Raw genomic sequence first — 72,089 nt, 5'->3', positions numbered from 1 at the left:
TTTTAACAAATCAGGAGATTTTTATTCTAGTATGGGCTGGGTCACTGGGCAGAGAAAAGGTCTAATTAATAGTAACTGACTCTCTGAACCAGAAGACAAGCTATGTGCTCACTAGATAATTCACATATTCATAGAAAAAAAACAAAACCCTCAGTTGTCCAGATGAAAAAAATTCAAGGTACATCAGTTTGAAGAGTTTTAAATATCATCTCAAATTACATGGCTTGAAATAATAGATTTAAAATAATAAAATAATAAAATAAAATAATAGATTTAAAATCAATTCCTTTTAGTATTTATAGTTCAAATTATGACAATCGTTAGAGTCATGTAAGGTTTACATTGTGACCATTGCAGGGTCGGTGAGCTGCAAGATCTGGGCCTTTTGAGCCTTTCCAGAGCATTTACTGTGTTCCACGTTAGCAGCAAATGTGATGTCATTAATGGTGGTTTTAGGTCCATTACTAAAATAAAATTATATCCACTAAAAACTTGAACACATTACCATGAAAACAAAGCAAAACTACAAACAAAAATGAATGTGTTTAATTTATAATTAATATAATAAGAAACTAGCTTTAAATTTTGAAAAAAATCAACATTTCTGGTAATACTGATTCCTTCAGAAGCAATAAATATTTGTTCTTTTGGCTCTCATAACTCTTATTTTATATCCGTTTAACAGATCTGATCATTGTGCATTGTCATAGTTTTCTTTCTCCATTCATGTTCCTACCCTTCCTCCACCTCTGTAAACTATCAACTTACTCGTCTTAGTTTTTCCACTTTGTATGGAACCTGGTACATAGTTGGTTTACTACTTGTGGATGCCTGTGTCCTAGATAAGATGCTGTCAATAGCTTTGGATACTGTTCTCTATTCAGCCAGGAAAGCTAACCGTGGCCACCTTTCAATTTGAGTATTGCCTTCCCTTAAAAGAAAAAAAAATTATATTTTTCTCTTTTTGCCAAGCGTGAGTTGTTTTATAGTTTGTTTGTTTGTTTTGGGAGAGAGTGTCAGCAGGGAGGGACAGAGGGAGAAAGAGAGAATCCCAAGTGGACTCCATGCTCAGCATAGAGCCCAACGCAGGGCTCAGTCTCATTACTCTGAGATCATGATCTGAACCGAAACCAAGAGTCCGACGCTTAACCAACTAAGCCACCCAGGTGCCTTGGTTTTTTTGTTTCTTAACCAAGCATTGGACAATGTAGCATGTAGACTGACTCATGCTTTTTCTGGACTGGGAGGAAAGAAAAGGGCATCAGTGGTCTTAGTCCTTGGAAACATTGTCCACATCAGGACTGGATTGGCAAAAGGGCAAAGAAAACATCCTGCCTTTGACCTCTGTGGAGTCCCTCATTAATTTTAGGGTTTTTTGTTAGATCACCTTGGTTGCCACAGGCATTCCCAGAACTCTCTTGAGGGCAGTCTTCACCTCCTGATTCCTCAGACTGTAGACAACGGGATTAAGCAGGGGAGTCACCACAGTGTAGGTCACGGCCACAAACTGATCCTTGTCTGAGGCAGACTTGGATCTGGGCCTCAGGTAGATGATGGAGGCACAACCGTAGTGCACGAAGACCACCGTGAGGTGGGAGGCGCACGTTGCAAAGGCCTTTCTTTTTCCCTCAGCTGAGGGGATCTTCAGGATGGTGTTAAAGATGAAGCCGTAAGAGATGAGAATCAGCAGGAAAGGCACCATGATCACCAGGATGCTGAGGCTGAATAGAGCCAGTTCCTTCACATGGGTGTCTGTGCAGGCCAACCTAATAACAGGTGCCATGTCACAGAAATAGTGGTTGACCCTGTTGGGGCCACAAAAAGGCATGTCACAGATGAGGTTGGTGGCCACCAAAGCAATGAAGAAACCCGTGAGTCCGGACAGGGAAACCAACCCCCACCCTAACCTTTTGTTCATGATGAGTGTGTACCTCAGAGGGTGGCAAATTGCCACATAGCGATCATACCCCATCACAGCGATGAGAAAGCAGTTGGTGCAGGCAAAACCAAGGAAGAAGACGAGCTGGGTGGCACAGGCCACAAAGGAGATGCTCTTGGTGGCTGAGAGCAGGTGGACCAGCAGCTGAGGGATGATGACAAACGTGTAGCAGGATTCAGAAAAGGAAAGAATGAACAGGAAACCATACATGGGAGTGTGCAGAGTCCGGCTGCAGCAGATAACAGCCATGATGGTGGCATTGGCCAGCAGGATTGTCAAGTACAGGAAAAGGAAGATGACAAACAGCAGCAGCTGGAGCTCCCCCAGGCTAGAGAAGCCCACCAGGACAAACTGTGTAACCATAGTGGTTCTATTGAAACTGTGCATCTGGATGACTTCTTTCTGTGAATGAGTTTGGGAGAGACAAAATGACAACCATCATTGTAATAAGAACATTTTTCCAATGCCTTCTCTTTCAGTATCACATTTCAGGCCCAGAATATTGATAGGTCTCTCCCTCTCTCTCTCCCCCTCTGCCTCTCTCTCTCTCTCTCTATCTTGACAAAGATACCCTCTTTGATGATTTTTACAAGAAATTATTAATCTCCAATAATGGGATAATGATTAACTGTATTATAGAAATAAACAAAGATTAAAAGAAGCAAGAAAAGAAGCAACTTCCATATTCCCAAAGACTATGTGAGGACATGAGAAAGTCTCCTACCATAATAAGAGAAAAAGCAAACTACTAAGCCATATTTATAATAAGATACCAAGCCATATTTATGATAAGATTAGAGATGATTTGGGTTTGCTTTCTAATATATTTTTATATTTTAAATATTTAACAATAAACATATTTTAATTTGATGATTCTAAATATACTTCACTTTTAGCCCAGAATATTTCCACCTCATTTTGTTGGGAAAGATACTGTCCAAACATAAATAAGAATGATTTACTACTTCCAAATATATTATTATTTTTCCAAAATAAGAAAAAAAGACTTTTGGAATATCCAGATATCTAAATTACACATGCCATTTATAACATCTGTTGGCGCAGATGATTACTAGGAGCATGATACACCTGTCCTCTGACCACTACCCGTCACAGTGGATGGCCTGCTAGGATAGGGGCAAGCAAGAAAAGCACATGTCATGGCCAAATACAATCAGCAGATGGGTGCAATGATAAAAGCAAACATTATTTTTAAAGTTCAAGAACAATTCCTGGTGAAGAACAGTCTAAGAATCCAACTCATCATTTGATCTTCATCAGAAGGCATCTTGGAGGTTCGGAACTGGAGTGGTGAGGTAAAGGAAAGGTAGATTTCTCATGTTGCATTGGGAAATACATTTCCACTATTCCTTTTAAACGGGGCTGTGTATGGCACTTCTGTTGTCAGAGGCAGAACAGTGACCTCACCAGCCCTGCTTTGCTTCAGGAAATAGACCATCTCACCAACGCTCTCTCCACATCACACCGTTGGAAATTTTTCTACCAGTGCATAGTTCAGTCAAGACACAGGAGGAAGGAGTAGTAATAGCCTCTTGAAAGCAGAATTTCTCAGGGTCTAACTTCAAACATTTCCTTCCCTTAATTTTATAGGGTGCCATTTTATAACACATGCTTTCACTCAGAGGGAGATGTCTATCATGTCTAAGCTATTTTATTGCTAGAAATGTTAGCAAAATACAAATAGCACCTATTTCATAATAAAATAACATCCAGAGCCCTAATCATCTTACTTTCAGAATCAGGTTCAGGAACTTAGGAGAAACCCAGTATACTTGCACCTCACAACATCTCTCAACTTGTTGGCTCCTCCAATGACTATAAAGTATAAGGAATAGCTTCATGTGATGCACTGTGCACATTCACTCTTCATCATCTCTGCTGTAGCTCCTTTGCTTAGGCAGTTCCACACACCTGCCATTGTCACCCTTTCCCTTTGTATGGCACTTTGCAGAAAACAAGATGTTATCATGTAAGCTACCTCATTTTGGCCCTCACCACCCAGTAAACCGCACAAGTGTCTTTGTATCCTTGTTATAGGTAAGGCAAGTGCACCAAGTGCCCTCTCCTGAGCAGAGTAATATGGAAGCCTCCTTGTCTTTGCACTTAAGGGGTTAAATTGAACTCATCTCCCATGTTTGTTTCCCTCTCTAGACTATTAGCTTCTTATAAGCAGGGATGAACTTTTTTTTTATTAATAGCTGAATCCCTAGCATAAAGCATAATTTCTAGTTTATCATAGGCTCATTTTTTAAATCTGAAGAGAATATTAAAAAACTAAATAATATGCTCAAGTAGTAGAGTCAGTACCAAAATTTAAGTCTTCTAACTTCTAATCCACTTTCTACCCAACATATTTCTTTTAGATTTTTAAAAAAATTTATTTATTTGAGAGAGAGAGAAAGAGAGAGTGAGTGCATTGGCAGGAGAGAGGGGTAGAGAGAGAAGCAGACTCTACACTGAGCAGGGACCGATGCAGGACTCAATCCCAGGACCCTGGGATCATGACCTGAGCTGAAGGCAGACACTTAACCGGCTGAGCCACCCAGGTGCTTCCCACCATATTTTATGCTACTGCCATTTTATGACAGACTCTGTCCCGCACACTTTTTCCAAGGGACTAAGGCAGGCATGGTCCCATGCTGCTTATTCAAGTAAAAACTCATTTTGCCCTTGCAGATTTTTCTGGAATATTCCAATTTTAATTTTTGAATTTTCCTGAATTATCAAATTTTATAATATGTGATTTATTATCTCTAAACCTTAGGTTAGGAGATGAGGAAAAAAAAAAAGAATAGGAGCAAGAAAAGTCAAAGATGCGGTGAACACACTCAAAGTTAGGGAAGATCAAGGATGTTGCTTAATTTTAATAACAGTTTTGTGACTCAAACTGTTTTCACCATCTCCCTAAAGCATCAGCATCTTTTTCTGTGATTCAAGCAAGAATTTGATTATGTCTAAGATAGTCCCTGTTCTTGGCCACAACTATAGTGTTTATACGTTTTCTCATGCTGTTTCATATACTTGTATGGCCTGTTGTTTTCTGTATCTGAATACTCATCATGACCCACATCCTCCAATAAACCTTCCCTGACTATTAGAGTCCACACAGATGCTTTTCCTCTTCCTAACATTTAGAGATCTTGAAATCATACTTCTATGGTGAATAGGTTGGATATTATCTTGTAGTACTATATATATGTTATATATAATATATAGATTATTATATATACCATATATTCTATACTAAATACTACATATTTATAGTACATTATACGCAATATAGTACATTATACTATATATTATATAAGTATAGAACATAGTACATAATACCATGTAGGGTATAGAATATATATAGTATATAGTAACACACACGCACGTATACACACCTTCTATAGACTGTTTCTTTGGGACAGGGAACATAGAAATGTATTCTGGATAATCTACAGCCCCCACCAGAGTACAGGGTACATAATAGACCCTTCAAACAAAAACTTAATAAGTGATGGCATGCTTTAATTCTCCTTTTGTTTCTGAGTTTTCTCATAGACTATTAATTTTTCCCTAGAATGTATTCTCTGCTCTTCTACTATAATCCATATCATTCCTATTTTTTTTTATTATTCTCAAAGTCATCTTAAAAAGAATAGAAATCTACACTGATAAACTTTCCTGCCCCACCCCTGTTACTTCTTTACTTCTGAGATTTCTCAGCATTTCAATTTGATGTAAAGTGTGGTATGTGTGCATATATATTTTGTTTGTGTGTGTATGCAGACTCAATCAGAGTGGATGCTTCTTTCATTTCAAGAAAAAGGCAAATCAAGTTTTACTTTGGTGCAGAATCTTTTTTTCATAATAACAAAAACTATTATGCAAATACATTCAAATTTGAAATCCTTGGTGGAAAATGTTTCTTCAGATAGTAACTGACAAAAGAAATACCCTTACCCACTTACGTTCAAGCAATCAAGAACGTTGACATATGACTTTGGGTTTAATGGCTCACAGTCTTGTAGATCTTTTGAATGTTGAAAGAAGCAGCAGTACAAGGTCACTTGTAAAAGCAATGACATCTGTCCTGAAAGATTAAGTGATTGAGAAAAAAATGGACTGAAACATTTCATGAAGAGTTTATCTGGACACTTAGATGTCCAAACCTTTTTGAATCTTAAATAAGTGGTTGAAAATAGCCCATTCTATATTCCTATGTCAATTCAGATTCTATAATTAAGTTGGGAGAGTATTTACAGCCTTCTGGGATTCTAAGGCCTAAGGCCCTCTGAGACCTCGGGGAGCTGGTGGGAAACAAAATAAATGGCTGAATGTGGACAAAGGCATCTTATCTGATAAATAAGTATTCTTTAGCATTGGGTGGGGGGAGTTTAGTTACTTCAAGACAAAAAGTTTACAAAACACTGAGATGTCAAGAGAAACCAAGTTTTCCAACCCCAAAATTTACATGAAGACTGATTTGATAAAGTATAAGAGGAAAAGGCCATGTTGGTGATTATGTAGGAAATCTCTGTCTTCTCTACCCAAAGCCTGAATAAGTCAGACAATTGGGTTTTAAATGTCCTTCAGGGAATTATTGTTAAAGGAAAGACTTTTATTCAGCAACCATTCATAGAGTGCAGTGATTTGCAAAACATGACATTAGGAATCACAGTGACTCAAAGATAAATAGATCATACTGATCATTCTAATTAAGCAGGGAAGACAAATACAAGCATAACTATGTACAACAAGAGGCATGCTGAAGCATGTGCCAGTGAACATCAGGACAGCTAGAAAGATGACCACCTCCCAGTGAAGATTCTCGAACACAACCAGGGCTGAGATTTGTCCCATGACTTTATGAACAAAAACATTAGGAATAAGAAAGTTAAGTGGAAACTACTAGATGTTTTGTGACAGGACATTCAAGGGGGAAGGAGTGAGGAGGAAAGCTGAGCACCCTTATTTCTGGCAGTAACCAACCTGGATATTCCAGCAAATCATTCTTCTGAAAACAACTAAAATTACTGGGGAAATATTTTTTAAATATTCATAAATAACAAACTGAAAAAAGATTCCTATACTAGGAATTTTCAGGTCAAAATCTGAAAGAAAGCAAGAATCTAGAGAGATGGGTGGAGTGCTGGAAGTTCCTTCCACACTGAGGACATTTACTTATCTGGAAGGAATGACAAACCCAAGTTGTTCATTTGAGGGAATCACAGGATGACACCAACAGAAATTAAAGTCCAACACTCTCTAAATGAGGGTCAAAAAGTAGATCTTCTACTTTAAGCTGTAACTGAAGGATGCTGCCTTAACATAAGCATGAAGCAGAACTAAGCTCACACCTTAGCTCCCTGTTAGGAGGTACTAGTGGTAAAATTACCCCGAAGCTGACCAAAGGCATGGGTCAAGGTGGGGAAAATACATCCATTCAAGAGAGGTGTGAACAGTCGGCATTTATTCTAATTTACAGCTCAAATTTGTATCTCAACTTGGCCTAAGAAACCTTGAGCTCTGCTTTTAATTTGTAGTTGATCTAAACTGGTAAATTTATTGAGAATCTAAACTGGTAGTCCCTCTAAACATCTACCAGACACAAAAACAGATTATCTCTGGAGAAAGGAAACTCTGCTTAGCTTCTAGAAAAGAACAAAACAGAAATTACAAAAATAAAAATATCTCTTCACAGATGGCATGATTGTCTACATAGAAAATCCCATAGAATAGATCAAAAAACTCCTGGAACTAATAGGTGATTAAAGCAAGATCTCAGAATATAAAATTAATATACAAAAGTCCATTTTGTGAAATTATAAAATACTGAGGAAAGAAATAGGAGATTTCAATAAATGGAAAAATATTCTATGTTCCTGGATGGGAAGACCATAGTGTTAAGATGCTAGCTCTTCCCAACTTGATCTATAAATTCAAGGTATTCCCAATCAAAATCACAAGTTATTTTATGCATATCAAGAAACTGACCATCAAGTTTGTATGGAAAGGCTAAAGACCCAGAATAGTCAACACAATATTGTATGTTAACCACATTTTCTGATTTCTGTATCTGTTGTTTTAACATTTGGGACCTTCACCAGGGAGGGACTGCCCTCCCTGGGGTTAGAGGATTCCAATTCCTGGAGACAACAGATGGCTTTCCTTAGAGCATGTGCAAACAATCTAGGGCCCATACTCCCAAAATATCTGTTTTTTCAGGCTCTTTACATGATTTCCCTATGCTGATTATCTCAGGGCCAAGCACCAGAAACTAGGGATGACCCTACACCCAGGAGCTCCCCGAAATTATTAAACTGGCCAGTCCTAAACCTGCTTAGCCTGCTTACCCTGCCTTGCCCATTCCTTCCCATGAAAACCAAAACCAAAAACAAGAACAAAAACAACAACAACAAAAGGAGGGGATCTTTCTCGGGTCCCCTAACCCTCTCTGCCTATGACTCAAGTCAGTGTTTCTTGGTATAGCCCTGAGTGACATGGTGTGCCCCCTCCCCACGGGAACTGTGTGTAATAAACTATCTTTTCAATGGCAATTATCTCCTGATTTGTTGGTCTGTCTGGATAAAAATAAAATCTACATTTTAAAATGCATTAAAAGAGAGGAATAACGTTGGAAGACTCATACTACCAGACTTTAAGACTTACTATAAAGTAACAGTAATCAAGACGGCATGGTATTAGTGAAGGAAGAGACAAAGAAAAAGAAAGAAGCTATCCTGCCATGAAAAGACATTGAAGAACCTTAAATGCATATTGCTAACTGAAAAAAGTCAATCTACAAAGGCTACACAATTCTGGAAGAAAACACTGAAAAGTCAAGAGGTTGAGACCCATGGAGTCCGAGGACAAAAATACAGTTCATGGACCACCAAGGAGTGGCAGGCTGAAGAACTCCCCAAGCTTTTGGGTTGAGATCCACAAAGGGAACACAATAGGAATGAGACAAACAAGAAATAGATCAGCCAGCCTTCTCAGAGCCTGAGCCCAGTTTCAAATAGCCTCAAATCCTGGCAGACCTGAACCAAGACTTCTTCTAATATCTGACCTCCATTGGTCCTTATTCTGACCAGTAGATCATGTGGCATTCTGGGTCCCTTGGGATGTGCCTAAGTGTACAAACAGTTTCTAAGAACCCCACAAGGTCTGGATATTTTACTTTATCCAGTGCACAGGAACTTTGGTAAATGGTGGAGGTCCCTCTGGGAAATACTGGGTCAAGATTTTCAGGATACAATTGTGGTTGTGTTGCAGGGTCTTTCATCAAAATTACCCATCTTCTCTCATAATAAGGAGGTTCAGGTTTGGGAATTGGTGTAGTACTGAAATTTAGGTAAATGGCCATGAATTACCACACTGTAACTTGCACAGCCATCCATCCATCAGATATAGAATACTATCAAGCAGTTTATTGATTGGCTGCTGATCTATTTTATTGCTAGAAATCCCTTAGTCAGACATTTCCACAGATCTTTGCAGGTCATAACACTAATCATCATCCTAAACTTCAATTTATATTGTTTATTGTCCACATCTTATTTCTGACAGTTCTGTGTGGCCCCTGGAGTTCCATTCTCCAGAATAATATTACTCTCTTTGACATCAGTGAACTCAATTGCTGTGCAGTATTTCCACCATCATCTCTAGTCTACAATAACAATTACCATAGAACTCTTTAAGGATGTTTATATTCTTATCACCACTACATTTTATAAACACAACCGGGTCCCTTAGGTGATAGTGATTAGTGGTTGGATGAGGAGCTTTTCTATAGTTTTTCTATCCCAACACATTCATTTCCCAAAGCTTTTGGATTCCTTTATGGTGTATTACAAAAACAGTGGCATATCCAATTTGTTAACCATATGTCAATATTTAGTTCAGACTTCAGTTAGTTATTCTAGGATTGATGCCATTTCTGGATGCATGAGTCAACAAATTAAATTCTGAATCCTGGTGGGGCGCCTGGGTGGCTCAATGGTTGGGCGACTGCCTTCAGCTTGGGTCATGATCTTGGGGTCCTGGGATCGAGCCCCACATCGGGCTCCCTGCTTGGCCGGAAGCCTGCTTCTCCCTCTCCCACTCCCCCTGCTTGTGTTCCCTCTCTCGCTGTCTCTCTCTCTGTCAAATAAATAAATAAAATCTTAAAAAAAATTCTGAATCCCTGTTGAGTGCTCCTATATCAATGAATTAAATGGGATTGAAATTGATGTTTCTTCTCCTCTGGCCTAAGATCATAATTCTTCATAATTCTCTTCTGCATAGGGACATGGCCTCCGAACTCCCACTGACACAAATTGGCAGAATTTGTAGGTATTTGTTTTCGTTTTTTGTGTTCAAGCTACCCCAGAACAAGCCTTGTACCTCTCTATCCAGATTGCATTGTGATCTGGTTCCTGTTGTAGGCCTACAAACAAAGTTAGGTAATGGGGCAACTAGCCCAGGTGCAACCACAGAGTCTTTTATGCAGAGGACCGTTGATTCCCTTAGATGTGTATGTATGGGGGTAGGGGTGGTATCTTCCTCAACAGACAAGGGTGGTTCAGGGGAATTGGAGGCTCAAGATCTCAGCCTCACTTAGATCAGCTGAAACGTATTCATCCCGTGTCTCATGCCTCATGTCTTATTTAGCTTAAGAGCTCTGGTCAGGTTGATCTTTAAAAGCTAAATATACCTTCAGATTATGGATTTCACCCTTAGTGATAAGCTGTCCTAAGACTCCAGATGATGTGGACTCCTTCACATCTGTTAAAAGGGCATTCTGATTTTCCACGCATCTTTCAAATTGTGTATTCATTACTTGTAACTTTGTTTTTGTGTGTGTTCATTCTACGATTGTAAAAATGCCAGGATCTTAAAGATTCTTTATAAGTCACTGTCATTACCGTGCCATCTAAGTGAAAGCACATGAGTGCCCGATGCCGTGGCCTCCCTCCATAATTCAAACTATGCCACACTGGTGCTTACCTGAGTAAGTGAAATGGTGTTAGATGTCAGGATGAACTCATCCCTTTTCACACTACTAAGGGGGTTGTCTGTGTACTCTTAAATAGACAAGTAACCCAGTCCTAGAACCCCATGTTTTTTTCTCAGGTCATTTCTGTTCCAAGTCATTGTATCAGCCAAAGTCCCAGTGGAAAATAAATAGCACGTTAAAATTGAGGAAATTCAAGGCATAGGAGAATTGCATAGACTATGGAGTTACCTGGAGTTAGCAGCATCCTAGATGTTATATCCTTCATAATTGCATTGAATTACTATAATTCATACAGGTCAGCTTTTTGAGGAAGAAGGCGGGTGAGAGATCTGGAGTGGATCTGTATATTCTAAACATCAGCATGATATTAATTCTTGTTCTTGGCAAGGATAGTATAATAAAAGAAAATTTCAGGCCATTATCTGGACCGTAGATTTTGCTTTTCGTGTAATAGTACTGTATATGTTGGCGCATAGCCCTTTGATCTGCCATGCTTCCCTGTGGGAAACGTATATTTACCTGTCTGTCTCATTGACATCAAACTTGACCACAAGATTTGCTTTGGCTAAGAAATGTAAACATTGGTGTGGGCCATGTCTTAGCAGAAGCCTTAAAAACTATGGACTGGATCTACCTGTCCTTTTCCCTGCTACAGTGAGAGCAGTGGGAGACAGATAAGGGCTGTTTCTTCAGCCTGGATCCCAGAAAAGAGGAAGCAGAGCTTAATGCAGAGGCGTAGCCACCTGATACCCAAAGACAACATGCTCAAGAAATAAACCTTTGAAGTTGTAAACCATTTAGAATTTAGAAATGTTTGTTACTATAGCGTAGTCTCTATAATGCAAAAAAAAAAAATAGTCAAGGCTTACAAAAAACAAACAAAGAAATATAGCGCTAGCTGTATTAAAATGTGATATTTAGGCTTTATAGCAAAAAACATTACCAATGATAAGGGGTTTGGTTTATAATATATATAGGTTAATTCATTAGGAAGCTACCATAATTTGAACATATATATGTATAATATTTATGTAACATTGTATATAAATATTAAGATAACTAAGGGAAGAAATAGAAAATCCATAGTCATTGTAGGAAGTTTAACACACATTCTTTTTTTTTTTTTTTTTTTTTTTAAAGATTTTATTTATTTATTTGGGAGAGAGAGAATGAGAGAGAGCACATGAGAGGGGGGAGGGTCAGAGGGAGAAGCAGACTCCCCGCCGAGCAGGGAGCCTGATGCGGGACTCGATCCAGGGACTCCAGGATCATGACCTGAGCTGAAGGCAGTCGCTTAACCAACTGAGCCACCCAGGCGCCCCTAACACACATTCTTGGTCACTGATATAAAAAGTAGAGCACAGATTAGTAAGGATACAGAAGCCCTGAACAATGCTAAACTTTTTATTTAGGAAAAAAATAGCAAAATGCTTCATCTAACAATTGCAGAATGTATATCCCCTTCAAAGGCACAGGGACATTTACTACAAGCTGGACAATAAAGTAATTTCAACTCACATCAAAGGATTAAAATCACACAAAACATGCTTTTAGCCTATAGTGTGTGCATATGAATAACAACAATGAAATAAAACCCCACAAGGCCAGACAAGTTTATTCATTTTGCTCACTGATCCACGTCCGGTGCTAGAAAGATGCATGGTAGGTAACAATCAATAAATATTTGCTGAATAAATAAATACATAGAAAGTATAACTGGAAAATCCCCCATATGTTTGGAAGTTAGGAAGTATACTTCTGAGTAACTACTAGTTTAAGAATTCTTTAGTGAGAAAATATTTTTAAAATATTGCATAGGAAACTTGTGAGATCCAGCTACAATAGTACTTAGAAGGGAATCCACAGCCATAAATACCTACGGCAGAAAGGAAGAGGGACTGAAAGCTACTTGCATAGCCTTAAAATCGTACATTAGAAAAAAGACCTAAAAACAAAGAGTATAAAAAGGGAAAAGAATGGTTATGGTACAGGTAGGGATTAAAATAGTTTAAATAGAAAAGAAACTTAAAGTAGAGATGATTAGCAAAGTCAAAAATTGTTCTGAGAAAAACTGATATGATAACTCTCCAGTAAGGCTGATCAGAGACAGAGAAATTCAATAAATGTTATTAGAAATGATAAAGGGGATATGACCACAGATGCTATGAGGAATAACATGTTAATAAGAGCATACTGGGAAGAATGTTATATCTCCATTTATGAAAGTTAGGTGAAAATTAATCAAGTCTCAGTAAAATAAACCTTAACGTGATCTATTCTGGAAGATATGAGCATTTATTTAAACATTAAACAATTTAATCATTTATAAGCCATTCGATAAAGAAATAACCAGGCCCAAATGGCCTCCACAATTTCAATGATTCACAAATTCTTCAGAGAACATGAAGAGAGAATACTTCCCAAGTCATTTTATGAGACCAGTGTGATCCTGATATTAAAACTCAATGATGGGTTATATAACGTCAGATGGGACCTGTAAGAGAAGTGGAAAGTTCATACCTCTGTGTATAGACACACACACGCTCATGCATGCACATACATGGGCACACACACACACACCCACATGCATGGATACACACTCACATGCATGGACACACACACACACACACCCATGCACGCACATGCACGGGCACACGCACGCACATGCATGGACACACACACACACACCCATGCACGCACATGCACGGGCACACGCACGCACATGCATGGACACACACTCACATGCATGGACACACACACACACACCCATGCACGCACATGCACGGGCACACGCACGCACATGCATGGACACACACTCACATGCATGGACACACACACACACCCATGCACGCATATGCACAGGCACACGCACCCACATGCATGGACACACACACACATACCCATGCACGCACATGCATGGACACACACTCACATGCATGGACACACATACACACACATACCCATGCACACATGTGCACGGGCACATGCACGCACATGCACATTAGCACATAACGGATATTCGCACTATTTTAAAAGATAACATGGCCTACATTGAGTTTAACCCCCAAAACGCAAGGGTTGTTTTTTTTTTTTTGACATTAGAACAATTGTAATATAATTTCCCACCTTTAATTAAAGAATGATGATAAAAAATAATCATTCATAAAAAGAAATTGTATCAAACCAGAAATTGTAAGCTATCTCTTAATCTGGTGCATATACAAAGAATCTAGAACAGAAATCTAATAGTAAAATGTCAGAAACTTTCCCTTTGAGATAAATACCAATAGCCCATTAATACCACTTCTATTCAATATTTCACATGATGCTCCAGAGAATATAATAAAAGGATAAAAAGAAATAAAAGGAATAAAGATTGGAAAAGAAGAATCAAATTGTCATTACTTGTAAATGATGCTATTATGTGTGTAGGAGTCCAAAAGAATTTACAAAGAATTTATTTGAATTTGTCAGAATATTTAACAATTTTATTAGATTAAAAAAATTGTTTTACAGATCTATTGCATTTCCAAACATTCCAACAAGGAATTTGAGGGGAAAAAAGACACCATTTTTAAATCCTCAAAATAAAAATAAATCTAAAAAATTATATGCCAGACTTCTGCAGGGAAAATTACAAAATCTTATTACGAGCAGTTAGAGAAGAGCTATATTAAGGAAGACATGGCAGACTTATGCATGTGAGGACACAACACCTGATCCAAGCTGTATTTCACATCCCTGGGCTAGAGAAGTGTTCATGCTGTGATGCTTAGGACAAACGGTTAATACAGAGGGAGGAATTCCAACAGCATTTATGCAGAATTCACTGTTTTTAGGCACTGTTATAACCTTACATTTATTAATTCAACATAATCCTCACATCAACTTATCATATGAATAAAACTGTATCACAATTTAATACATGAGGAAAGTGATAGACAGAGAGGTTAAGTAACTTGCCTAAGGTCACACAGCTGCTAAGTAAAGGAGCTGGACCCAGACAGGAAGGCTACAGAATTCACGCTCTTACTCTGTACACTGTGTCCCCCTCATATGAGTTAAAGAAAAGAAAGGAAAAAGTATGACCTAGTGAAATAGTGAAAAATTGTGAAAGAAATACAAGGACAGTCAATCTATAGGTGAAGAAAGGCAAACGAGCAAGATATGAGTAATGATAAAAAATATTAACTAAAGTAAAATATTTTGTCCATTTTACTGGCAAAAGTAAAACAGCTGATACTTTCATTTTTGGCAAGGATGCTGAGCCTTGGTTGTCGTGGATTGCTGTCGGGGGGTGGACAGCTGCACTTTTCTGAAGTCACTTTGGCATTAGCAAACTAAAACAAGCATGATCCTGCTCCTCTGCTCAGCAACCCCGCTTCAGTCCCTGCTAGCAAGAATCCCCAGTCACTTATGAATAATACTGGCTATCATTTGTCGTCCTGATATTGGTCAGGAAATTACTGACAGCTTTGCACACGTTGTCTTATGTAATCCTTATGACCATTTCTGTGTTAATTCAGTTGCTTACACAACGGAACATTTTTCTAAAATATTTTTATATAGTGGCTATACTTTCTTTTTTTGAATTTCTTTTTCACTCGTGTTTTTTATTTTTTAATTGGCTTTACTTTTATAGTATTTTTTCTATATTTATATTTCTATAAAGAAGTAATTATTTTTATGTGTTTAAATATTTTTGCTCATTTTGTCCCTTATTTTAATTAATAGCTAATTGATATTGTAGAAATCATTTATACACTAAAATCATTTCCTTTGTTTACTACTTCTGCTTTCATGTTTTAGAGAGCTCCTCAAGATCGGACGTATTTACTTAAATTGTCTTTTAAATTTACTATATTTAAAAATATTGTAACAGCTGATCAATTTTTAGAATAAACTGTGTGAGATAAAAATCTAACTGGCATCCTTTTAATATCAAATGATGTGCACTTCTTTTAAAATAACCCTTCCTCAATTATGTTGCTGCATAATAATATTATTTTGGGATTTTCCATTCTGTGCTTTGATCTGTGGATCTAATTTTCTTTAATATTACATTAATTTAATGATTATCATTCATTTTGCATTTTACTTTTTGGCAGAGTAACACTTACCACTGCTTTTTTCAGAATACCCTTGGATATTCATCTGCAATTAGTCTTCCCTTAGAAATGCAGGGGCATTTATCACACTATCAAAAAATAGATATTTGATTGGAACTGATTTGAAGTTAAAGATGAAATAGGACTAATTGGTAACTCTACAGAATTGGGACATCTGATCCTTGTACATAGTGTGTTTCTGTATTTACTCAGGTTTTATTCTGTATCCCTCAGAAAAGAGTTTTCTTTATATTTCAATAAAGTAAAAATTTTATTTTAATAGGTCTTGACTAGAAATTGTTAAATGTATCTCTAGATGTTTTGTGAGGTAAATAATTTATTTTTCCCATATTTGCAAACCCCTTCCGTTGACCTTCTCCTCAGCTGTGTTGAGCCCCAGGAGGAGCACATATATCCCAGATCTGCCCCTTTCCTCCTCAGGTCCTCATTTGCAGGCTGTTTAAGGATTTGCTCTTAAACTTTCAGAGCCCTGTGGACGCAGACCGGGCAGCCAGCACATCTCTCTGCTCCCCTGCATGCACTCTACGGAGCTCACATCTCCTACAAATTCATTCTGAGCTGTTGCTCCGCTGATTGCTGACAGTGATGTCTCTTGGTCTCTTGCCAAGCAGAGACACAACATCTGCTCTGTAGATGTGTTATCAGATCCCCTGGGAAAGATTACTGCATTGCACTTGACACAAGTTCTTTCCACCTTGCTCATAAAGATTCATCAGGGGAAATGAGCAGCTTTCTTGACTGAGACATACGAAGGAAAAAGCCAAAGCAAAAAGCAAAATCATGTTCCAAAAGGTTTTCCATAAAGGAAAGTTCGAGATAAAGTGGAATCGCGGGGAAAATCACCTCAGGAAGGACAGAAGTTTTTCGGGGAAAAGATATAGGGAGTTGTCTCAAGGAGCATGGAATGAGTTTGAATTAACACATGAAGGCTGAGGCAGTGCAGAAGGGATAGGAATAATCTGCTACAAGATGGGCATGTCTGGAGCCCTGTTTTTGCCATGGGCTGATCTCTCTCGTCCTCTTAGACATACATGGTCTGTATTTCTGGTCCCTGGGCTCAGAGCCTCATTGAGAAGGTGAAGTTGTGCCACAGTCACATTTTAATTGCCAGGAGAGAAGGAGAGGAGGGTGGTACGCATACAAACGTGTGCAGAGTGCTTCTCTGAGCAACTGTCTTTTCAAATGAAGATGTCCTGGCAAGATGTGCAGAGCTAAGCTGGCCCACACAAAATTCCATCTCTTATTGCACAGTGACTGGTTTTCTGAAAATGTGTGAAATTACTGATAATATCTCATTAAAATCATCAAGAGAGATGAGAAAAGCATCAGGAGTTTAGGAAAAAAATGATGTGTTGAATTTTTTCTCTGAGTATAAATACCCAGTCAATCTGATCAACTCAACCTGTGAATGTTAATATTGTTATAAATTAATGAATAGGAAAACAAAAATTTTCATTTTAAAATAATCTTTCACTGACTTCTATGGAACAGAACTCTGTGAGGTGGGAGGCTCTTCGTTGCCTGGGCTCAAACTGACTCTTCCCTCCTCAGCACGAATGCCTCTGTGGGGTGCGGGGGAGCAGTAACTGCTGTCTAGCCATAGTTCACTCTCCTCTAGTCTGGAGATATCTTAGGTTGATATGCTCAAAATTACATTCTCTTGAATAACGGTTGGCCTGCTCCGTGTTAGAGGGTGTCCTAGAACATCAGTCTTGATGCACAAGGCCAGCCCGAGAGGCCACAAATCCACTTGCAGTGTTATTACATTGTGTTACAGCCAAGGTCACAGATATTCCCTGAGCCCTAATTCTGCCTTGGTTTGGCCTTTCCCATGATGTATTCATGGACCACGATAATGAATGGAAACAAAGAAACAAACATGAATTTTTGTTATTGGCTGAATTTATGACTGTAAACTCAGCTGAAATAATACCTTAGTCTGAAGGCCTAAAGGGCTTTGCTTTCTCACTAAAGCCAACCCCAGATCTGAAGATCTTACCACTTTCCTGCAAGATACAAAGGACTACAGAGTGTGTGTGTGTGAATGTGTGTGAAAGAGGAAGGAGAGGATGTTCAGTTCTAACTCATGAGGTCAGGCCCAAGGTCAAATGAATTCTTTGGTCACATAAAAAAAGAGTAAGGATGAAGTGTCAGGAGAATCATCTAACACATGTGACCTTTTAACACACAGTGACCCTACCCACTTATCAGTGTTCTGGTATCTGCCTCCAAGTAGCAGTGTCCATGAGTCATGGACAAGACCAGAGGAAAAGGGGGAGGTTTTCTTATGCCTCCACCCCACAGTACCTATCATATTAGGATGGGGATGAGTGACACACTATGAGGTGAAGGCCATTTGTCTCATCCATGGGAGTTTATCTTTTCCACCTGGCATAGTTTTCTGCTGCTGGAGATGAATACATATGCATTCTACCCTCTATTAATTAAAAAGGTCATATCTTCATGAGAGGTCATGTGAGAGCACTGCAGGGACCTTAATAAAGGAAGCAGATGATGTGGGGTCAGTATTAATTCTACTCACTAGGGGGCTAGAGGTTTTAATTCTCTGACAGTCAGTTTCTCACCTCTAAAATATGGATCCTACTGTGTACTTCCCAGGCTGCCCAAAGTGCACATCAAGTAACAATTTTGAAAGAGCAACACATACTGCAGGTTTGAAGAATTAACACATGGAATGGACTCACATGGGGTTTATCAGTTTATTTCCTTTTCATGAGACACTTGATAGGCTGGGGGCCTGAGCTGAGCAACAGGCCCAAGGAAAGGAGAGCTTGATGACCAAAGAAATTAATTTTGCTTTAGTCTCTGCTCTTTGGGCCCCTCTCTCAGCAAGTCTCAAGCTTCAAAGAAATGGCAGTTGACTTACAGCCTTGCAGACAAGCTCAGCATCCCACAACAAGCAGGGGCTGTGAATGAGACATCCTGTCCCCTCCTCTTGCTTTAAGCCTTGGCAAGGATATGTCATTGATGAGCATCTAGTGGAAGAAAAGGGAGAAATGTGGAAACAAAATGATTCAGTCAGAAGACCTTTATTGACCAGTGGATCTTGATGGGCGCATACAGCCAGGAGGCAGCTCTCTGCACAGAGCGGGGGCCCTGTTTGTTCTCACTCCTGCAGGAAGGAAAGAAAATGAAAATGGCTAACAGAAATTCTGGTCTCAAATGCACATGAGACCCCGGAGCTCATGGAGAACAGAAACTGTTTGCTTTTTACACAGGGATTTCTATTTGCTGAATAGTTAATGAAAAGGGTTAAGCTTAGCCTGCCTTTCTTGGCCATGCTGTGAGATTTTAGGTGTTCTCTTTAATCCATGCTTCTGTGAGTATCCTCAAGGGATGCTAACCAAATTTAGATTTATGTCAGTGCATAGAAAATTAGAAAAAAGTTTGCTCCCATAATACATTAGAAACACATAAATGGGTAACTTCTTGTATAATTTTCTTGCTTGAACTTTACTTCGATATATCTTAAGCACCAAACATCGTCTCCCCCATTTAAAAATGTTATGTCATGTAAGCATTGTGGTCTGCCGTTATTGAAAGACTGAGACTCAGGAAATATCCAGAAAGGGAGAAATAGGGAGACAGGAGCTTCCTGGGTCCTTGAAACAGAGATTCAGGGCCCTGAAGTATTTTTCAGGGTTGGATTCCCATCTGGCTAAGACTGAATAATAGTATTTGCCAGAGCCTAGAATTCTGAACACACACAAGTTTTCCTGTAATAGCCATCCATTATTTTTCCCTCAACTGAAAAAAACCTCAATGAGCAATAATGGATGTGATTACAGCAAGATGTGTTTTTCTGAATTTTATATATGGAAATGAAGGAAATGATCTCTGTTCTTGAAAACTCTGCTCTCTTGCTTGGTCACTTCTACTCTGGGAATTTTTCCTTGTACACCTTGCACTTTTCTGTTTGGAAAGAGCAGGATATTGATTAACGTTGTGGCAGGGAAATGGTTCTTCCCACAGCTCTACGAAGCGCTGTCCTGAATTCTTTATTTCTGAGGCTATAAATCAGTGGGTTGAACAGTGGAGTGAGGATGGTGTAGGAGACAGATATGAGAGCATCTTGGCTTGAGGAGGAGGTGGACTTGAGCCGTAAGTAGATGAAGGAGGCACAACCATAATGGATGGTGACAACAATGAGGTGGGATGCACAGGTGGAGAAAGCTTTGTACCTGCCTAATGTGGAAGGAAACTGGACTATGGCAGAAATGATGTGAATATAGGATACCAAAATCAGTAACAGGGGGACAATGAGGACCAATGCACAGAGCATGATGATGACAATCTGACTCAAGTGGGTATGGTGAGATGCCACTTTGAGGACAGGGGAGATGTCACAGAAGAAGTGATGGAGCTGATTGGAAGAGTGGAAAGGCAGGTGAAATACCATGGAGGTGATAATCTGTGCAATAGTAAAGCCACAGACACAGGCAGCAGCCACTAGTCCCACACACACCCGATGTCCCATGAGCTCCGTGTAGCGCAGAGGGTTACAGATGGCCACGTAGCGGTCATAACCCATGGCTGCCAGCAGGAAGGAGTGAGAGCAGCCAAGGAAGAGGAAGGTGAGCATCTGGATGGCACAGCCCAGGAAAGAGATGGTCTTCTTCTGGGCCAGCAGGTCCACCAGCATCTTGGGTACAATAACAAAGGTGTAGCAGGTCTCAGAGCAAGAAAGGACAGCAAGGAAGAAGTACATGGGGGTGTGAAGGGCTCTGTCCAGCACGATGGTGGCAATGATGATGGCATTGGTGCCCAGAGTGAACAGGTAGAGGGGCAGGAAGGCTATGAAGAGCAGTTGCTGCAGCTCGGCCAGAGAAGAGAAGCCAAGGAAGATGAACTCCCTCACCAGGGTCTCATTGCCTCGCTCCATGGAAGATTCATAATTTGGAGACAATCCAAGAGAGGAGGAGATAGTGTCAAGATAAACCTCTGAAAACTAGTAAAATCACAAGAAATTGTTCATCATTGAGTAGGTGTTAAGATCTGAGTTCTAAATTCATTATTCCCCCTCCATCCAGTTTATTTTTAAGACAGGAAGAGGCGTCTAAAATCAGCCAAGTGCATGTCCAACTTTGCATCTCCACAATCATTCTAACACCACAGGCAAACGGTTCTGGACTTTCTCAGACCCAACTATCGCTTCATCTGCTTTTGCAGGATGCAACTGTCATTCACATTCCTCGCCCCTCACTCGGTTTATCATGCAAACCTGGCTTTTTGGTTTACTTGTCCTCACACATGCCCATACCCTCAGTTGCAGAGTAAATCGTTTTAACATGCTACATTGAGAGGCAACTTTGTCTATGATCCTCAGCAGCTTCTCATTAGCATTCCCCTTATACTTACAGTCCGACTCTTAGTTCCCATCTCTCTGTAACCTGGACCTGCATTTTCCTTGCCCCTGTTGGCCACACTTCCTGGCATGGTCTTTGGCTCCACCTTCGCATACTCTCATTATGCTGACTCTTGCTTCTGAACCTTCCTTCTGTTCCCCAATCTCAAAAAAGTTTTCCAGGATAGAAAATACCTCTGCATCCTCCAATGCCCACCTCGGAGTCCTTCCTCCTACAGAGAGTACCCCCATCTTCCTCAGGACCCTTGTCCATTTCCATCACTTCTGTTAACTCCTACTGACACCCCATTGTGCCTGTCCTTCCCATCCCACCCACATCTCTTCAATGCATCTTGCCCCTGATGCCAGGTAAACTTCTATAATATAAATTATATCATATTACTCCCCTCCTCAAAATTTTACTCATGACTTCATATCCCAACACTTTTTGGTTTTTAAGGTCTTGTTTTGGAAACCAAACTATGTGTCTGTGATCATATCAACCTTCATGGAATGCATCACTCTCATGCAGTTATGTTGCATCTTCCTTGCTTCTACTCCTTGCTTATGCTAGCTTGTTACCCATTTTTTATTTATAAATGTTTTACCATTATTCTGAAGCCTCAGCCAAATCTGCTTATTGGGGAACTTCCTTGATATCTCCCCATAAAGAGTTGTTTCTTCTTCAGAATTTGTGTAAGACATTAATTGCCAATTTAATGTGTTTACTTGATTTTGAAATATTGTGTTGCATTTTTCTCATCTCTCTTTTCCGTTGGATTTTGTACCCTTAAGGGGAAGATGTAAATTTTATGTATCTTCACCTGAATGCTCTTCAGTATACCTAATAGCTTCTCAATAAATAATAATCATACAAATAAAAAAGCTAACTTGGCATGTTGTTACTTATCTCGTGGTGTCAAGAAGCCTTCCTAGAATGTGCAGAGTAAGAGAATCCTCAGTGTTCTTTCCTCCTGGGCATGAGGATTGTACAAGACCAAGAATGCCTAAGGGTTTCTGTACTACAAGGAACTAAGTAGTATCTTTCAAACCGAAAAGAGAAATCTCCATTTACAATAGGAATATAGCACTGAAGAGAGCATCACTGGAATTCCATGTATTCCCAAATCCTTGGACATATGTTACTCTCTAGGATATATGGGAATGTAAGTAAATGGGAGAGAAATTATAAGGTAGACTTGCATTTATCCCATTTTAAAAAAAGCATATCATTTGAAGTTATTATCTTAACTAATACCAATAACAAAAATTAATGGCAGTGTACCCTACCTTAGCAGAGAACCCCTAAATCAAGAATATCAGATGCTATACAAGAAGTGTTAAGCAATGTGATTAGGACCAGGCACTGTGTGTTAAGGACACACATATAAATAAGACCCAGTCCAAGACTTCACAGTTCAGGGTGAGATGTTTGCAGAAGTGATTATCATAAAATAGTGTGATGATTGAAATGACAGATTTGCACTTGCAACTGAAAGCACCAAGGAGAAAAATCTTTTGTATATCCTTGGAAAAAAATATGTCTGTGCTTATTTCTGGGTTTCTTTATATCTGTTATAGAAATGTTGAACTAAAGCATTCTTGGAAAATATAATGAGACTGGGCATAATTTAGTATCTACCACTTTCATCCAGATGTATAAATAGTTCAGGGAAGCACAGTGGCTGTCCTGTCCCTGATGTTTTGTGTCTCCATAGTATCATGCCTCACCCCGTCAGACCTTCTCGTCCTCCACCTTATTCCCCTAGTTCTTTGTTCAATGCCTGACACAAGGGCTTTTATTTCCTAGAAGGCATATTTATTACTGGTAAACTGTTATCTTTCTAATTCCAGGATCCCCAATTCTCAGGACTACTAATGAATTTCCATGCATATGATCTCAAATTTTACCTTTATAAACACAAGTAAAGTTGAGTAATGTAGGAATAAAGTAGGTTTTGAACTTAAACAGATTTAGGCCTTAATCCTGACTCTGGCATATTCTTAGTGGTAAGATCATAAATTCTCCAAGTCCCGTTTTCTCATTTGTATAGTGAGAAAAGTAACTCCTACATCCCAGGGCTACAGTGAAAATTAATTGAAAGCATGTATATGAAAGAGTCTAATTTAGTAAATAGTGAATGCTCAGTAAACACTTCTTTTTCATTACTTTACTGTTGTTCTGTGGAAGTTGGACCAGAAATATTTTCATCAGTGAGATAATGAGCATTTAACTCATGGCAAGTTGTTGAATCTGCCTTTTCTGTGATTTCTAGGGGAGGGAAAATTTAAGAGGGATTATCATTCCCCTGAGGCTTTCCAAGCTTGACTGAAGGTAATCTGGTTTTCCAGAGAGTCCTGCTCTGCGCTGGAGGGAGCAAGGGCTAGACCTCGAAGGATGATGCCAGCCCTTTGGTGTCTGGTTGCTCTTTAGCCAGAGTCATCCATATCAGTTATTGACGCCTCGTAGAAAGTTTTCCTACATTTTCTATTTTGTTGGGGGATGGTATGAAACAAATTTAGAAAATAAATTGTAGTTAATCTTAGTCACATATGAATATAAACCTAGGACTTTTTCCTTATGGATGTTTTATAATTATCAATGATGCATATTTTGTACAACATGTTTTTAGGTATCTATGTATTTAGGTATCAAACTCAACTATTCATTGAGCTTCTAAAGACTGGAATACATTGTTCCATGATTCTCATACTTTATGATTTCATGATTTCTATTATGTTCTAAGCACTGAAAATGTAAACATGAATAAAATCAGAGTTCCTTTCTCCAAGAAGAGAGAATCAAACAACAAGCATATTACAAGGCAGACTATCATAAACATTATGAAAGAAGTACAAGCAAAATGTCCTGAAAATCTTGAGGAAAACACAAATAATTTCTGGAAAGCTTTGAAGAACAAACAGTATTTGAATATCACCAGTAAGCATTTTGATAAAAATATGGATATTACTGGTGTTATTCACGTAAACATTGTGATTGGGTTGATGACCACTTTCCTTAGTGTTGACTGCCCTTCAGAACGGAACCAGGGCTTGCTATTTAGCTGTGTCAACACACGGAGTCTTCATATTTCCAAAGGAAAAGCAGATGTTTATACAGGTCTGTGAAACAAGAGACACACATTTTTCCCTTTCTTCTGTTTCTGTACCATAAACTTCACATCAGGGTCACAAATTAACCTCACCCCCAGCCTACTTCAGTTAGTTCTTTAGGGGGAATTTCATCCCCACCATTAGTCTGTCAGTATTCCTTTTGACATTTCCAGGAAGAAAAAAATTAAAATACAATTTTGCTAATAGTTTATCAACCAAAATTTAGAACCATCTTTTAGAAATATAATGTGAACTAACATTTATTACAAGTTCACCATATTCAGGATAGAGTGAAAAAAATGTATATGTATTGTCTCATTCGGTGTTCATAATGAGTCCTTGAGGTATATATTATTTTTAATATCTCCATTATAAAGATGAGAAATTTGATAACCAAAGAGTTTGAGGATACTCATCAAGTTCACACAGCCATTAGAACTATTACTAGATTATAGATCATCTGACTGGTGTAGGAGTATTGCTCACATGCACACACACACACACACATATGTTGGCGAGAAGAGGAAAGCAGAATTCTGTCCCTCTCCTTCCATATGAAAGTACTTTAAGACAAGATTTCTGTTACACTTTTGCTGTGGACTCAAGTCCTGACCCCACTATGTTTTGGCTATGGGACTTTGATGTGTCTGAATCAATTTTCTCATCTTTATAATGGAGTTCACTCATAATCAGCTAACTTAACTTTCAAGCTTTCTCCAAAATCAGTGAGAAAATACTCCTGCAATGGTTAAGTGTTATACAAATATTAATTCTGTCATTATCATTTAGAATCAAAATGGGGCAGATGCTTTTCAGAATAGGACTTTGATAGTGCTGGGTGCACTCCACTGGTTTCAGAAAGGGTTTAATAGGATAAAGACAGTTTCCTTTCACAGGACAGGGAAGGGTATGCTGCATCAGCCCTGTCCCTTACCCAGGAGAATCTCCAAAAGTCTGAGTCATAAATGTCATGGTCATAAGAGATCTTAAAGCTCCAGCCTAGCAGTCTCATCTGAGAGATGAAAAAATTGAGCTTCAGAGAGTGCTGTGAAGACCCCAAGACTAGAACGCAACCAAGTGGATGTGCCTGCAACAGAAGAATGGTATTTGTCTTTCAGAATGTTATTGCAATTGTGTTATTATGCCTCCTTGAGGTGTTTATTATGTAGATACTAACTCCCTCTTTGTGCATCTTTGTACAGTTGCTCCCATGTTCTGTTCCTGAGCCCAACTGGTCTCTTTGAGCTTGTGCTAGTGATTCTGACTGACGCTAATTTTGTGTTCTTTTGGATTTCTGTGTCTTCATATCTGTCAACTATCATTGTTTGCAGGGAACTCACTAAGTACTAGGACCTGTATTAGGTATTGTAATTGTCTAGATGCCACATACTACAACCATTTCTGAAAAAGGTCATTATTCAAGATTTTGTAGGTATATATACACAATGGGATGTTATTCAGACTTAAAAAAAAAAAGGAAATCCTGCTATTTTCAACAACATGAACCTGGAGGACATTATGCTGAGTGAAGTAAGCCAGTCCCAGAAGAGCAAATTCCACATATAGGAGAAAGCTAAAGAGTCAAACTCATAGACACAGAGCAGAATGGTGATTGCCAGGGTCAGGGAAGTGCGGAGTGGTTGTTCAATGGCTATGAGAGTCAGCCATGCAAGATGAACGCATTCTAGAGATCTGCTTTTCAGTATTGTGCCTGTAGTTAACACTACGGTATTATGTACTTCATATTTATGAAGAGGGTAAATTTTATGTTAAGTATCCTTGCTCTAATGAACTAAAGATTTTCTCATTAAAATATTGTTGAGTGCCCTACTGAGTTAAATCAGAACCAAGACAGTGTCTATGTAAATTGAGGAAGCACACTGAGTCAGTTAATTTAGGATATGTATAAAATTTATATGCATAGCTTTACAGAAAGTCACTTTAAGGCTTAAACAGTCCTGGATAACATTATTTGGAGACGACATCCTCACTTGTGGTGACATCCGTTTTTAGAGGCACTGTACCAGCATGGCGCATCACCCTTCTCTGTCTCTTACCTGTGATGTAAAACCACAGATCCCACTGGGAGCTAGATGTTTACTCTCAGCTTCTGTCCATTGTCCAGTTTCTCAGTTGGATAGGGATTCAGTCCTAGACGGATGTCTGTTATTCAGTGATGGACTCCCATCTGCCCTCCCTCTTCCTGAGAGGAGCAGAGGCACAGAGGCTGCTGGGGACCGAAACGAAGCTGAAGTGGAGGAAGGGGACCGGTCAGAATGGGACAGAGGCTACTGATCTCTATTCAGGGACAGAGATGTGATGATAGCCTGGGGCCTGAGACCCCGACCAAATGCAACCAGTTTCCTCCTGCCCTTTTGTGCCAATTGACCAAAATCCACAACCCACATCAAACACTGACCACAGAAGAGTTGGCACTTTTGTTGTATTTATTGGTAGTGGGCGGTTCTTCGCTGGGTCTCCTGATGCCAGAGTCATTGTCATGGAGATGTTGCTCTGGGTTTAATTAACAGCTGAGTTGATTGTGAAAAATAGAGGGAAATCACCAAATGCCAAATTGCTCAAAATTGGGGCCAGGCAAGAAGGTTTGGGGAACAGAGGGCCCTCCACAACTCTCAGATGCAGCATGCAGCAATTCCAGAAAATTTGAATAATTTTAAGTTGATTTCTCAATTTTACACATTACCAAAAGGACAAAAGGGAAATTTATACAGAGATTCATGATGATAGGTACATTGTAAAACATGTTTGTTTAGCTTAAAATGTGCTTTTGTATTTACAATTAGGGAAGTCTTTCCTGTCAGGTTGAGAGGTCGATTGAGCAATGTTGTTTTTTTATAGAGAAGGCCCTGGTGGGAGTGAGCTGAAAGGAGACGCAGCTCACCACCCATACCGAGTGCATTTTTCCTACCTCTCTCCTCCATTATCCAGAAGCAAATATAGCATACTGTTGTGCGTAGGGGACATGATATCAATGTGTGCAGAGTGTTGGGTAGATCAGTGGTCACAGCAGCATTATCCAATGATACAAATGACCTCTCAGTTTACACAAAAATACCATCACGTATTTTGTAATCTCCAAAGTTTCTGGTTTTCTCTTGTTCTGTGGCCACATGAGGAATAAATGCAATTTCAGCATCACTTTCCAAACATACCTAGATGGATGTTGAAAACCCCTAACAATGACATGGGAAGAAAGTAGGAACCCGTCAAGTATCTGGTAGCTGAAGAAATAATGATACAAAAGGGAGCAAAAGGGAGAATGAAAACTGGTTGAGACAAAAAGTAATGCCCATGAAGAAGTGGGAAGAAGAGTGGAATTTAATATATTTGAATTGGAATGCTGAACTTTGTTTTGTTATTGATGCCTATCACTCACTTCTACTACTTTATCAAGGTACCTGTGACAAGCTGTGTATATTTAATGTAGGCACTTCGATGAGTTTGGAGATAAGTACAAACCCATAAAACCATCATCACCACCAAGGCCATAGACCTATCCATCAGCTCCCAACGTTTCCTCCCATCACTATTATTATTATTATTACTATTATTATTATCATTCTTCTTATTATTTTGTGGTGAAAATACCAAACATAAGAGCTATCCTCTTAGCCAATTTTAAGTAAACATACAATATTGTATTGTTAGCTGTAGTACTATGTGGTATAGTAGATCTCCAGAACTCATCTTCCATAACTGAAATTTTGTACCCTTGACAAACATCTCCACATTTTCCCCTCCCTCTAGCCCTTGGCTACCACCGTTTATTCTCCATTCTCTTCTATGACTTTGGCTATTTTAGATTCCACTTATAAGGACCTCGTGTAGTATTTGTGCTTCTGTGACTGGTTTATTTCACTTACCATAATGTCCTCAAGGCTCATCTGGGTAGTTGCAAATGACAGGACTTCCTTCCGTTTTAAGGCTGAATAAGATTCCATTGTATGTATGTACCACATTTTCTTTATCCATTCTTCTTTCCATGTGGACCTTTAGTTTGTTTTCGTATCTTGATTATTGTGAATAGTGCTGCAATGAACATGGGAGTGCAGGTATCTCTTTGATCTCCTGATTTTGATTCCCTTGGATAAATACTCAGAAGTGGAATTGCTGGATCATATGATAGTTCTATTTTTAATGTTTTGAGGAAATTCCATTTTGTTTTTCATAATGGCTATACCAAGTCCCATTCCACCAACAGGGTATCAGAGTTCCCTTTTCTCCACTTCCTTGCCAATACTTACCTTTTGTCCCTTTGATAAAATTCATTCTTATGAACATTTAATCTAGGTGTAAGCTGATACCTCATCATGCTTTTAATTTACATTTCCCTGATGATAAGTGATGTTGAGCAATTTTTCGTATACCTGTTGGCTTTTTGTGTGCTTTCAATATGGGAAAAGGACAGTTTCTTCAATAAAGCTGTTGGAAAAAACTGGATATCTCCATGCAAAAGAATGACATTGGGCCCATATATTACACCATACATATCCATCAACTCAAAATAGATTAAATCCTTAAGCATAAGACCCGACACTCTAAACTTCTCAAAGAAAACAGAGGGAATATTATCTTGTTATTGGTCTTGGCAATAATTTTTTGGATATGACACCAAAAGTACAAGCAACAAAAGCAAACATCAAGTATATCAAACTAAAAAGCTTCTGCACAGCAAAGAAACAATCCACAAATGAAAAGATAATTTACAGAGTAGGAGAAAATTTTTGCAAAGTATGTATTTGATAAGTGGTTAATGTCCAAAATACATAAAGAACTCATACATTTCAAAAGCAAAGCAACAATGACAACAAAGAACCAAAAACCAAATAACTTGATTAAACAAAGGGTAAAGGACCCGAATAGACATTTCTCCAAAGAAGATATACAAATGATCACTCCTACTGTTACGGAACCTGGACTGGAACCCCGAAGGAAGAACCAAGCGGCACTTGGAAATCTTGGAGGATAGGAGGTTTATTTAATGCCAGTGGGCTCAGAGGAGAATGATCTCCAAAGCTCAGAGCCCCGAGCACAAGCAAAGGGGGGTAATTTATACACTTCTACTTCCACATACTTGGCACTTTTGGCATGCAGGAAACGGAGCAGGGAGAAGAACCTGGAAGAGCCCTGGGGCAGGGACTGGGACTTTCCTGCTGGCTCAGTCAGCCACCCTAGGACACAGATTTTTCCTCTTCATTCCCCCCTTTCGATGCCTTTTTCTTACTTGAATGGGCATTGATTATTATTATTATTAGGGCTCTTGCCAGTCTAGTGGTCTGTATTGGGTTACCAGTAGTTGTAATTTAATTAATTCTATCCAAGAGCTGATGAATCGGGTGATGAGATTAGTAATACATGGACCGAACAGGAATACCAACAGGATCATGAGGAGAGGACCGGCTAGGGGAAGGAGCCATGTAGCCTAGCTCCAGATATTATACTAAATGCCCCAAGAATTTGCTAATTCTTCTCTCCTGTGTGCAACCCGATCTTGTAGTTGCTGGATCATGTCTCTGACTAACCCTGATTGGTTTATATAGAAACAACATTCCTCATTTAGGAAGAGACAAAGTCCCCCCTTTTCAGCGGTGAGCAGGTTCAAGCCCCTCTGATTCTGTAGTACCACTGCTGCAAGGGAGTCCATCTGACCTTGTATGGTCATTATAGACATGGCCACCTGTTCTTTATCTTCTGCAAGATTTTCTGACAGTTGCTGGTAGTAATAGAAGGATGAGGCAATTCCTCCTATTCCAGTGCCCACAGCTGTTGTTATGCCTAATCCAGCCAATAGTGGGATGAATTGGACGGCCCTTTTGGGCTGTGTATGTGCCAACAAGGGAATGGGAAGGGATTAATTATTGGGGCTTATATCTACCTGGAGAGTAAGAAGCACCAATGCACATGTCCCCGCCCAGTTCGCTGGTAAGCATCGATAAATATACCGTCCGCACATGAAAAGGGTGCCAGGTTCTGGAGGGCACCATGGTGTGACAGACATGCACCCATCAAGCGAAAGGCAGCTGTGGGTTTGGAGACACTGGGTGGCAGATAGACTTCCTACTGAATGTGTTTCCCCAGGATTATGGACACAGTTGGGGGCCGGGTAAGACAACAATACTTTGGCCGGTTTTGGGTCTATTTCTGCGGGTTCAGGAGGGTCACTCATGGGTCTGGTCAGGTTGAGGAAACTCAGTGGGCTTGCTATAAGCTGAGGGGGCCCGGTTCGCAGGCAGAGCCAGCTATCTGCAGCCAACCGAGGGTTGGTTGTGTTGAGTAAATGGTGGATCCCTTCTAATATACCATTCACTTGAGGGTCTAGAGCGAGAGGTCCCCGATGGGGAGGAAGCCTCAGCAGGGGTTGATAAAGGTCAGGTTCCCAGCAGGTTAGGCCCTTTTCCTCAGGACATCTTGGATTCCTATATCTCCAGTATAGTCTGGGCCTAATTTTTCCTGTCATGAGTGTCTCCCCACTATGGTGACAAACAGTAACTTCCTTTGAGTCATAACATTGTCTTGGTATGCTAGGGTATACCGAGGTACAAGAACAGGGAGACCATGGGGTTGGTGTTGTCTGTTCTCGGTTGGGTATGGCTGCAGTTAGAGTGAGAGTGGGAGCTCGGGCAGGGGCCTTTGGGACAGGAGTGGGGAGAGGCCGTGGAGGGGCTGGGGGGTCCTCAGGGGGTAGGGACACATAGCAGTTGGGACATCGGTCTGTTGGGTGACTGGACACGTAGAATAGACCCTCATGTTGGCAGAGGGTTGGGTGGCATTTAGCACACTCATCGAGGTTATTTGCCCAAGAGGGCTGTGATAATGCTGGCATGTACATGGCGGGTAGTTGGTGCTCCCTAGTATCCTTATGGCTTGGAGAGTAAGGGAGGGGAAACCTGTGAGCAAGTGAGTGTAGTAATACATCCTAAGGTGACCCAATAAACAACAACAATGGCAAGTCTCTGGGGGAAAGTCCAGTCAGAAGGGGCAACAGTATAAAGTCCGACTGCTAGGATGAGGGATATCACACCGATGAGAGCTAGGGACCACGGCAAGCAGGTGTCCATTAGTCGGTGGGGTCTCGTCAAAGGCAAAGCCAGAGCGGGTCTGTGGGGTTTGGCTGGACTTTCCACTGGCATGACTCTTCGTCTGAATGATGAGCTTTCTTCACTCTGGAGTGGTGGACCCACGGGTGACACCTGAGACCTTGAGGGCAGTAGGGGTGGTTAGTACAACAGTGTGGGGCCCTGTCCACTGTGGTTTGAGGAGATCTTTCTTCCAATCCTTGACCCCAACTGAGTCCTCTGTCTGGAAGGAGTGTACCTGAGACCCTAAGGAGATTGGGGCCCTCTCAGTGGTGTATTTTTGTAATTTATTTAGGGTGGCCTCCAGGGCCTGAAGCTGCTCCTTTATTTTTTTGGCATGGGGGGGTGTCCATATATTATTTCGAAAGGGGAGAAATCTAGTGTCCCAGGTGTGCAGCCAGCATGCAGGAGAGCTAGGAGTAGCAGATCTGGCCATGAGAGGTTAGTCTCCTGACAAAACTCTGCTAAGGTTCCCTTAAGGGTGCAATTCATTCACTCTACTTTTCCTGAGCTTTGGGGCTGGTAAGCGGTATGGAGTCTCCAGGTGATGTTGAGAGATTTGGTCAAGGCCAGTACAATACAGTGTCTGCTACAAATGCGGGTCCATTGTCACTGTGGATTGTAAATGGCAGGCCGAACCGGGCACGATCTCCCACAAAAGGACTTTAGCTACTTCCTGGCTCTGCTCTGTCCTGGTCGGGAAGCTTTGACCCACCCAGAGTATGTGCATACTATTACTAGGAGATATCTGAACCCCCTGCTCGGCTGCACATCTGTGAAGTCTACCTCTAGATCTTAGATCTAGGGGGTTGCTCCCATCCTCTGGACACCTGGCGGGGGCCGTGGTGCAGACCGAGCATTATTTTTAGCACATGTCATGCACCGTTCACTCATTGCTCAGCATAGTGCTGGCAGCTGACTGATGTAGTAGTGCTTCTTGAGAAGGGCTCTAATGCAGTTTTTCCCAGATGAGTGAGTCAGTGGTGTTCCTTGACTAGATGCCCTCCAGTTGCTGTTGGAATGAAGATGCACCCATCTGGCATCATCCACCATCCCTTTTCAGTCAGGGTGGCCCCCTCAGCCATGGCCCATTCTTTTTCCTTTTTAGTGTAACTGGGTGGAGGGACTTCTTCCTGGGGTGTCAGGGCCATGGTGAGGGAAGGGGCTCTGTCCATGTCCTCCCTGGCTGCAGTCTTGGCTGCCTCATCTGCCAAATGATTTCCCCGCATGATGGGGTCATCTCCTTTCTGGTGTCCCTTACAGTGCAGGATTGCTACTTCCTTTGGAAACCAGATGGCTTCGGGGAGTCTCAGCATTTCCTCTTTGTTCTTGATAGCTTTCCCTGCTGCGGTTAGGAGGCCCCTTTCCTTGTAGATGGCTCCATGTATATGTACAGTAGCGAAGGTGTACCGAGAGTCAGTATAGATGTTGACTCGCTTGCTCTCACCGAGGGTGAGGGCTCGGACTAAGGCATATAGTTCAGCCCATTGAGCTGCCATCCAGCTTCTAATGCCTTAGCTTCTAGGACTTAAGTTGTTGTGGTTACTGCATAACCCACTTTCCGGGCACCCTTTTTTAGGTAACTGCTGCCATCACTGAACAGCATGAGCTCTGGATTCTTTATGGCTTGATCCCGCAGATCTGGACAGCTCGTGTAGACTTCAACAGTCACCTCAGAGCAGTCACGGTCTGGTTCCTCCTCTTCCATGGGGAGGAAGGTTGCTGGGTTTAATGTCCTTACTGTTTCGAGGGTGATCCATGGGTTTTCGCAGAAGAGCCCTTGGTATTGTGCTAGCTGAGAGTTGGAAAGGAAGTGGTGTCCCTGTATGTTCATGAGGGACACAACTGCATGAGGGACCTTGACATTAAGTTCTTGCCACAGGGTGAGTTTTTCTGCCTCCTTGATGAGTAGGACTGTGGCTGTCAGCTCCCTGAGGCACAGTGGCCATCCTGCTGCCACGGGGTCCTGCTTCTTTGACAGGTATGCAACTGGCCATTGCCAGAGCCCAATAGTCTGGGTGAGTACCATAAGTGCTATTTTTTCCTTTTTATGTACAAAGAGATTGAACGGTTTTTCTACATCTGGCCCAGGGCTGGAGCCCACCACAGGGCGGTCTTTATCTCTGTGAAGGCTGCTTCTGCTTCCTCAGTCCAGGCAAGGGGTTCTTGATCTGGTCCCCCAAGAGATCATAGAGGGGTCTTGCTATTGCCAAGAACCCAGGGATCCAGATGCGGCAGAATCCTGCAGCCCCTAGGAATTCTCACAGGCCCGTTTTTATCTGGGGCTGTGGCAGGGAGATGATGACTTTTTTCTCTCTGGCCCTAGTTCTCTCTTCCCTTGGGTGAGGAGGAAACTGAGGTATCAGACCTGTTGTTGGCAGATTTGGGCCTTCTTCCATGAGACTCAGTATCCCGACTCTGACAGGAGCTGTAGGAGGGCCTTTGTGTTTTTGTGTGGTCTTCTTGGGTGTCACTGGTGAGGAAGAGGTCATCCACATACTGTAGGAGGGTGCATCGTGCAGCTTCTCTTGGGAAGCTGGCGAGGTCCGCAGCCAGCGCTTCCCAAAAGAGTGTTGGTGAGTTTTTAAACCCCTGTGGGAGGCCCATCCAAGTTAATTGCATCTGGCGCCCTGTATCAGGTTCAGTCCATTCAAAGGCAAACAGTGGCTGACTGGGGAGCTAAGCAGAGGCAGAAGGCATCCTTTAAATCTAGCCAAGTGAACCATCTGGCTGACCCTGGGATTTGGCCGAAGAGAGTGTATGGATTCGGGACCACTGGGTGCAGAGAGATGGTTACCTTTTTGATGGCCCGCAGGTCTTGAACTGGTTGGTTTCCCCCTCCCAGCTTCTTGACTGGCAGGAGTGGGGTATTCCAGGCTGACTGGCACTCGATTAGAATACCTGCTTCTTTGAGTATGGCCAGATGTTCTTGGATGCCAATCTTACCTTCTTGTGGGAGGGGTATTGCCTTTGCCTCTGAGGTTGGGCTCATGGGATCAGTTCAACAATGATAGGGGCCTGATTCCGGGCTAGTCCAGGTGGGTTGTCTTCAGCCCATACTGAAGGGAAAGAGAGTCTGAACTCTGGCAGCCTGCTCGGTTGGGCCTGGGCACAGAATAGCCTCCATTTTTCTTCCCTCAGCGTGGCAATTGCTAGTACCAGAGACCCTGTCTCCCCTTGCCTTGGGTTCAATCGGAGGCTGGTGTGTCCGGTGGGCTCAAAGGTTATCTAAGCCCCAAGCTTGGAGAGTATGTCTCAGTCCAGGAGGGCAATGGGGCAATCAGGCAGATAAAGGAATTCATGTTGGACCTTGTGGCCCCCGAGTTTGCGCTGGCGAGCCTGGCAAAAGTGCTGTTGTATCGCCCGCATCCCAGTGGCCCCGAGGATGGTTGCAGTCCTTTTGCTGAAAGGTGCCACTGGGAAGGTGACAACAGAGTGCTCGGCCCCAATATCAACCATAAAAGTCTCTGATTGGCCCCCTACTTTCATTCTGACTGGGGCTCATGGGGGCCAAAGAGGAGAAGGCCCGGTCCCCCTCAGTCTGAGTCTATTCCCGCAAGGCCTATGAGGTCTTCCTCTCAGGGTTCTTCCTTGTAGCAGCTGGGTTTCTGAGCCTTTCCCTGGTTGGGACATTCGTTTTTCCAATGCCCTTTCTCATTAACAGTAGGCACATTGATCCTTTGCCAAGGGGGTTCTGGGTCTCCCCCCTTTCAGTGGTCGGGGTCTCCCTGCCTTTGTGTCGTCCTTTTCTTTTAGGTCGGTGGCGAGGAGGCTGACTTTCTTTTTCATCTTTTTGTCAGCTTCCCTTTCGGCTGTGACCTCCCTGTTCATGTAGACCTTATTGGCAATCTCTGTTAGCTGGGTGATGTTCATCCCAGCAAAACCCTCTAGTTTCTGAAGTTTTTTTCTGATGTCTGGGGTGGCCTGGGCCACAAAGGAGGTGTTTACCATCTGTTGGCTTTCCTGTGGTCAGAGTCAAATGGAGTGTATATCCTGTAGGCTTCACATAGTCTTTTGTAGTAGTCTCCGGGGGACTCCCCTGGTTGTTGAGTGACTGAGTATATCTTAGTCATGTTCATGGGTTTCTAAGCTCCTGCCCGGATTTCCCAGAAGAAGACCTCCTGAAATTGGCAGATGTGGGCCTGTCCCTCAGTTGTGGTGAAGTCCCATGCTGGGCGCTCCTCAGGTGCAGCTGTGTTAGCCCAGGCAGTAGGGTCGATGAGTCCTGCTTGTGCATGCTCTTCTAGGTACTGCCGTGCTCCCCTCAGTATTCTCCTCTCTTCTGTGTTAAAAAGGGTGTGGAATAACTGTTGGCAATCTTCCCAGGTCGGCCAATGAGTCTGGAAGAGGAATTCCATGAGGGCTACCATAACTTGTGTTTTCTCAGAGTAGGAAGGAGTGCTGGGTTTCCAGTTGAGGAGGTCCGTGGTGGAGAAAGGTTGATAATACATCATGGAATGACCTGGTTGCACTGTCCCGTCTTCATTGCATCTCTTGGGTTCCCGTGTCTCTCATACCAGCATTTGGAGGACACTTGCATCTGGCCTGGGGCACAGCCTGGCTGCTGGTCCTGGAAAGAGTGGATCCACTGATGGCGGTGGAGTGTTTGGAACTGGGGGTGCAGAACTTTAGGGTGTGTATGGTGGAGGCAGGATCAGTTCATCTTTGGGATCTCCAGTTAGAATCTGTGGAGGCTGGGGCTTCTGTCGGTCTTCTTTGGGCCACTTGGATGAGGTGACTAAGACCCTGGCCTGTCTCTGCCTATTGCAAGCGAATCACACCCAAGGGGGAAGGGTCTGGGCAATTCCTAGCCAGGAGTCAATGTACGGGAACTGGTTGGGGTGTCCTGGTTCTCCTATTATGACTCGCTACACTCGACAGATAGTTGGGACATCCAACAACCCTTCAGAAGGCCACCTGACATTAAAGGTGGGCCATTCCAATTCACATAGGGTTCTCAGTTTGCCAGGATTCATCCTGACTCCATAGTCTCCCGAGAACCCCTTCTTGAAATTTTTGATCATGATCTCGAGGACCGTGGGTTTACTCTGTCCTGACCCCATGATAATATTTCCATGTGTGATGGCATAGAGACAGACAAAAAGGGGTGGAGACCAATTAGATGCCCGTCTGGCTGTGTCCTGAGGGAGCTTAGGTGAGGCTTAGCGGTAGCAGTGTCAGCGTTGTGACTTACGATCAAAAACTATTCTGATGTCACCCTAGACTGTATGCCGTTCACCACAGAATCACAGACAGGCCCACTCAGACTCCATAGGCTTCTGAGGACTTTAAGGGTGCCCACCCATGGAGTCACAGAATCAGTCCGCTTGAGCAAGCCAGGTCGGACTGCACATTCACTCACACATTCACACTCCAGAAGTTACATTCCCTCCCTGGGAATCCCTACCTGTGAGACTTCTTTTTTTTTTTTTTTTTAAGATTTTATTTATTTGCGAGAGAGAGAATAAGAGACAGAGAGCATGAGAGGGAGGAGGGTCAGAGGGAGAAGCAGACTCCCTGCTGAGCAGGGAGCCCGATGTGGGACTCGATCCCGGGACTCCAGGATCATGACCTGAGCCGAAGGCAGTCGCTTAACCAACTGAGCCACCCAGGCGCCCTACCTGTGAGACTTCTAAGAGGTCTCTGGGAGGTGATCAGGCTCCCCTTCCACTCCAGCGGGTGGGTCTGTCTGGGTCTGGTGCCCCCAGGCCTTACCATGATCCAACATCGAGACCAGGTCCTCACCTGCCAAGTCTCCTCGAGTCAGCAGGAACAGTGGAGCGGGACCAGTCTGAGGCGACCAGGGGGAGGGGGGGACTGCTGAATATTAGGCAGGGCGCACCTTCTCCGTTCTGATCTCTCGTTCCAATCTCTCGTTCCGTCCCTGCCCCACTGTTGCCCCCAAACCAGTGTCAACAATGGGTTTCCCGGTTAGGGAACCAAATGTTACGGAACCTGGACTGGATTGCTGGTTGGAAGAACCAAGCGACACTTGGAGATCCTGGAGGATAGGAGGTTTATTTAACACCGATGGGCTCAGGGGAGGATGAACTCCAAAGGTCTGAGCCCCAGCACAAGGAAAAAGGGGTAATTTATATACTTCTACTTCCACATACTTGGCACTTTTGGCGCCCATGGGAAATGGAGCAGGGAGAAGGACCATGCACGGGAAGCAGAGCAAGGAGAAGAACCCGGAAGAGCCCCGGGGCAGGGACTGGGACTTCCCTGCTGGCTCAGTCAGCCATCTTAGGACACAGATTTTTCCTCTTCACTACTACCTTAATTTTTTTCAAATTTTGGCTTCAGTCTCATCCAATTGCCTCGCTTTAATGTTCCAGGGGAGAGCAGGTGACACTATGGCAGTCAGCCACTGGATTCCCTCTGGCTTAAGGGTTTGGTTCAGGATAGGCACGTGATCCAAGTCTGGACAATCAGGAACAGCAAAATTCAATGTCTTGACTTTTCACATTTGAAGAAGTGAATTCTCTCTTCCTTTGGATTGGATTGTGTGAGCTGGGGTTGTCAGAGACTGTTGAGTTTAGGCTAAAAACGAAGCCAAGATTGAAGAAGCAGAGCTTTCAGACACATCTCAAAGACTGTGTGAAGATGACTGTTGGAATTCTATATCACCCTGTGCCCAAAACTGTTGCAACACTGAACTTTTCAGCTTACATAAGCCAATAGGTTTAGTTTTCATTAATACCAGTTTGAGTTGGATTACTTTATATTTGTAACCCAAAGAATTTTAAATTATAAGAGTAACCTTCCAGGATGGATTAGAGATGATTTAAGTATGTGCTGTGCAGGCAAGTATAAATATATTAACATATAAGAAATTAGAGCAAAATTAAAGTAATAATACAGTAAGGTGAATTTGGGAGGAGTCATTTGGAAGGAGGATATAGAAATGTATACCCTGAGTCCAAATATATGTATTAAATTTAGTTTCAAAATTATGCAGCAAAGTTTACACTGGGTAATTCAAGAGACAATGAAAACAGTTAAGAGTCATGTTGTTCACAGACATAAAATATGTGGGGGATGTGGTTTCCAATATAGAAGGACTGATCATATTAATGAAGCCAGAAATAATTATTGTATATCTAAGCAGAATGAAGAAGGTCTGCAAAACAATGTGACCGTATCCCACCTAAAACTTCAGACTTACAGCCTAAATGGAAAATGCAGATTTATTTACTTAGTCTCAGCCCAACCAGGTCAGGAGTCTGGACTAAGACTGTCCAGACCCTTCCCCAGTGCAGTTCCCAGTCAACAACTTCTTCAAGGCCTCGTGAGTGAGGGATGACAAAAGGAAGCATCCCCGCCCACTCATTGTCTCTCTTTGCCTTTTCATACAACAGATGCCAGTGTGATACCTCCCACTCCTCTTCACCTGTGCTGCCCACCCCCACCCCTCCCACCCACAAGCGCATAAATTTTTCAATATTCTAGAAAATGTATTGCTTGACCTTAAATATTTAGTTTTAATATCCATCTGGAATTGATTACCTGTGTGATATGAGATAAGGGTAGATTTTCTGTTTTCTCCTGTGGATATCCATTGATCCTGCACTATTTTTGTAAAGCTTTTCTTTCATTCCAGATATGAGAGAATGCACTTGAACTCAGTGTCACCTTTGCCTTAACCAGATGAATATATGCATATTGGATTATTTCTGAGTGATCTTTTCTCTTCCATTGTTCAAGGTTTATATTTTTGCACCAGCATTTTACTACCTTTTTTTTTTTTTACTGTAACTTAATTATAGGTTTGGTATTGGAAATGTAAGTACTCTAGACTAGTGCTTTTTAAAGATCACTTTGACTTTTCTTGTTTTGCATCTTTGTATTCCATATTCCTATACATAAGGATTTTATTTTCTGCTGATTCAGAGAAATATATTTTATTTTTTTATTATTGACTTTGTATCAAGGAATCTTGTAAATATGTTAATTTATTAATTCTTATCTTTATCTGTATATTCCTATGTCATTTCTATGTTCCTAAGAATATTTTCAATGACCACAGTTTAAGTTCTTCCTTTTAAACTACCATTATTTTATTTGTTTCCCCTACAATAGGAAAGACCTCTAGGACAGTACTGAATAGAGAGTGGGCATTATTGTTTTATTCCTGGTATCAAAGGGACATTCCCCCTATTTTATCATTAAGCACGATATTTGCTGTCAATTTTTTAAAGATAGGCTATCAGATTAGAAAAGTCTACTATTTTTAGTTTTATATGTTTTTATTTATAATTGCATGTTAAATGTTTGAATTTTTCTGCACCTATCAGGAAAATCACATCTTAAATATATAAATCAAATTTTAAAGTAAATTATGTATATAATTGTCTTAATAGATGCATAAAATTACATATATATAACTTATATCCTGTATCTACTCTCATCTGTTCTATCTACTGATCTAATTTAATCAATAAATCTATCACTTCATCTATCCTTTTTTGCCATACATATAGTAATTTTGAACTATAAAATATGTTAAGTCAAGCCACCCTTGGATAGACCCTGTTTGTTAATATAGTTGGGTTCAATCTGGCTGTCTTAATTTAAACCAGAAAGTTCTTCCTAAGGGGATTCCATTTCTGCCTTATATTATCACCTCTGTCTGTCACCTTGGATTTCTATTTTCAGGGCCTGTGGAACACATAAGTATACTCATCTAAGCTATGCAATCCTTCTCTGAATCTGTGCACCTCCCCAAACACTCTTCACCACTCTCTACTTCCTCAGTTTTTACTTATTTTTCAGATCTCAATTTCAATATTACTTACTCCACGAAGTCTTTTTTGATTTCTCTAAGATTGAGGTAGATCCTTAAACATATACAGCCATTGTATCCCAAGTAATTACTTATCACACTGTGTTATAATTCTCTTTTTTTAGTTTGCAATATTTCTCATCTCTTCGTTACCCTCATTGTGCCTATTGGTGACAGATGCTAAATAATTATTTGTTAGATAAAAAAATAACAGTAGAAACACATTCTGAGTTGATCATATAAAATAAATCTTTATTCAATATCTTATTAAATCAATATTAAAGTTACACTGAAAGGTTCTTGGGTGGCTAAGTCAGTTAAGCATCCAACTCTTGATTTTGGCTCAGGTCATGACCTCAGGGTCATGAAATCAAGCCCCACTGTGGGCTCTGCACTTAGCATGGATCCTGCTTAAGATTCTCCCTCTTTCTCTCCCTCTGGCCCTCCCACCCCACTCATACATTCGCTCTCTCTTAAAAAAAAAAAAAAAAGTACCACAAAGATCCAGGAAAAAAATCCATTCAGTTTGGTGATAATTTATATTTACAGGTAAATTAGGAGATCTCAACGAACTGCCTTTTATCATCATTTATTAATTGAACAAAGATTTTTTTGAAAGCCTAGTGTGTGCTCAAGTGAAATGCTGAGGAATGAATAATTATGAAATTATTACATAAAATGCAGTGGTTTTATTGAAACACACCTTTAACAAAACCCAGAGTACTCAGTGGAATATGTATGAGATACTGAAATAGGTAACTGAAATTTGGTCACTTCTTATAATGGGACACGAAAGAGAGGGGTGGGTGCAGTCACTCTTTACCTACAACACTTAATTTACTACTTTGCACACAGTAGTAGGTGTATCAACAGAGCTCTTGAGTAGTCAACTTACTTTCCCACCATATCTGACATTTAGTACAATCCTGGTTCATAGTAGAAAGAAAGAGGAGGAAGGTGGGATGAAAGGGAACAATATTTTGTAATGCCTATGCCTTCTATCAGATAAGCATGGGATTGCTTTGCATCTACTAATTTACTGAGTTCTTAAAATGCCCCACTCAAGAGGTATTGGGAGTCTCATGTTACACAGGGGATAACTGACCACAAGAGAGGTTAACCTTGGCTCATGGCATTTAGCTAGAAAATGATCCAAATCAAGATTCAAATCCAGGTTTCTGTGAGTCCACAGTCTATATTTTCTACTCTACCATCAGTCTTTTAGAACCTGAATTCCCTCCTCATTTAACTATAAGTGAATTCATTCTTTTTATCTATAAATAATTTATTTATTATAAATATTTCTTTGGAAACCTCAAAATATAGAGAAAATCATTGAGAAACTTAAACTCCTTCTCCACGGTGTCCTTCAGTGTGAGAAGAGGATCAATGGGCTAGGCATTCTCAGAAGGATAATGCATCAGTTGTAGTGTCAGCTGAGAAAACCTACATTTCCAGTGCATGAAAATAGCATGACTTGAGTGCTTGAGAGTTTCCACATTCACATAACTTACTGGGGACCAATGGATATAACCACCGCAATCAATATAGGCTAACCACAAATAAAGACTTCCCAATAAAAAAAAATCAAAGTAACTTGAAATCCTCATTTCTATCATGAATATAACTCTTTTGATTTACCAAGCCACTCATACAGTTTTGGGGAATGAGTACCTGCTGAGAACCTTACTCAGAGCAGTCTTCACTTCTTTATTTCTCAGTGTGTAGACGAGAGGGTTGAGCAGTGGGGTGATCACAGTGTAGGTCACTGCCATGAGCCGGTCCTTATCTGAGGAGTATAGGGATGTGGGCCTCAGGTAGATGAAGGAGGCACAGCCATAGTGGACAATGACCGCTGTGAGGTGGGAGGCACAGGTGGCAAAGGCCTTGCGCTGTCCCTCAGCTGATGCAATCTTGAGGATGGTGGAGACAATGAAAACATAGGAGATGAAGATCAGCACAAAGGGGACCAGCAAGACCAGAATGCTGAGGAAGAAGATGACCATCTCCTTCAGGTTGGTGTCAGTGCAGCCTAGTTTTATGACTGGGGAAATATCACAGAAAAAGTGGTTGATCTGATTGGAGGCACAGAAGGGCACACTAAACACCAAGACGTTGACAACCACAGAGATCAAGAAGCCACAGCAGCTGGAGGCTAGAACCAGCTGCACACAGGTGGCTCGGCTGACAACAAGTGTGTAGTTGAGAGGGTTGCAGATGGCAATGCAGCGATCATACCCCATTACAGCAATTAGAAAACAGTTGGTACAAGCCAAGCCCACGAAGAAGAAGAGCTGAGCAGAACACCCGGAGAAAGAAATAGTCTGACACGTGGAAAGCAGGTTGGTCAGCATTTTTGGTACAATGACCAAGGTGTAGCAAGTTTCAGAGCAGGAGAGGACAAAGAGAAAAAAGTACATAGGAGTGTGCAAAGTCCTGTCTAGCCGAATGACAGTCATGATGGTGGCATTGGTCATCAGCGTGGTCAGGTAAACCAGGAGGAAGATGAAGAAGAGAAGGATCTGCAGATCCCCCAGGTTTGAGAAGCCTATAAGGATGAATTCAGTGATCATGCTCTGGTTCTGTCTTGTCATTGGTCAGTGGGAATCGGATTCACACATCCTGAAATTGTGAACAGAGAGAATTTGACAAAAGGGAAATGCCCCAAAGAGGCCATATTTGTGTTTCTGCACAAAGCTGAAAATATTGGCTTGAAGAAATGAGTAGCAAACCCTTAAGCACAGTGATCATAGGATGGAGGAAAGCAGGATGCAGGAGAAGTGACCTAAAATATGTCCCAATTCAAGGACACCTGAAATTTCATACACAGTCTGCTAAATCAAGAAGTGATTTAGAGCTCATCTCACCTAATCCTGTCATTTTATGGAAAAAGAAAGGGAGGCACAAAAAGATCAAGCCATTTATTTAACCCACATGAGAACAACAGCCCTCAGAAATCACTTACCTGAAAAGCATTCTTATGACTGTTTCAGAAAAAAACAAAAACTAATGAAAAGTGTTCTATCCAGCCCCTCCTATGTTGGCCTCAAATAGTGTTTGCTTAGATACAATGAAGTATTTTTTAATATTATTAATTAAAAGTGTAGAGATTTATTTATGATAAATAATCAGTTGTGAAGCCTTTGGGACAGGCGTAGAATGATCCCACATATTGGGGTTTTCTTTGTCATGATTGCATGGGAATTTGGGATTGAGAGGCTAAGTAGAGCTCCAACTCAGTGCAAAGGGTGACAAGGTCTCCATTCTTCCAGAATGTTCTAAGAACAACTCTCCCCATTATCTGTGTGAAGATCTGTCATTTAATCTGAGAGCACGTAGTGCTGAAAGCTTCCGACTAGACTGAGACAAGCAGACAATCTTTATATTAGAAGAAGCTCAGGAATCTCCTTCCTCAATTTGCACCCAATTCTGTGAACTTTTTATATAAACCTGGGATATATGTCTAGTCCCCATAGTCAAGATCCAATTATAAGAAACCCTCAGACACAGCGCAGGCTGCTCTCTTGCTACATGTCTTCATTGTCGAGAACCTTCTTATTCAGAAATGAACCAGATATGCCTCCTTGACTCATGCAGCCCTAGCTTTGGAAGTGTCCCCTGCTGATACCTGCAAGGGGTTCTTTTTATCAGTGATAACCCTTTAGTTATTGGAGTAGTGATCATATCCCTTTAGGGGTCTCATTTTCCTCCTGACTGACACTCTTAGTTCTCTCAATTATTTTTCATGACATTATTTCTGGAAGTCTCTGTCCTGATCATCGCCTCAGGTGTTTTACTCCTGAGCATTACAACACACTTCTGGCTTCAGCTGTAGAAAAGTGGCTTGTCCATGACCATTATACATCACTAATTTCCCTCCCTCTGTCTTGACAATTAACATTAATTTCTTTTCCTACTGTTCTTTATCCCCCACAGTTAATATTTATCCCTGCTACAAAACCCCAGCTTAATACTGATCTCCAGAAAGGCTTCTCTGAGTAGCTGTAAGGCTTTGATTACTGTGTGTGTCTACTTCTCTGTCCGTTTGCTCTGGGACCATGTGTTGGAACCAAAGCAGAGAAAGGCCGGCAAGGACACAGAAGCTAGACTGTGAGGCTGGGACCATGACTCTGACACTGACCAGCTTTATGACTCTGTGGAAATCACCTCAGGCTTTCATCTGAGATGGCAATAATATGAGCAGAAACCATTTCATGAGCACCAAATGCTCACAATTAAGTCCCTGACTCAGAGTGAATACTCAGGAAGTGTTAGCTGCATCTCACCCACATGCCTCACATTACAAATTAGGAAACTGAGGCCCAGAGAGGTAAAGTGTAAAGTTCTAAGTTGTGTAGCATTTTAGCAGCAGAGGTGAGAATGTACCCCAAATATCTAAAACTCTCCCATCCTGGGCTCTGTCTTCTCATTAACTTGGGTTCTATTTCTGAGATTTCCTCTGTACTGTGTGTTTACATACCAGTGGCCGGGGAAACAGATCAGTGTGTCCTTTACCCTGTGGGACCCCATAAGGCAGTCTGCCCCGCCCACCTCTCCTCCTTCCACCTTCACTGTGTCACCAAAGCTTTCCTTCTGCTAAAGTACACATCTGTCCTGCCATTCAGGATGTGTCCTCCTATTTCCTGGTTCAGGTCTGTTTTAGAAATAGTTGCCAATTTTATACTCGTAACCTTTTTCTCCCTTTTTTCTCTCCTTATTGAGATGGCAAATCTTGTTCACTGGACCATTGGATCTTTGTTCCCCATGTTTCCCCCTGGATCCTGATGCTCTGGCCCAGTTCACCTGTGCATGGTGTCCACCAGTTGTTCTGCCTCTGAGTCTTCCCATGGGGTCCAGGACATTTGTAGACTGAGAGGAAAGTCTGGTGCTACAGCCACAGTGCGAGGGAAACACTTACATTTAGAGGCGGAGTTCCTGCCCAATCCCAGGTTTCCTTCTGTGTCCTGTCACAGTATAAAGGGAGAGACAAACAGGCAAACTCTCTAAGAACATCAAGCAGTATTTTCTTTCTAGAATTAACTGGAGGAAGTTCAGGGGCTATGAGCCTTTAAAGAGGAAAGAAAGCTCTGTTTGCTGTATGGACTGGAGATAAGTGGACAGCCTCCATCTCATCAGCCCTGTATTCCTGGTGGCAGAGGTGCCAGTGAAATCCCTGGGTCTTATAGAAGTAGGGGACCCCAGGGGATTGAGGCCTTGGAGGGAAGTACTTTTTGGATTCTGGGCATGAAAAACTTGAGATAAAAAGAATTAAATAAATTATGTACTTTACTTGATCTGTATAGAGGGTGGATAGCTTTGAATACAATGATTTTTTTCCCCCACAGGTCATTCATTTTGGCTCAAGGTTCCATTTGCTCAATGAAGTAAGGCAATATAACTCACTTTATCATTGGCCTTATAGATTCTACATATAGATTAAGTGTTTTAAGGGATTACATAAATGCCTTCTTTGACAAATATCATAGTTTCCTCCTCTTTCAAGTGTGCTGGTTGAATAAACCAGATAATTATTTTTCTGTATCTCTCCTGCTTCATGCATCTTTGCTATGCTTGCATTCCAAGGGGGCACAAATTCTAAACTTTTCTACATTTCTCTGTTAGATTCATCTTTTCACAGACATGTTTTAATTCAGATATTCAACTATGCATCCGTCAATTCATTAATTTAATCATTATGCATTAAGTACTAATGTCATTCCAGGCACTCTGGTGATTGTTTTGTGGGGAGGGCTTCACAAAGAGGGAAATGACATAGCCCATGATGGTGGTGGTTCATGGGCCACATACACATGAGCTTCCTGCAGTTCATGGGAAGATGCCTGTCATTGGATTTACCCAGGATCTTCTGGGTAAGAAGTATTTGGGGTGGGGTTTGGGAATAGTTTGAACTTGGTTCAAATGATTTCTTTTCCTCTTAGCATGTTTAGAACTACAGTCCTTTGTCTGAAAAGAATGTGATGTTTAGAAGGGGAGATGGAGAAATAAGGCAAAGAGGGCTAAGACTGAGGCCCACTGAGAATCCTGCAGCATTACCCATGCCCAGGGGCCAAACAGTGGGTCTCAAACTCCTCAAATTTCCCTTACACATCTCTCCCTTCCAATAGGATGCCTCTTCCTGCATGATTCAGGATTTTTGGGCTACGTAAGGAGGGAAGAAATCATAGATTTCTTTCTTGTTTTAATTTTTAATTTTGAGAAATATAAGGTTCTCATTGATAGACGTATTCTATAGGCTAATAGAAATAAAGAGTCTTGTCAGTGTTGATCTGATTTCTGAGGAGGAGGACACAGGTACTTTAAAGAATTGTTTAAATTGATAGGTCATTTTAGAGAGGGGGCAAAGGACTGTACCATCAAGGTTTCCTTGCTTCTCACTTCCATACTGCAGCTCCGATATTAAGAGCAGCTTTGTGAGCAGCTACTAGGCACCATCCGTATCCATTCACTAGTGCATATAGGCTTGTGATAAGCTCATCGTTCAGACCACATTATGTGCACTTTCAGAAGGAACCCAAGGAGAGCACAGTGGTCCTGCTGAGCTGAGGAGTGTAAATCGGCCTAAAGTGAAAAAGCTTGAGGAGGTAAAGCAGCTGTACTCTGAAAGCAGAATATGAGGGAAGTGGGCCAATTTAGGGAGAGTGTAGTCACCTTCTCTCACCACACAAGATTATTACACTATTACTGACTCTATTCCCTATGCTGTGCTTTTCATCCTCATGACTTATTTATTTTGTAACGGAAAGTTTGTACCTCTTAAATCCCTTCACTGATTTTGTCACGACCCACCCTCTCCCCTCTGGCAACCACCAGTTTGTTGTCTGTATTTATGAGTCTGTATCTGTTTCTTTAGTTTGTTTGTTTGTTAGTTTTGTTTTTTAGATTCCACATTTGAAGTAATAATTAAAGAAAAAAACATCACACACAATAAGCACAATTTAGAAACAGATGGACCAGATTATCAAGACATGCTATAGAGCAACACTGAGCCAGTAATGGTGGCATAAGACTAAGCACATGAATCAATGGGACAGGCTGAACAATATGGACATAACACCATGCATATATCCCTGAATGATTTTCAACAAAGATGGTAAGGTTTTTCAATGAAGAAAGGATAGTCCTTTCAACTTACTGTGATGGACATATTGGATGTATATATGAAAAAATACAAATCTTGACTTTTACCAAAAGTCATGCACAATTTAACTAAAAATGTCAAAAGCTATAACTAATTTCAGGAAAAAAACCCAGAAAGTCTGCAACTTGGAGTAGACAAATATTTATTAGGTAGGAGACAGAAAACATGAAATATATAAAGAAAGAGGTGATAAATTGAACTACATCAACATTAAAAATGTTGTTATTCTAAAGTTAGATATTGTTAATGGGTGCACAACTCTGATTATACAGACAACTATTGAGTGATACACTTTAAAAGTGTAAATAAAATGTTTTGCAAGTTATGTTTCATTAAAACTATTATGACAAACACATAATTAATAAAATTAAAAGGAGTAGGAGAACATATTTGCAAAGTTTATATCTAGTAAAGGACTTTTATCCAGCATACAAAACTATCTCTTGCAAAGGAAAACAAGGAAGACAAACTTGTTAATGAAAATATTGTCAAAGCTTTGAACACATACTTCATTAACAAGAAACAACAAATAGCCAAAAGCACATGAAAGACTGCCTAACATACTAAGTCTTCAATAAATGCATAATAAAAGTACTGTGAAATGTCACTATCCATGTGGGATGTTGAAAAGATGGACAGTAGGTGAAGAAGTGAGGTTGTGAGAGAGCAGGATACCTCCTGCATTGCTGGTGGAAATTAGTCACCATACAGCCTTTCTGGAAAACAGTGCCAATTTATAAGCAGTTAAATTTACCTCTAGCAGATGGCACAGCCATTGCTCTCATAGATACTTATCAAAGATAAATGAACATATATATCTACACAATGAATTGGAGACTCATTTTGTAAGAGTTTTACTCTGATTAGCCTCAAACTGGAAACAATCAAAATGTCCCCCAACAGTTCAACAGATGAATAAATTGTGGTATATTTGTAAAAGGAATGTTATTAAGCAATAAACAGAAAGTTGATGAATGCAACAACATGAGTGAGTCTCAAAAACTATGCTCAGTGAAAGAAATAAGACACAAAAATGAACATACTCTTTGATTTCACATATATGAAATTATGGAAAAGAGTAAGCCATTCAATAAAAAAGCAAGATTAGTATTTTTCTAAGGACCAAGGCTGGGTGGGATTGACCACAAAAGGATAGAAAGGAACTTTGGGGGGTTGTAGAAATGTTCTATAACTTGGGTGGTTGTCACTTGGGTGTATACATTTTTTTCCAAACTCACCAAACTGTAAATTTAAATTAGGAACATTTTATGGTACATAAATTAAATCTCCATAAGGTTAGTTTTCAATGTAAAAAGTATTTTAATAAAAATAGAAGTGCAGGGGCTCCTGGGAGGCTCAGTCATTAAGTGTCTGCCTTCAGCTCAGGTTGTGGTCCCAGTGTCCTGGGACCGAGCCCCACATTAGGCTCCCTGCTAGGTGGGAAGCCTGCTTCTCCCTCTCCCACTCCCCCTGCTTGTGTTCCCTCTCTTGTTGTGTCTCTCTCCGTCAAATAAAATCTTAAAAAAAAAAAAAAAATAGAAGTGCAAAGGGATCGCTTCATTTTTTAATTTTTTTATTTTATTTTATTTTATTTTATTTTATTTTTAAACATTTTATTTATTTATTTGACAGAGAGAGACACAGTGAGGGAGGGAACACAAGCAGGGGGAATGGGAGAGGGAGAGGCAGGCTCCCCGCGGAGCAGGGAGCCCGATGCGGGGCTCGATCCCAGGACCCTGGGATCATGACCTAAGCCGAAGGCAGACGCTTAACGACTGAGCCACCCAGGCGCCCAATTTTTTTTTTTTATTTTTTTAGAGAGCAAGATCACCAGTTGGGGCAGGAGGGGGGGTAGGAGGAGAGAAATCATCTTAAACAGGCCCCATACTCAGTGCAGAGCCCCACACAGGGCTTGATCTATGACCCTGAGATCATGACTTGAACCAAAATCAAGAGTCGTATGCTTTACACCAGGCACCCTTAAATGGAACACTTTAATTCAAAGTCCAAATGCAATTTTTTAAAGACTTATTTATATATTTTAGAGAGAGAGAGAGAGCAGGAGGAAGGGGTAGAGGGTGAGAGAGAATCTCCAGCAGATTCTCGGCTAAGTGCAGAGTCTGATGCAGGGCTTGATCTCACAACCCAGAGATCATAACCTGAGCCAAAATCAAGAGCTGGACACTTAGCCAACTGAACCACGGGGGCACCCCTCAAATGAAATTTTTGAACCAAGTAGTTTTACAAATCTATAAAAAAAATGGGGGAGAAAGAAAAATAGGAAAATGTGAGAGATGAAAATTTCCAAAAGTTGAATAAGAATAACTGATATATTTATGTAAAATGTTTTACCCTACTAATATGTAATCAAAGAAATATAAAAGGAGACAACATATAATTTTTATCTTTCATCTACTATAACTGAAAATGTTAAAAAAAAAAGCACTGTGTATGTCAAGGAGAAATTAACACGTCCACATGTAATTGGTGAAAGTATACATTTACATAGCCTTTGTAGAATTTGTTTGTCAATATGATGCATATGGAAATTTGAAATGCAAATAGATTTTGACTCAGTAATTTCATTCTGTGAATAATGTTAAGAAGATGGTTAACAATTGCTCCAAGGACAATTTCATTTTTTTGTTACAAGACCAAAAGTCTGGGAACTTTATTACATCGAATAAAAAGACATTGATAATATTACACATATAGATAAGAAAAACTCAAGCTCCTGTATCTATCACAAAGATTGAGGTAGAATTATACAGAGTTGTTTTCTGAGAATCAATCAAATTCTACTTGTGGTATTTAAAGTAATGAAAGGCTTGATAGAGGAATTAGAGACTTACACATTTATGTACTGAAGGCTGGGAGAGCGAATGTCAGGAGGCTTGTTCTTGACTTTCAGCATTGAAAGGATTGTAGGGAGCCTCTACCTAAGGTCTTAGATGATGCAGCCCTGATGAGTGATGCTCAGGAAATCCAAAAGCCAAGGGTAAAAGCCCACATCTACCACCTGACAAGTGCTCACATAACATGTTCCCAGAAAAAAACCTAACTTACTTTCTCTTCCATTATCTGTATACTTCTAAACATATCTGAAATTCTCCTGGCAAGTGAAGGGGTTCAGGAGAGTTTCCACCTCCCACTCCCCCAGAATGTGACACTTTGGGATGTGGGTTATTTTGAGCTGAAGGCCCTTGAGACCCTGTGGGCTCAAGACAAACTTTGGTCCTCCCTTAACCACACAGAAGAATCTAAACTGGGGGTCTTTCCCAAAATATGAGTTATTAACAGATAAATTTTATCTGAATGACCCATCTACATGGTAGGGCAAACATCTAATTACCAAACATCTGCTCTTCTTATCACCCTATGAAGTGCATTCCTTTCCTCTGAAACCCAGAGCCCTACCCGTTCTCCTTAGGTCACAATGACATACATACCTCCTTTTGCCTGACTGTCTTTGGATTCCCATGTCTATGTGGATTTTCCACATGTATACCTATTAATTTTAATTGACTTTCTCCTGTTAATCTGTCTCATGTCAATTTCTTAATCCAGCTAGAAGGACCTTCCAGGGGACAGGAATTGTTGGTCCCTTACCCCTGACACAAAGAATCTGGACAGACTCCAGGATTTTGATAGGAGAGTACAGCAAAGAGAATCAGAGAAGAATAAGTATGATATGAAGTATCAACAAAATATAACCAGCACAGTTTCCCATTTGGATATTCAACATCCATACATACCCTTCTTTTCATGTTTACCTTTTCAAACAGTAGTAACTAATATCATGCAAATATGTCTCACACAGAGAGTGGCCCCATTCATCTTCATAAAAGGGAGACACAGAGTGTCACAGGTTAAGTATTCCTTGATGGTCTTTCTTTAAAGTTTGAATTATGATGTTTACCACCAGCAACACACCTTATATATACCAGCATATTAAGAGAGGAGGGGAATGGTTAACATATACAAATATATACATAATTAAGTAAAAAAGAAAATAAAACAGCTACTGTAATCCTCATTTCTGGAATTCATCACAAGATTGTCATAGTTATTTATGATTGTTTTCTTTCACCTATTGAACATTCTTTTGAGCTTCGCTAGCACCTTAGCATTCCCTAAGGATCTGGTCATGGGTGGCTTTGCCTAAATGAGGTTGTTTCAATCAAAATTTGCCTTTGTATGTGAAGTAATAAAAGGCACCCTACCATCTCTCCTAGATTCTACACATACTCTTCTCTACCCTAGGACTGTAGTAGTGACCCTATTTTCCTTAAAAAATAGTACCCACAAAGGAAGACAGCAAGAGAGGAAGAAAGGAAGGAAGAGTTAGCCACCATATAGTACCTCATTAGTTCTTGATGTAGTGTTCAACAATTCATTAGTTCTGAATAATATACAATGCTCATCACAGCACGTGCCTTCCTTAATACCCATCACCCAATTACTCCATCCCCCCACCCCTCTCCTCTCTGTAACCCTCCATTTCTTTCCTGGAGTCCAGAGTCTCTCATGGTTTGTCTCCCTCTCTGATTTCCTCCCATTCAGTTTTCCCTTCCTTCCCCTCTATTCCTCCACGTTATTCCTAACGTTCCACATATGAGTGAAACCATATGATAATTTGTCTTTCTCTATTTGACTTATTTCATTTAGTATAATCCCCTCCAATTCCATCCATGTCGATGCAAATAGTGGGTATTCATCCTTTCTAATCGCTGAGTAATATTCCATTGTATATATGGACCACATCTTCTTTTTCCATTCATCTGTTGAAGAGCATTCCGGCTCCTAACTTACACATCTATAAGCTAAATTTAAATTTTTATATCAAGGAAATGTTTTCAGAAAAATAAAACCAATTCTGTAGCAATCACACACAAAAAAATAGGAACAATTACCCTAGCTAGTGTAACAGGACCCTTTCTGCCTGCAGATCACTTGTATAGTAAAACAAAGTAGACTGAAATGGCCAAGGGCACGTCTCAATTTCCAGTTTTGTGTTTCCTACAGAGGCAACACTCCTTTGAGAAATAATGCCTCTACACTACAAAGCTCAACCTTATGTGTGTCAGTCATTCAGGGTGTAATGGAAGGAGCTGTGTCCAACTCCTCCCACACTGATTCCCAGACTCACACATGCTTGGTGCTGGAGAGTGCGCACAGTACATTGTTTAGAGGATGCAGTAGATTCATGGGGCTCCATCAGGGGTGGTCACACACTTGGTGCTTCTAATGAGCCTTCAGGAAGCCATTTCCTTATTCTACCAGGACATCTCCTTTGTGTGATGGGGTACATAGAGGAAGTCTGTTTCCAAGTATTCTTCACTAAATAATGACGGTTTTCTTATTGACATGTGAGGTCATTTCTGTTGTCAAAAAATGCACAGATGCATTTCTGAGCTCTCCTCTCTGTCTCTCTGTACTGTTTATCTCTCCTTGTTGCCACAGCATGCTCTTTTTTATTACTGAGGCATCTCACTCCTGGGAAGAGTGAGACTCTATATGACCCATCTTTTCAAAATTGTCTTATTATTCCATGTAAACCTTAGGAATTTGATTATCAGATTGCCTTCATGATTCATGCTGGGATTTGGACCAGACTTATACTCATTTTGTATTCTCTTAGATGAAAGTGAGAACTTTATGTTTCATCACTCTACTAAAAAACATTTCTAGACAACAAGCAATTTAATGATAGAGCTCAACTAGAGTGATGATGCTTGTTAAAATTTAGCTTTTGGCAGAGTATCTCAATGTCCCTAATGAGAATTTCTATGGACAAGAACCTGAGAAGATGAATTTGTAATTAAGCCCTCTTTTGACTCTAAGAAACACTGAAGTTGAGAATCACTGGACAGATATACTATTTTCCTCACTTAAAACTCAATGAAAAATTCCCACTTGGTTTGTAGAATACAGTTTCAATTGTGGTGATTTCTCCTACAGAATCCACTATGCACGGACTCAATTTCCAATACAGACTGGAGCTAATTATGCTCCTGGCTCCTTCTCCCCAGATTCCTCAGAAAAGGCTACCTTTGAGAACCTGGTGACATTAATTCTCCAAAATAGACTTGATTTCTAATTAACCCCAAGACAACATCTCCAGTAGTAGATCTAGCCTCAGGAGTCCAACGATCACAGTACATGCTTCTAATAACCACACTGCATGCTGGTCATCAGAACTTCACCAGGCAGTGAGTTTGGCTGGAGGGGCCCCGGGTCCTGATGAGTGGCAGAGGCTTCCTCTATCGATGCAGATGAGAGCTTCTACTTCAGGGCAGATTCACTCTCTTCAGGTGTCATTTCTTCAGTTTCTGAACTCTGGCTTAGAATCTACTTGTCACGTGGTCCCAGATACTGAATAGCTCCTTCTGTCTGAATTGAAAGGAGGAGAGCAATGTAGGTACTTACTGAATAGCAGGAATATTGATGTAGTCTGGGGCTTTGTGGGGTGTGAGCCTGATTGATGGGTAGGGCTTGTGAACATCAAGCTCCTCAAGGAGATCAGTGATGGCAGTTTCAGTAAGTGGCAGGGTTAAGAAGGAGAATCAGGGGCTACTTTTAACTTAAGGTCCTAAGAGTGATGAGGTGTGGTCCATAGAGTTCTATGAATTTTCACAATGTTCAGACTGGGTCAGTTTGGCTCCCAGTTAGATTTTCTTTTCTTTCTAACTGGTTGACTCATGGATTAAAAGTAACAGATCCTGAATCTCCACTTCTCTCTTTGACATGTACTCATGATGTCTCTTTTTAGCTATAATTGAAATCCGATACTCAGACTCCATTTTAACAGAGCAAGTTCAGGTTTTTCATGTGTATCTAAGAAGATAAAAATTTTACTTCTTTATTTTCTGATGCTGCTTACGTAACTTCGCTCAGATTGTTAATTGATGCTTTCCCTGAGATAAATATCTGGTTATCTCAAAAATGTTGCATCTGAAAGATGTGTAGATTTGCCCCCTTTTGGAGGAACACAGGACCCTCCTATTTTGAGTTACTACTTAAATCCTGATTACATAATATCCCAATGGTGTATCTAAGGAGTCAGAAAAATAAGGTATGCAAGTGTCATCTCCTAGAATTGTAACCTGAATGCCATCCATAGGTTCTAGAATATAAGGGCACATCAGGGTTCATCATTTAGAGCATCTTGGACTCCCTGAGTTGAAAAGACTCTTGGGGTCAGTACTCCACTCTCGCTCTAAGTCAAAACTCCTTCTGCAAGATAGTGCTCAAGGAGCTTCTGCCTAAGTACTTTTCCATGCATCTGGACAGTTTATTACACTTATTGCTTACCCTAGCCCCTTTAATTTTAAAGTAAGGAGATGGAACATCCTTAGTTTATGTGTGTCTTAAATGAAGTGTCTTGCTCAAAGTTACACAAAGCGACTTAACCTAGAGATCTTCTCAGGTCAAATGGAGGGACCTTTTACCTTAATTTTATAGCTTGTGGGTATTTGGCTGGAAGATCTTTTTAATTTTTCTGCTCTTATATCTTTCTATGCACAGTACAGATTTAACATACTGTAGTGGTCTCTGATGTTTTCTTGAGCAGATGAGGGCCATTTCCTCAGATGGACTGTGCTTCTGAGTTCCCATATACCACAAAAGGGGTAAATATACCTGTAACACAATCCGTTTAGATAGTGGGGTTATATTAATAGTATGTGGAAAAAAGAGTCCACTTAACTGAAATCAGCTGTTCCATGGGTCTGAGTGACAAATAAATCAGACAATTATTTTGGATTTGGGTAGATACATGTCCTTCAGAATCGAGAGAATTCCAGACTCTGTGGTCTACTCCATATGTTATACTCAGTGGAGTTAGGGTATGGTGGGAATTGGATGTGCATTAGGTGAATGGAGATCCAGAAAAATTTTGGGAAAGTTCTAAGGCAAGGACAAGCAATGAGTATAAATTTAGATTTACCTCAGAGTCTTGAAATACAGAAATCCATTTGTCCTGGTGAGCGTGTTATGTATGCACACTCTCTCATTGATTTGTTTTTCTAAATATAGAAAATACACAGCTATTATACACATACATAATGGGTATAGACATGGTAAATATATACTTTATATTTAACAGAACTAGATAGTTACGGCATGAAAAATCCCTATTATTTGTTAAAGAGCTTTAATATGAGCCAATGTGAGTACCTCATATTAACTTCAAATAAATGAATAATTATACCTATTTAAGTTTAGGACCAGTCTCTAGCCAGTAAGAAAAGATGAAAATTTATTGTCTCCAAATTCTAATGATAGATACAATGAGTTTCAGAAGTTTATCATCATTTACCTTAGAATCAGAAATCTAGCATTTACTATTGTCTAGAAGAACCCAAAAACTCAAATTCTGGTAGCAGATGCAAATGATTCCTCAACAGAAATTGATGTATCTGTATATAAATATACTGAAAAATGTGTAAATAGAAACTGGATGCAACTGATAAATAAAGGCCAGGTGATTTTGCTTACAGAGAACACTTTCTTTACTTCCTAGTCTTGGACAATTGGGAAATACACCCATGAAAAAATTATCTGATATTAGTCCTAAAAATAACTTTAGAAATGATCCTTTCTAGCAGCTTGCAGACTGTGTTTAGTAGCAGAATATTCAAAACATATCTTATATTGTGGATATAATAATCTTGTTGACATAACAATATATAAAAGACATGAAGTCTGATTTATGGCATGGCACTGGTATCTGGAAAATGACAAATTATCCCATTCTTTTTCATGCTCTATGACAAGCTCTGAGCCATTTCTGGAAAACTCTGTTCTCTGAGTTTCTCTGAGGCACAGAAAATGGGAAAACGGAGGTGAACTGCAAATGCCACAAAAGTAATGAATCTCTTTTTACCACCCTGGTGACTCTTCTCTTCCTGGAATAGGGGACATTCTTCTTTAAACCAATGCTGTCTTCTGTTCCACTCTTGGCAAGGCTCCCAGTGTGGAGCCTCCAGGAATGTCCCTAATTACTTTGTTAGTCAGTCTGTCAGGAATAACACCAAAGGTTTTTTTTTTTCTTGTTGTTTTGGTTACTGCCATAAGATTGTTGCAATGAATAATTGACATGAGTATATGATGTTCTTACCACAGATCTTAGCATATAAGAAGTCATCAACAAACACAATTCTCCTTACACATTTGCTAGGGAATTCTTCCTCTCCCTTTCCATTTTTTGGTTGGACAAACTGAGGTTCACATGTTGTGTTCAAACACAACTCATTCCTTCATTGTACATTCTGACCAAGTTCAGATGGCTAAAATTAAACATATTTTTTCACTTTTGGAAAGCTAGTTTCCTTGGGATGCTAGTAAAAAGACACACACAGTAATCCTTAGGTAAGATACAGGTAAAACCAATGAGACAGATCCTTAATCCTTGGCTAAAAAGATACCATAGTCTTAGTCTTAGAGAAAGCCTCCTAATTGGCTCAGTTCCTCTGTTGTATATTTAGCCTTAATTCTTTTCTTAGCAGACCTTTCTGAGGGGGGAATGAAGGACTTGACTGCCTACAGACTTTGTGCTGATTTTCCCATAATTTCTACTCTCCTTCCTGGAACCTGGTCTCTGTCTCTGTCTCTGTCCCTGACTCTCCTCTGTGGGGGTGCTCTGCATGGAGCAGGACAATGAGACCCTGGTGAGGGAGTTCATCTTCCTTGGCTTCTCTTCTCTGGCCGGGCTGCAGCGACTGCTCTTCATAGCCTTCCTGCCCCTCTACCTGTTCACTCTGGGCACCAATGCCATCATCATTTCCACCATCATGCTGGACAGAGCCCTTCACACCCCCATGTACTTCTTCCTTGCTGTCCTCTCCTGCTCTGAGACCTGCTACACCTTCGTTATTGTACCCAAGATGTTGGTGGACCTGCTGGCCCAGAAGAAGACCATCTCCTTCCTGGGATGTGCCATCCAGATGTTCACCTTCCTCTTCCTTGGCTGCTCTCACTCCTTCCTGCTGGCAGCCATGGGTTATGACCGCTACGTGGCCATCTGTAACCCTCTGCGCTACACGGAGCTCATGGGACACCAGGTGTGTGTGGGACTAGTGGCTGCTGCCTGTGCCTGTGGCTTTACTATTGCACAGATTATCACCTCCATGGTATTTCACCTGCCCTTCCGCTCCTCCAGCCAGCTCCATCACTACTTCTGTGACATCGCCCCTGTCCTCAAGGTGGCATCCCATCACTCGCGCCTCAGTCAGTTGGTCATATTCATGATTGGTGTGTTTGTCTTGGTCATTCCCCTGCTACTTATCCTGGTCTCCTACATCCGCATCATTTCTGCCATTTTGAAGATCCCATCCTCCACCGGCAGGTACAAGGCATTCTCCACCTGTGCCTCCCATCTCATTGTGGTAACTGTTCATTATGGTTGTGCCTCTTTCATCTACCTAAGGCCCAAGTCCAGCTACTCTTCAAGTCAGGACACCCTCATATCTGTGTCCTACACCATCCTCACGCCACTGTTCAATCCAATGATTTACAGTCTGAGGAATAAGGAATTCAAGTCAGCCCTTCGAAGAGTAATGGGCCAGACTTCATATCCCTTTAATTAAATTAATTCACTAAAATTAAATTATAACTATTTAGTGAATTGTATGCCTTTTATGTGCTTTTATTTTATCAGTTCTATGCCTATATCCATTTCCTACTTTAGAGTTTAGTTATTTTATCTTTCAGCTTGTCATAAGTTTTTATTAAGATTTCAGTAATTTTTTACGATTTAATTTATTTATTTGAGAGAGAGAGAGAGAAGAAGCAGAGGGAGAGGGACAAGCAGACTCCATCCTGAGCCTGGAGTCTGATGTGGGGCTTGATTCCACAACCCTGAGATCATTACCTAATCCGAAACCAAGAGTCAGACACTCAACCGACTCAGCACCCAGGCGCCCCAACATTTTGATAGTTTTTGAGAAATTTTCCAATTGTTTCTTTTTTAATATCTTTACTTGTGTTTTTGTTGCAAGTAAATATTTCACTTTATACAGTCAAATTGTTAGTTATTACTACTCTGAGAATTTGTCATTATCTTTAAGCTTAGTTTCCAATTTTTTCATTCAGTGATATATTTTTTCCAAGTTTTTAAATTTTTTGCATTGTATTGACATATCCACAAGATTTTTTAACATTATGTGAGTTGAAGATTCAAATGGGTTTTTCTCTATATCTTGAAGAAGTATTCATTGCGTTGCTATTGTATATTGGGTTGAGATCATCTTATGTTTGAAGATTTATTGAAATTCTGTGAAATAATACAGGCACAGTGTCTTCTGAGGCATGGCCCTGTGGTAATATCCTCTATTTCATCTAAGAAAAGTGACTTCTAAGCCACTTTTATTTTTAGTGGATCATATATGGAATTTAGTCTTCTACAAAATTATTCATTTCATCTAGACTTTCAAAATTCTTTGTAAAATTTGTATGAAATATTCTGACATTTGAAAATGTCTTAGAAATTATTATTTTCTGTGTCATTTTATACTAAGTATAATTGTGTTTACTTTTTTTTTTTTGGTTCATATAGTGGTAGTTTGTTTTGTCTGTTGTCAGAGAACTTAACATACGTGTGAATGAACAGATGCATTCTAGTGTTTTTTCCCCATATCATTGTTTTTAATTTTATTTGTATTATTCAACTATTATTATTTGTATTATTTGTATTTATTTGTATTTTATTTGTATAATTTTTTCTTTCAATTTTCCTTTAATTTGTTGTTCTATTTAACTTACTGATGCTTTCTACGTACTTTCATTTTTTATGTCATATGTATATACGTATGTGTTAATTATATATGTCTATATAATTAAGTTGTGAGATTTCCTCTCATCTCCACTTTAAACTTAACCCACATAATCTGCTACATGAAGTGTAATTGATATTATTTCCTGGAACTTCTTTCATTTTCCTTTGTATTTCCCTTTTGACCCAACAATTATTTCATAGATTTTAAAAATCCCAGGTGAAAAGCCTTTTTTCTTTGTTATTCATTGGATAGTTTCTTATGCTGGAAATTGGGAATATTGTTTGTATTCTTACCATTTTGTGACCTTGGTTCAAGTTTTTATTGTGACATAATACACAGCCAATATTCATTCTTCATGTGCCTTGAAAAGAACATGTGTACTCTTTCATTATAATGCAAATTTGAATAAATACCGATCAGATATAGTTCACTATTTTGTTGCTTAGGTCTTCTAAATTCTTAGAGATATTTCTCCTTCTGATCTGTTTGAGCAGAGTGGTTATGGAAGCTACCCATTACTAGTGTATCTCCTTGTAAACATTTTATAGTTTCTTTCTTACGAAGGTTGCACCTGTGTTTTTGGGGGGACACAAATTCATATCTATTATAATTTCATTGTGAATTGTAGTTGTTAGTATTAAAAGTGTTTTTTTTTATTTTTTGCTACTGTCTTTTGTTGTTCATTGAATACTCCTGGTCTGAATGTTAAACTGTCAAATATCAAGATTCGTCCCTTGCTTGTTTGGTTTGTGAGTGCTGGGCATGATTTCCCATCTCTATATTTTTAGTCTTTCTGCATCATTTCCATCACTGCCTAACATTTGCCCTATTTCCAGCCCAAGTGTCTGGACTTACTGGGAGAGGGAGTAAATATGCAATCTGGAAATAGGAGGACGTTTTACCAAAGGAGACATCTCGGCAAAACCCTACCCCCACATTTTCCCCCATAACCCAAATTTACCTTGTTTATTTGTTTATTGAACAAAGGGTGGGGGGGGCACAGCCAGCCTCCTGCTGACTGCCTGTGGCCTCTGCTGTAACCCCGGGGTGGGGGGGAGCTAGTTCCGTCCTAATCATGCTCACATTATATTCTAAGAACAAGTTTGTTTCCCATGAGTCTGAAACACATATGCTGCCTCTCCCATTCTAATATTCTGTCCTTTGTTTGAACCTTTCTTCCCCTCTTAGAGATGTCAGAAATGAGAATGCAAGACGTACATTTTCTTCCAACCTGAGAATGAAAATTTAGATTCATTAGGTAAGGAAACTCAAAGGAGGCCCTTCCATTGATGTTTGTTTTAACAAATGGTGCCCAGAAAACTTTCAGCTTTCTATGAGTCCCCAGAGAATTTTAAAGAGGAAACCAACTAATCCCCATGGTGTATTAGAAAAGGCCTTCTGCCACCCAAAACCATAAGATACCTAGGAATAAATCTAACCAAAGAGGCAAAGGATCTGTACTCAGAAAACTATAAAATACTCATGAAAGAAATTGAGGAAGACACAAAGAAATGGAAAAACGTTCCATGTTCATGGATTGGAAGAACAAATATTGGGAAGATGTCAATGCTACCTAGAGCAATCTACACGTTCAATGCAATCCCCATCAAAATACCATCCACTTTTTTCAAAGAAATGGAACAAATAATCCTAAAATTTGTATGGAACCAGAAAAGACCTCGAATAGCCAGAGGAATGTTGAAAAAGAAAAGCAAAGCTGGTGGCATCAAAATTCCGGACTTCCAGCTCTATTACAAAGCTGTCATCATCAAGACAGTATGGTACTGGCACAAAAACAAACACATAGATCAATGGAACAGAACAGAGAGCCCAGAAATGGACCCTCAACTCTATGGGTCAACTAATCTTCGACAAAGCAGGGAAGAATGTCCAATGGAAAAAAGACAGTCTCTTCAACAAATGGTGTTGGGAAAATTGGACAGCCACATGCAGAAGAATGAAACTTACACCACACACAAAAGTAGACTCAAAATGGTTGAAAGACCTCAATGTGAGTCAGGAGTCCATCAAAGTCCCAAAGGAGAACACAGGCAGCAACCTTTTCAACCTCAGCCGCAGCAACTTCTTCCCAGAAACATAGCCAAAGGCAAGGGAAGCAAGGGCAAAAATGAACTATTGGGACTTCATCAAGATAAAAAGCTTTTACACAGCAAAAGAAACAGTAAACAAAACCAAAAGACAACTGACAGAATGGAGAAGATATTTGCCAATGACATATCAGATAAAGGGCTAGTATCCAAGATCTATAAAGAACGTATCAAACTCAACACACAAAGAACAAATGATCCCATCAAGAAATGGGCAGAAGACATGAACAGACATTTTTCCAAAGAAGACATCCAAATGGCCAATAGACACATGAAAAAGTGCTCAACATCACTCAGCATCAGGGAAATCCAAATCAAAACCTCAATGAGATACCACCTCACACCAGTCAGAATGGCTAAAATTACCAAGTCAGGAAATGACAGATGTTGGCAGGGATGCAGAGAAAGGGGAACCCTCCTACACTGTTGGTGGGAATGAAAGCTGGTGCAGCCACTCTGGAAAACAGGATGGACGTTCCTCAAAAAGTTGAAAATAGAGCTATCATATGACCCAGCAATTGCACTACTGGGTATTTACCCCAAAGATACAAATGTAGGGATCCGAAGGGGTACGTGCACCCCGATGTTTATAGCAGCAATGTCCACAATAGCCAAACTGTGGAAAGAGCCAAGATGTCCACTGACAGACGAATGGATAAAGAAGAGGTGGTATATATATACAATGGAATATTATGCAGCCATCAAAAGGAATGAGATCTTGCCATTTGCAACAACGTGGATGGAACTGGAGGGTATTATGCTGAGCAAAATAAGTCAATCAGAGAAAGACATGTATCATATGACCTCACTGATATGAGGAATTCTTAATGTTAGAAAACAAACTGAAGGTTGCTGGAGTGGGGGGTGGGGTGGGAGGGTTGGGGTGGCTGGATGATAGACATTGGGGAGGGTATGTGCTATGGTGAGCACTGTGAATTGTGCAAGACTGTTGAATCACAGATCTGTACCTCTGAAACAAATAATACATTACATGTTTTAAAAAAAAAGAAGAAGGTAGCAGGAGGGGAAGAATGAAGGGGGGGAATCGGAGGGGGAGATGAACCATGAGAGATGATGGACTCTGAAAAACAAACTGAGGGTTCTAGAGGGGAGGGGGTGGGAGGATGGGTTAGTCTGGTGATGGGTATTAAAGAGGGCACGTTCTGCATGGAGCACTGGGTGTTATACGCAAACAATGAATCATGGAACACTACATCAAAGACTAATGATGTAATGTATGGTGATTAACATAACATAATAAAAAAGAAAAGAAAAGACCTTCTCTTTGACCAACAAATTCTCTTAGTGTATTACCATAGTTCTACTTGCTAATTGGGGAAATTATGGACAAGCATTGGGCACCATGTTGTAATTAACTCCCTATGGAGGAGGGGATCTCAATTACCAAAAAGACATTGAGGCCATGCCAAAGCAGAAAGGACAAACACCCCTGGTGATGCTTACTGAGGCATTAGCTAAACTGCTCATGGAGAAGAGGCACAGGTGATATTTTCTGTGGAGTCATGTAGACAGTTTCCTTATATTGGTTCAGACAGTTGATGGAAAATGAAAGAAGAACTCTGGTACATTATGACAGGGAAGACAATTTTGGCAAATTTCACCTAGAAAAATTTCACAGAAGTTTCGAAGAAGTGTCTGAGAATGAAGAGGCCCGCATGTCACCAGGCACTAGCACTCTGATTTGAAGGATTGTAAAATTTTTATTTTTATTTAGGGACTTGGGTTTCCTTATTGAGAAGAATAGTGACAATCAGTCATTTTTTGTATGTCAGAATTTAAATTGTTGAGTTTTCTCATGAGCCAATGACTTACTTTGCCCCCGTGATCAGTAGTGGGAACTGTGACTAAATGTCAGAAAGGACAACTGGATAGTGGAAACTGTGGGGGCAGAGATGGAGGTCAACAAGAAGGCAGAGCCTCAGAATCAGTTTGATTGTTTCATAGGAGGGGTACGGCATTAGATTTAGAAAGAAAGAAAGTGAGGGGCACCTGGGTGGCTCAGTCAGTTAAGCATCTGACTCTTGATTTTGGCTCAGGTCATGATCTCAAGGTTGTGGGATTGAATCCTGTGTCAGGCTCCACACCGAGCAGGGAGTCTGCTTAAGATTCTCTCTCACTCTATCCCTCTGCCCCTCCCCCCTTTTAAATTAATAAATAAAAATAAAACAGAAAGGAAGAAAATGAAATTTATAGAGAATATGGAATGACAGAGAACATAAGCAGTGAGTGTTCTCACTTAGGAGCACACGGTGGTGCACAGGGAACCCAGCTGCTGTAAAAAGAACTAATTAGGATCATTATTAATTCATTAATGGACTATTGAATGTATTTATTCATCAAGCACTTATATATCATTAATTTAAATATTGAGTTAAGTTTTGAGGATACATAGGGAATAAGGTATGGTCTTTATTCCTGAGGTTTTCAAGTCTACTGGAGAGACAATCAGGAAACCATAATTTGGACATAACAGGCTAAGTATTTTGATAAAGACACAGGAAACAATCTTGAAATATACTAAATGTTAAATATAGTAGAAACTGCAAAATCTTCCTGTACAGATTAGGGGAAGTTCAGTAACTGGTGTCTTTAAAAAAAGAATGTGACCAATGGGTGGGCCCCAGATAAAGGGAAGAGAATATTAGAGACTGAGAATCCATTCTCCTTCTCTCCCTCTCCCTCTCCCTCCCCCTCTCTCTGTCTCTCTCTGCCTCCCCCTTTCTCCCTCCCTATCTTTTTCTCCCTCTCTCTCTCTGTCTCTCTCTCTCTTTGTGTGTGTCTCTGTCTCTCACACATGCATTCTCTAAGCATAAAATCTTAAAAGGCAAAACATATATAGAAAACTGTATTTCAGTTAATTCCCGTGTGATGGCAATTTAGAGGAGGAGGCTGTAAAGGTAATTGGGGGTGAAGAATTAGCTGTCTTTTTAAACCAGCTTAAGGAACTGGCTTCACTTACACTGATGAAGTCATTGAGCCAGGTCATGAAAAGTTAATTCACCTTTTCTTTTTGTTAAGAAGACAACTGAATAAAAAAAAAAAAGAAGACAATTGAATTACCCAATTTTCCTTTTCATTTATTCCCCCTCCTTATTTTCCCAAAGCTTTTCTCTGAATCTGTAGCATCTTCCCTTCCAAGATCTTCTATTCACCAAATATTTTATGTAGCATCCTCAACCAGGTTAAAGAGAGCCAAAGCTTTCTGTTTTTTGTTAATAGGGAATTCATTTTCAAATTTCAGTTGCTTCATAGGTTCCAAGGATGACTCTGAAAAAGTAGATGATGTCTTGTGAGTACTGTGCGGGAGGGTCACAGAATGGTCAGCCAGTAACATGGCCTTTCTTTCCTTTCCAAACAAACCCCAACCCTCCCTGGATAACAGGTCACTGCTTTTTCTTGGGATGGTCCTATAAAAGAACAAACTCAAAGGATGTAGACCAGGACATTGGAAAGCTGGAGATGACATCTCAGGAAGAGCATCAGTGGAGACTGTTCCAGTCAAAAGCATGGTGTGTATTCCTTACTTATAAAGTTTAGAGATGGGCAATTCAAATATACCAAAATAGGAGTGAAAGCTCCTGGTTTTAGTCCCATTTTAAAATTTTGCTATACCTTTGTCTAAGCAAAAGAGCAAACAATGATAGAAGTTTTGTTATTTGCAAAGGTCTTTAAGACTAACAAAATGCTATTTAGGGGCACCTGGGTGGTTCAGTCGTTAAGGGTCTGCCTTCAGCTCAGCTCATGATCCCAGGGTCCTGGGATCGAGCCCTGCATCGGCTCCCTCCTCTGCGGGAAGCCTGCTTCTCCCTCTCTCACGCCCCCTGCTTGTGTTCCCTCTCTCACTGTGTCTCTCTCTGTCAAATAAATAAATAAAATCTTAAAAAAAATAATACTAACAAAGTGCTATCTAAATTAAAATTTAAAAGTTTAGCTAGTTGAGATAATGGAGGAAACCACATGATCATTGGAAAAGCAGCAATTTTTAATGATTCTTTTGTCTCTGCATTTAGAGAATGACACTGGAGAGATTTTTTTTTATCCCAAAATGTTAAAGCAGAAGGTTAATATTGTATGTCAAATAAATACTAAGGGAACAAGTTTGGAAAACCCCTGGAATCATACCTCTTGGGTATTCTGAAATAATTTAGAAGAAGCCCTGGGATATGGGTCATCTATTTTTTCTTCAGGAAGCCTTCAAGCACCTGGTGCATACTAGACACTACTGTATGTCTGGTAATTGACACGTTGTGAAGTCAAAGACATCCGCATAATACTAGTGACAACAGATTCCAACAATTGCTAACAAAACCAAGAGAAAGTGACAATAAAGCCCAATTAGGAAGTTGTAGGGAGGAGTCAATGTGTCAATGTTACTTTAACTGAGAATTTAAAGAAGTCACATTAAAAGAAGAAAAAACAACAACAACCACAAACATAAAGTATGGATGATTTCCAGATTTAGAAGGTAGGATAAAAAATGACATGGTTGTTCAAAGTTTTTCAACACTAAAGCATATGTGAAGGAATATACAGTGGCAGTTATGTGTGGAAAGTTATATTGGGGAAAAATATGAGACACAGAATGATTGCTTTAGCTTTGTAGATAATTAAGTGTTATTTAGTTCTGTTAATAGGATTAGGATTTGTCTTGTAAGAAGACAACTCTGAGGTCACAGTGGAGGATGGTTTAGAGTAGAATGAGATATAAACCAGGGGGTCTGTCTATCATGCTCTTGGAGTAGTCCAGACAAGAGCTAATTTCTTACAGAAAAGAAGAAATGATCCTAGAAGTATTGCAGAACAAAAATAGATTGCAGTTGGAGGATGAGAAAAATCATGTATTTAAATATGTCTCAGAAATTCACAGCTTACATGATGATGAGGATTTTGAAACATTTTACTGAGACACAGAATCCTTGTGAAGAAACAGATCTGGGCAAGAGGTGGGAAAGGACAAGAATGTTTTGATTTAAAATATATATAATCTAGCACTAGGAACAATAACTTATCAGAAGCATTAGGGAAAGTATCTGAGCCTCCTTACCCAGGAATTCACAGACAGATCCTGGGAAAGATGGTCTAACGAGTCTTCAGGTCAGGTATATCAGGGATAAGCCGTGCAACTCAATGGGCAACCAGCAAACACTGAATCAAACTAAATTCTTCCAGCCATGGTTTTTCTGCAAGGGAAATCAGGCTTACTGTCCTTCAAGGGTGTGGAGAGGAATCATAAAACTAGTTCTAAGACAGAAGCAGTAGGTCTAAACCAAATTAACCTTTAATGAATGACTGCATGGAAATGGGGTAAATGGTTAATAATGAAAAGGAGCTGTATTCTTCAGAGGTCAGCAACACAAAGACAGATCAAGGGTGTTTCCCTAGATGATGAATGTATTAAAAGCAGGTGAGAGGTGGATCCTCAGACATTGGTGCTATTGCTTATGGAATATACATATTAGCAATGTGGATAAAGCTATGACCACGGAAAATCATAATTAACATAAAGTTTCTTTTGAATACTAGATCATCAAATAATTAAGTGGAGAGTACATAAGTCTGCAAGAGTGGAGTGGGGGGTGAAAGGACAGGCTTTATTTGAGCAAATATTATGCCTTCGTGTGAACACTTACCCCAGATTCACTGCTAAAATCATTGGCAGAGAAACAGCACTGTGGATACATATTAATTTAGGATAATTTTTGGTTAATTTATAATCCCTTTTTTCTCTTTCTTTCCAGTTGTTTCTCATTCACACGAGACTGGTGCTGTCTACGTTATGAAGGGTAAGTCTCTCTATTCCTCCGTCCCAGAGGTCTCTGGACCTGATCACACTGGCTTTGTTCTGTGGCGTCCACTCTCCATGGCCAATTCTTCCCAGGTCACTGAGTTCCTCCTTCTGGGTTTCTCCAGCTTTGGTGAATTGCAGCCTGTCCTCTTTGTGTTCTTTCTCTGCCTCTATTTGATCATCCTGAGTGGAAACTTCACCATCATCTCTGTCATCCACCTGGACCGCAGCCTCCACACACCCATGTACTTCTTTCTTTGTGTCCTTTCGACCTCTGAAGTCTTCTACACAATTGTTATCCTGCCCAAGATGCTTATCAACCTGCTCTCTGTCCTCAGGACACTCTCCTTCATGGGCTGTGCCACCCAGATGTTCTTCTTCCTCGGCTTTGCTGTCACCAATTGCCTGCTTCTGGGAGTTATGGGTTATGACCGCTACACCGCCATCTGCCAGCCCTTGCGCTACCCCGTTCTCATGAACTGGAAGGTGTGTGGACAGCTGGCAGCAAGTTGTATTGTTAATGGCTTCCTAATATCTCTGGTGGGAACAACTTTGGTCTTCAGCCTCCCTTTCTGTGGCTCCAACAAGGTCAACCACTACTTTTGTGACATCTCACCAGTTATCCGACTTGCCTGTGCTGAAACCTATGTCAATGAGCTGGTCATCTTCATCTGTGGCGTCCTGGTGCTTGTTGTGCCCTTGATATTCATCTGTATCTCATATGGCTTCATTGTCCATACCATCCTGAAGATCCCATCTGCTGAGGGCAAGCGAAAAGCCTTCTCCACTTGTGCCTCCCATCTTATTGTGGTCATTGTCCACTATGGCTGTGCTTCCTCTGTCTACCTTCGGCCCTCAGCCAAATACTCATCAGGCAAAGACAGGCTGGTGACAGTGACCTACACTATCATCACCCCCCTGTTGAACCCAATGGTATACAGCCTTAGGAACAAAGATGTACAGCTGGCCATTCGGAAAATGATTGGGAAGACTGGGGTTTCTCTTAAGAGTTTATAGTTAAAACATTTTCAACAGTACACACATATTTGGGCCAAATGTGTCACTACGTGTTCAACTCATAACAGTTTCTGGTAATATCTGTCTGTATAAATGTGTGGCCTTAGACAAGTTGTTTGATGTTGCAGGGTCTAAATATTCTCTTATTAAAGCAGGCATGATAATATGTTCCTCTCAAGGCTGTTGTAAAGATTAAAGGAGATAGCACAGTGTCTGTCACAAAGGTTTGCTCTCCTCCTCCTCCTTATCTCCTTATGATTTATAGTTCTCAAAAGGCTCTTAAAAACCTTTATCTCTTGCTCTATCTTTGGCTTGTTTGCCCCAAAGCCCTGATAGTACTCATTGTTTAAGGTTATGTCCAGCTTAAAAGGAGGTGTTCGAGTCTGAAGGTGGCTTAGATGTGAGGGCGTGACATGATGGGGAAATCATTTACTGCACTAGAAATTAGAAGGTTTCAACCCAACACTGGTTAAGTCATGACTTTAAGAAAGTCACAATTGTTCTCTGAATCTGAATTTTAAAATATGGAAAATAAAGATAGTATAATTTTTCTTTTCTAATTCACAGGGTTTTTGTTTGTATCTAATGGATCAGATGAAAGAAAGCACATGTAAAATGTACAACTGCACAGAGTGTAAGCTCATATTAATTAAGGCTTTGAGCATCTTTGCAAGGACATTTTATTTCTTCCAATTCTCTGAAAATGATATTTCTGGGTGCCTTTTCTGACTACCCCTTTGAACTGCTTGTTACATACATACATACATGTAGAAGATATGCTACATAATGAGTGGAAAAAATAATCCACCATCCAGTCCCCGGAAGAAGGCTGGAGGAGAGGTCTCCATGGCATTCCACACTGAATCCAGTAAGGAGAGGGAGCTACCCAGTTTCAAAGTTGTCATCAGACTGTACTTCGAGAGAGAAGGACTCTGGTGGCCATCTTGTCCCACATGTCCCCTGTCCAGAAGGTCCTTCCTTAGTACCTCCCAGGGAACCCATCCTTCGCTGACCTGTTGCTTTCCCTTTGTTGCAGCAGATACTCACCTTTCTATGATTTTCACACTCTCTGTCTCTCATATCATACACTGACTCCAATCTTGGCTCACAGATGTTTGAGGTGGTTATGACAATTGGGACTTTTCCCATTACCTGTATGACCTGAATTTCAGACACTCTGTCTTTTTGTGTACGGCCCTCTGGACATGCTGGAGCATATCAATATTTTCTTTGAAGCATAATGAATGAAAGTGAAGTTCATATTTCACATATGACTCCATTTCCAGGTGAAATGTAACTGCATTCTCTCTTGTTAAGTTTATTTAGATTTTCAAATTAAAGTAGTATAATCGTCAATAATGCTCTTATATTTAAAAATTATTACCTTAACCTCCCCTCCATCAACCCTCAGTTTGTTCCCTGTCATTAGGAGTCTCTTATGGCTTGTTACCCTCTCTCCTTTTTCTCTTTTCAACAAAAATAAATTTTTGTTTCCCATTTTTTAGGTTTTGGATTAAGTCTTTTTATATTATTTTCATTCTTAGTCGTTAAATAATTAAGACATTTAAAGCACTACATATCTCTGTAAGCACGGCATGGGCTATTTCCATTAATTCATTCTGTTCTTTTTTATTTCCTTCCTAACATGCTTGCAATTGTCATTTATTGCCCAAATATTTTTTAGGAACAAGTATTTGTTTATTTATAATAGATATTTCCTTGCTAATATTTAAATAACTTCTATTATTTATTTATATTTTGTGTGTGTGTGTTAGTGACAAAATGTGACTGGTACAAGTCCTATTTTTAGAATTTATTGCATTTTAAGTTTTTTCCAAATTTTTCTCTTTGAAATATTTTATTTAGATTAAAATAGTATCATATTATGGATATCATCTTAATTTTTTAATTAAGTCATTTTAGTATGAGAGATTATGATTTGTTTTGTGTGTACATGTTTTGTCATGGTTTCATCGTGCTCATTTCAAATACTTCACAATTATATTTCTAGCAATACTGACTTATGAATTTTGTTATGAAATCTATTTTTTAAATGCTAAATAAACTTTTTGGGATTTCACACATATATTTTATTCCAAAACCCACTAAAATAATAAACACAAAAGCACTCATCAAGAAGCAAACAGGAGAGGATAATACACAGGAACGATTAAAAAAAAGTTATAGAGGCAAAAAAAAAAAATGATTCTAAGCAGAAGGGACAAAGCTGAAAGGTAGGAAACCTGCACGAGGTGGGAAACCCACCAAAAGCAAACTGGGTCCCAGCACAGAACTGCATCTGGACATCCTCCTCACTCTCAAACCTCCCCAGTACTGTGGAAAAGAGCAAGATTGGTTAATGTCTCAGGAAGGAGGATAGCTTCTCACTCGGTGCTGCTCAGATCACCTGCAGAAGGACAGATTTCTTTTCTTTGCCCGTTTCATCACAATACTTTGGTAAAACACAATAAAAATGCTAAGTGAAATAAGTCGGTCAGAGAAAGACAAATACCATATGATCTCACTCATATGTGGAATTTAAGAAAGAAAACAGATGAACATGTGGGAAGGGGGTAAAGAGAAAAAGGAGAGAGGGTAACAAGCCATAAGAGACTCCTAATGACAGGGAACAAACTGAGGGTTGATGGAGGGGAGGTGGGTGGGGGATGGGCTAGATGGGTGATGGGCATTAAGGAGGGTACCCGTTGTGACGAGCACTGGGTGTTGTATGTAAGTGATGAATCACTGGGTTCTACTCCAGAAACCAATATTGCACCACCTAAAATTTAAATTAAAAAAATAAATAAATAAAGTATTAGAGAAATGAAAGGAAAAGAACATCTGAGAGAGGTCCAGTACAAAAGGTGTGTGTGCACTGTTCTCTGTACAAAAGGTGTGCGTGCACTGATGGGATGTCTCAGTAATGTCACATTCTGTAACAGTTGCTCACTGCGTTGCATTTCATACCCATCTCATCACAACTTGATAACAAAGAGCTCAGAGACCAGACCGCAGACTCTCGTCTGATAGGGTTGCTTTCTATTTCTTCCGTGCCAGGATGAGCCTGGGGGTTTCCTTTCCAGAGCAGGTGGCGCAGCAGGAGCTGTGCTTGAAGCAGGGGTGAGTGTGAGCGTGAGCGTGCCTGTCGCCGGCTTCTCCCCACCTCGGCTCCCAGAAGGTGACAGCCCCTCTTAAACAAGTCCCTTAGGAAAGAAGATGATCTCTTTCTGCCACAGTAACCTCAGCAAAATGAGTGACTTTGCTCTGCCTGGCTCTCCTCCTACAGGGAGCCCACCAGTCTTAGGTACACCCACACACAGCTTCTAGCAAGTTTTCCAGTGCCACAGTCTGCAATATATTTGAGCATCCAAGGCTTGCCAGACATTTGAAGAAGAACACGGAGGTCAAGACATAAGAGCAAAATATTTTCAGAGGAAATATAAAAATGCAGAGAACAGAAAATATTATCGTTAATACCTTCATATAAAACATATTGCATTCATGAAAGAACCGTATATCATGTTCACTTTAAGGAAGCAAAACAGCAACGGGAAAGCATACAAACATGACTGGCACAGCAATGAACTTTCACAGAGAGAACCTAAATAGCTCAAAACCTGGACTATCACTAACATCTCATTACTCTCTCTGCTTTCTACAACAGAAACAGCTCTGGAGGCTTCTCATGTCATGTCTCGTGCTTGGCTGGCTTCAAACTTTGTAAGGTTAGAAATCTAGAGGATGCATTCTCCAGAATTATTTTCAGCCTTTCTCTAGTTCTCCCTC

At 40.4% G+C, this 72,089-nt stretch overlaps 5 protein-coding genes across 5 annotated transcripts; 2 read left to right on the top strand and 3 right to left on the bottom strand.

Annotated features, from left to right (window-relative positions):
* Positions 1-1,378: 1,378 nt before the first annotated feature.
* OR10T2 (olfactory receptor family 10 subfamily T member 2) lies at positions 1,379-2,326 on the bottom strand. The gene has a single exon (XM_036069858.2). It carries the CDS (start codon positions 2,324-2,326, stop codon positions 1,379-1,381), a length of 948 nt encoding a protein of 315 aa, XP_035925751.1.
* Positions 2,327-20,033: 17,707 nt separating this feature from the next.
* Positions 20,034-20,978, bottom strand: OR10K2 (olfactory receptor family 10 subfamily K member 2). Its single transcript, XM_036069857.1, has one exon. The coding sequence runs from the start codon at positions 20,976-20,978 to the stop codon at positions 20,034-20,036; it is 945 nt and encodes a 314-aa protein (XP_035925750.1).
* A 21,107-nt stretch (positions 20,979-42,085) lies between these two features.
* On the bottom strand, positions 42,086-43,030 carry LOC118521362 (olfactory receptor 10T2-like). Its single transcript, XM_036069855.2, has one exon. The coding sequence runs from the start codon at positions 43,028-43,030 to the stop codon at positions 42,086-42,088; it is 945 nt and encodes a 314-aa protein (XP_035925748.1).
* Positions 43,031-57,242: 14,212 nt separating this feature from the next.
* Positions 57,243-58,184, top strand: LOC118521361 (olfactory receptor 10K1). Its single transcript, XM_036069854.2, has one exon. The coding sequence runs from the start codon at positions 57,243-57,245 to the stop codon at positions 58,182-58,184; it is 942 nt and encodes a 313-aa protein (XP_035925747.1).
* A 9,177-nt stretch (positions 58,185-67,361) lies between these two features.
* LOC118521350 (olfactory receptor 10R2-like) lies at positions 67,362-68,303 on the top strand. Its single transcript, XM_036069844.2, has one exon. It carries the CDS (start codon positions 67,362-67,364, stop codon positions 68,301-68,303), a length of 942 nt encoding a protein of 313 aa, XP_035925737.1.
* Positions 68,304-72,089: the final 3,786 nt, after the last annotated feature.

Source organism: Halichoerus grypus, chromosome 7 (genome assembly GCF_964656455.1).
Source record: "Halichoerus grypus chromosome 7, mHalGry1.hap1.1, whole genome shotgun sequence".
NCBI lineage: Eukaryota > Metazoa > Chordata > Mammalia > Carnivora > Phocidae > Halichoerus > Halichoerus grypus.
This window is presented reverse-complemented; position numbering and strand designations above follow the sequence as displayed.

Coding starts and splice junctions, on each gene's coding strand:
- OR10T2 (XM_036069858.2), bottom strand. CDS start 2,326: ATGCACAGTTTCAATAGAACCACTATGGTTACACAGTTTGTCCTGGTG.
- OR10K2 (XM_036069857.1), bottom strand. CDS start 20,978: ATGGAGCGAGGCAATGAGACCCTGGTGAGGGAGTTCATCTTCCTTGGC.
- LOC118521362 (XM_036069855.2), bottom strand. CDS start 43,030: ATGACAAGACAGAACCAGAGCATGATCACTGAATTCATCCTTATAGGC.
- LOC118521361 (XM_036069854.2), top strand. CDS start 57,243: ATGGAGCAGGACAATGAGACCCTGGTGAGGGAGTTCATCTTCCTTGGC.
- LOC118521350 (XM_036069844.2), top strand. CDS start 67,362: ATGGCCAATTCTTCCCAGGTCACTGAGTTCCTCCTTCTGGGTTTCTCC.